The sequence below is a fragment of the Poecilia latipinna genome, unplaced genomic scaffold (genome assembly GCF_001443285.1).
Source record: "Poecilia latipinna isolate Pla-1442-1.1 unplaced genomic scaffold, P_latipinna-1.0 Scaffold140, whole genome shotgun sequence".
Lineage (NCBI taxonomy): Eukaryota > Metazoa > Chordata > Actinopteri > Cyprinodontiformes > Poeciliidae > Poecilia > Poecilia latipinna.
Genome location: NW_015112756.1, coordinates 334,945 through 406,273, shown reverse-complemented (window position 1 = coordinate 406,273; position 71,329 = coordinate 334,945). Strand labels below are relative to the sequence as shown.

The window sequence follows — 71,329 nt, the reverse complement described above, 5'->3', positions numbered from 1 at the left end:
AGGCTTTGTGTCTGACCACTTCCACATATCTTGAGCCATTTTGCTTCTGAAAGATCCAATGACAACAAAAGAATTTATTATGCCAATAAACCTAAAGAGACTCCCAGCGCTGCAGAAGGAGAAATAAACGGGACCTAAACATCACAGATCCTCCACCATTTGTAACAGCTGCTCTTCCAGATATTTGTCATTCAGTCTACGTCAAAGCGATCTGCAGGGTTTACTAAGTACAGAAACCTTCACCTCTTTGTGGTTCAGCATTTAGCAACTCAACTATTACAAGTTTTTTCTTAGGACTTAACTCCAAATTTATGGCAGAAAATTAACCTATTTATTGATTTCTTCATGGAGCATACTTGAAATAATTGAATCCAGGAGGGTCACTGATTGGCTGTATACCCAAGAGCAGACATGAGTAAGATTGTGGATGTTTTGTACGCTTGTGCATTTTAGCAAAATGGGAAGGTCGTGGTCTTTAAAAAAAAAACAAAAAACAAAAGTAGCTTCTTCTTCCTGAACCAACTAACTTGGATTTATGCTAAATAAAGAAAAAGATAAGATATTGCCGACAAAGCTTTAACTAAGCTTCCCTTTGGAAATGCTGCACTATCTCTTTAAGTAAATGTAAGCAAAGCTTCAACCAAAAAACGGGGGCATTTGAGGCAACTGAAGCGCAGTATGTGCTGCAAGAAACCAGCATAACAACAATATAACCTCCTTATTGCTGGAGAGAGAGAACGGCACCATGTTTTAGTGAGGCGTCTTCAGTAAGCCTGGAATAAACATGCTCATGTCCGTGAAATTTTTTAAGACGTGCTGCATATTTTATCTGTCTGAGCAGATTATTAAGATACAACTCTGTGAAATTACTTCATGTTAAAGAAAATCTACTGATCTCAGACTGGCTGAGCTCAGATGACCTGGTAGCTTTGTGCTTTTAGTTGAGTATATGTACAGATATAATATATGGTTGTGTGTTTTTTTTTTTTTTTTTTTTTTTTTTTTTTTTGGTTACATAAGCACAACATGGATCCGCAACCCTGCAAGCTAGTCACACCTGATGAATAACAGAATGACCTGATTTCTTGTATCTCTGGAGACATCTGTGCAGATAAAGGAGCACGGTGCATCGGGCCCCAACTTCCCTTCTCCAGCCTGTCATAGCATCAATCCCGCCTTCAGAAGTGCTCTCCGCAGGGAGCGAATCAGAAAAGGAACTGCGGTTTAACCTTCTCCGTCGTTCTATTTCTGTGCTATCTGTGAACATATCTATCCATCCGCCCGGATATTTTGTAGTCTTTTCTCTCCTTCCTCCTTGAAGACAAACCCCTTCTCCTTTTCTTCCTGTCAAGCCTCCTCTTCTCTTTTTATCCGTCCCTGCTCCCTGCCTTGTTTCAGCAGCAGCAGCCGCTCTCGGAGCTCTGGGACTGTGATTAGGACTGAGGAGAACTGGCTGTAAGACAGAGACAAACTCAGAACTGGGTCATCATTGTTTCTATGTGTGAGGACCTGCTCTGCAGATAAAAAGCTTGACGACAAGAGAAGAAAATGATGCTCGGTACAAAACTGGGAGACGTTTCTGGGCTGCAGAAGGAAAAAAAAAAAAAAAGGAAGAATTGGAAATGCAACACAGAGTTTATGTAATAGGAGTTGAATAAAACATGCTGCTGGCCTGCTTCTCCAACTAACCCTTCAGCTTAATAATCACCCGTTAGTTGGCTTTAGCCGTGGGGTAAAGATGATTATGCTATGGTCAAGAAGTGCAGGGCGGTAAAAAAAAAAAAAAAAAAAACTTTGTCACTGTGTGATTCTCTGCTCTCTGATTCTGTCTCTCCTTCTTCTTCTCTCTGCAGTTGTCTCAATGTGTCTTCCAGCCCTTTAGCAGACAGTCTGACAAGGTCTGTCCCACTGGCCAACCATTCAGCACTCATCATGCGCATCATTTCCTCTCATCATTCCCCCTGGTGTGCTTCTTCCATCTCCTCTGGCCCACTCACTCACCATCAAACACTCTAGATATATACGCTTTTATTTGTGCGGAAAGTGTGTGTGTGTGTGTGTGTTTGTGCCTCGGCGGTGATGTAGTGAGAAGGAACAATATTGTTCTGAGTGTGGGTTTTTGTTTGATGGATTGTGGTGTCAATTTGAAGCAAGAAATCTACAGTGTCATCTTTTTATATCACAAGTGTTTTTCTTTGTTCTCGCACAAATCATATCGAAAGCAACAAGTACAGCGGGGGAAACGGGTATTGAACAAGTATTGACATTGTCAGCTTTTTCCTGAGGAAATACACCCTAAATGGACACTTTATTAGGTACACAATTGCTCGCTAGACATGAAGACGGCAAAATAAGGATTTGAACATGAAATTGTTGGTGTCATCAAGGCATCAGCTAACAGCTTTTGGTGCGAAAAAGAGAAAATATTCAGTGAGCTGTTGTGTAAATGGGGTTGGAGGATAATGATAAATCCCCTGCTCCATTTTCCCCTCATTCTTGAACAAACCAACAGATGCTTAACATCTTCCACTTGGAGCAGGACCTTGTTACTGACATGGAAATTGCTCTCTACTCATTTCTGGCTCAAGATCGCCGGGGTGTCCGTAGTGATGTGAACGCTGCACTGGTCTGTCGCGGTGAGAAGAGAGCTGAGTTGAAAGGTGAATCTCTCAACTTGGTAGTCAGTCTATGTCCCCTATCTGCACCTATTGGTCACGAATTCTGGGTAGGGTCTGAAAAAGCGAGATCACGGATTGCAGAGGAAAAATTTAGTTTCCTTCACAAAGTGTCTGGACTCAACATGAGAGATGAGGAGAATAGTTCGATCATGTGGGAGGGCCTCAGATGACCCCGGTTTTCATGGTCTTTCCCATGAAAACCAAGGTTTTATTAATCCCCAAAACTCACCTGGTTAGATAAAAAATGAAATACAGATACCTCCAAACAACCAAGTTTCTGTGCCATCAGCATGTATCATGTTTTTGCTTATTTCTGCTGTGTACTTATTTATTTTATTCCACTTTATGTTCTGGCTGATTTGTTTTGGTTAATTTATGTATGAAGAATTTTTGGTTTGTTAAAAATATCTGCTCACATCAATAGTCTGAGTATTCACTGGGAAAACCATCAATTCATTCAGTGCCTGTTTTCTCTGTTTTTTGTTTTTTCTCATCATTGAGGTGTTCTTTATCATCTGCTGTCAAACAATATCAAAGTGAGAGCATCGGGCAAACATGATTTAGTGCCGTCTCAGCTGCTCAGTTGAGTGCCGTTATTTGTTAGTCCAATTTCTTTGGGTAAAGGTGGATAACTTTCATCATGTCCTTAAGACTTCCACTCAGTTTCTTAGCGGATGGTATCGAATGGAAGATTCTGCATCCATATATTATTCTCGTATTTTACAAAAATTTATCTTTTTTTTTTTCTGTTGCTTTCGTCAAACATTTATTGCGAATGAGATTCAGCAGTGCCTTGGCCTACTTTCCAAAACCATCAAGGAGCAAATAATCAGCCCTGGCTAAGGATTTGCTTGGCAGTCTTTCAAACATGGATTCTTGTGAAGCATCTTTCTGTGCAAGTAATGGGTTTCACTGAGAGACTTTCTGAGTGTGTCTGCTGGGTTTTTTTGTTCAGCTAACAGGGCAAATTTTGAGCCCTCTACTGCCATCTAGAGCACAAAAGCTGCTGTTCATCAGGGATCAGGCTGCCTTTGAGCAAAGCTGCTATTACTTTGTTTTTGTGGGAAAATTGTCATAATTCAAATCTTAATGGTTTGGCTATTTATTCCATATTTGTTACACCTCAATAGATCATTTCTGTAGTGTTTTGTGCTTTCTTTCCTTTTTTGATAATCTCCCCCATACAATGCCGAGGAAGTGCCAGAAATTGCCTGTTTGTTGTTCAGCGAGTAGGAGGATATTTCTTATTATTGTACAAGTAACCTCAACTGCACCCACGCCTGGCCTTTTGTCGAGGCCATACCTCATTAGAGAATTAAAACATTTTTATTGTTGCTTTTTAATCCAACATTAGTGGTTCCAAAATCTTCTTTATGGGAATAACCTCCTCAGTGAATACCAGGTATTTTAAAAACCGGTGCAAAAGGGCTTTTTTCAGTTTGCTGTGTTATGCTATAAAAGCAGCAGCAACACAAACATTCATATTCATCGGCACCGCGTGATTGGCTGAAGGAGGGCTGGATTTAGGAGGAAGTTGGTTCCTGGTCGAGAGCCAATTTTAGTGCCTCCTACACAAGTTTCTTTCTGTGCATGCCAACTACAGTAGATTGATAGTTAGATATATGTTACCTTCAAGATTTTTAGGTCTCATCCCTGAAAAATGCTATGTTTTTATTTTTCCTATGTTTTTATTTTTTAAATAATTCCTTATAAACATAACTATATGTCCAAGGAATGTTTTTATCCATATGTAAAACTCTCCATTAACTGAAAAACTAAGCCAGCTGAAGCTCTTGCTAAAGTCATACTCACGTTTGAATGCTATAGATGCCCTTATATATTTCATTTTTACACAGAAGTTACATTGTCCAAGTCTGAAATCAGAAAATAAGACTAAAACTACAGCCTGCTTTCACACCAGCTCTGACCTCAAAATCCAATATGGCTGCCTTTCGTCTCAAACTTTGTTAAAAATGCAGACAATGTTGGTAGCTTGTTCCCTGAATACAACAGTTAACAGGTTTTCTGGCGTGGCTCCCTTCCCAAATAGATTCTTAGGTTAGAATACCCCTTCAATAGCCCAGTAGCTGGACATGCAAATGAACAACTGAAAACTCATGGATTGGTTAAGACACTTCCTTGGTTCCTAAACTGACCTTGTTCCCACATCCCAGACATTTTCATCTCGGAGGTAAATGAAACACAACTGTTCCTGGACACTGAAGTGTCCTCTAAATTTTCTTACCAACACTTCTGAAAAGTTCATGATAGTACAAAAATCACTGTTGTTGAACTTTTTTTTTTTTTTTTTTTGCTTTTGGTGCTCAGTAGGCCTACAACAAAATCAACTTGTTAGTATTTACCTTTGAAATAATAATACCAGTAAAGTTACACCAAGCTCCACCAGCAGTATTTGTTTAACAGTTTGAATCTGCTTCTTTCTCTTCTTTTGATTTCTTCCCTTTTTTGCTATAAATCTTCCTTCCTTTGTAGTCTGCACTACACTTCTGCGACTTGATTCAAGATTTCCCAGCCACTCATTGCTGATTATGTGCCCTGATGATTTTTTCCCATAGCCATTTTCATCTAGTGTTAATTAAACCTTTCATCGGACAAAGACACGAGCCATTATGGTCTCTGTATTTCAGAGAATAGATTGAAAAATGACGAATGCCTTATGCTGACCTTTCCCCGGTCTCTGCCTGCTGGCAAGGCAACGGAAAGCATATTTAGCAGCATATTTATCTCATCCAAAGCACACCTCAGACTTAATCCTAATGGCCTTTTCATTATCCCTCTAATTAAACGGTGCAATGAGAGTTAAACTGTCTCTCAGCTGCCTTTGAAGAGTGGCCCTAATGTCAAACCCTGTCCATACATGTTAATCTGGGATAGTTAAACCCACATTAAAACACAAAGTGTGGTCATCAATCATTTGTGTTTCTCCTGAGTGTACGCTTCTGTAATTGTCTTAAAAAGTAAATAACAGTAAAAGGAGCATGGCTCATATTTATCGCTCTGTCACGTTTGGGTCATTAGTAAAGACAGAAGTTCCCAGCAGTCACTAAATAAATACAGTGTTGTTTGATGCATGTGGAACTCGGTGTGTAATGCAGCATTGTGTAGTCCTACTTTAAAACGTGACACCAAGACAAAAGAGAAAGCTTTCACTAAACTCTGCTGCTTGGGAACATTAAGGTTTCTCATACAGTTGCAGCGGAGAATAAAAGGTGAAATGAACCAAAACTTTGTCAGAGTACACATTTTTCAACAGCAATAAGTTGTAGCTCTCTCTGCAATTAACTGAATTACTCACCTGAAATGTTGTGAAGCTGAATGTAAACATCACTGGTACTGGAGAAAAATCAGCCGGCGTCCAAATAATTACTTACTCCATCCAGTCTGACCAAAGCCGTACATGGTCAAAGGGCGATGGAGAATCTGAAGAGTCTCCATTGACAAAAGGTTACTTTCCAAACAGCTTGCATTCAGGTACAGCTGGGACACAAGGTTTTCCTAAATTTTTAAATAACTCCAAAGTCATTTAAGGATATTTTATTCTCAGATATGGGGACAGTATTATTTATAAAATTCTAATCAACATTTAATGTTTTCAAGTTATTATGTTGTTGTTTTTCATCTAAGAAAAAGGCCAAAAAATCCTTGTCTGAATGCTGCAACCATGTGAAATGGTACCAATATTTTTGTCACGATTGGTTGTATAAATAATTTATCAACATGTGTCCTTTCTCCCCTGCTGCTTAAATCTTTTCAAATGAAAGGTTACCTCAATTCAAAGAGTCGAACGAGAGATGCCAATAGTTGCAGAAGGTGCTATATTTGTCAACAAAGTGAAATAGATTTCGCATTAAAATATACCTTGGTTTGAGCTGTTAACATGTTTAATATGACTCCAAAATGACCACTTAACAGCGTTGAGTGTTGAGGCAGCCTCCTTAATATGTTTCTTACAAACCATCTAGGAAGCAAAGATGTGCAGACTTTTCCACATTAATTAGATAAATCTACACATTTGTCACTTCAATCAAACTTCTTGGGTATTCATTCAGCCATGAAACATAATCGCTGTAAATTATTTTCATTTCATGAATAATGGGAAGTAATCAAAATCACTTCATAATCAACCCCAAGAGAAATGATTTTCTTTGCTGCCACTCAAGTAATTTGTGGGGATGCAAAACAGGAGTTTGTGAGATGGCCAGTAGATGGCAGTCTCTGCTCATGCTGCCGTGTCTCAGTGGTAGCCGCAGCCTCACTATGCCTGGTGATAATAGGATAATAGGCCCTCACTAGCCTGGAGACGTTTAGCTGATAAATATCTTTGGGGAGTCTCTGAAGTGCTCGGTGCAGCTAGATTAGCCACAGGAAAAAGGCTGAAGTTCCATTTCCACTCGAGTAAAATGAAATGAAAAGCCTCGGGGATTTGACTGTGACCCTCTCAGCCCTCACTCCCACTGAGTGATTACTGAAATGTAAGAGGCTAGAGGGCATAGACCACTATTAACAATATTGGGCTGTGCAGCACCGCAGAAATGAAAATCTGATGAGAAAATGTGAATTATTTTCTAATTAACATACAAGCAAATTCTTAATTACCTTCAAATAAATTGCATGTGTTCTTGCAAGAGAGAGCGAGAAACACAATCCACCTTTGTTTTGTACAGTATCATAAAAGGCTAAATGCCAGTGTTGTTGTTTTTAGCATTTAGTGAACAGGAATTCCTTTGGTTCACTTTAGACCTGTATGCATTTTATTGGCTTGTGTGGGATTTGGGCAGGAAACCAGAGCTAATGCCCCCTCTCCCACTTCAAACGGATGCCAGGCACCCTTAAATGTCATGGGGTGGTTAGAGAGTTGAAGAAGGTGGGAGGGTAAGGGGGTGGAGGAGTAGGGGGCTGAAGAGTGAGAAGCTGTGGCTCACAGGACAAAAGGGAGAAATCCAGCCACACCGGACTCCGTTTTGAGCTTATCAGTGTGCACTGGATGTAACTTTACTGAACCCACTAAGCCAAACCAGATGCAGGTTGCTTCGTGCCACTGTGTGTCAGGTACAGAGCTATAGGTCAACCTGAGGCACTTTGCTGGTATGGGAAGATGCCGCTGCATGCCGCTCAAACCTACTGCAGATGTTCCTGATGAGCAAACAGAAGAGCACTGGTGCTCTGCGGTTCATCCTCTGTCACTTAAAGTAGTGGCTCCCAAATCTTTCAGCTTCTGACCCACAAAATAACTGTGGAAGAGATTCATGACGCTGACTGTCTGTTGAGGATATAAGTATTTATACTAGACAAGGGTGCAGTAACAAAAACACAAGCCAATGTAGGCTGTGTGCAAGTTGTTACTCTTCCAGTAAAAATAAATAATTGCCATTATTCCATGAATCTTTTTTTTTTTTCCATGTAGTTCGATTTATGTAGCGGATGTTAAGACCTCACACATGGTTGTTTTCAACCCTGGTTAAAATACTGAAATTGGTTCTGGGAATTATTAACTTACTGATGGTTTTCTGAGGTGACTTTCTGTTTAAATGTTAAGAGTTTATCTTCAATGCAGTTGGTGCATCTTCTCTCCATATAAATTCAAATTAGTAGCAGACTAGCCAGCAGCTCTATAGGTAGGGCCTCTATAAAATCTGTTGTATTATTTTCCATCAGTTTTCTCCCCAAATTACTCTTTTTCTGTTTTTTTTTTTATTTTATTTTGTTTTTGTTGCTGTTCTGAGTTCCACGTTTTCCCAGCCCGTTAAAAGCCAGCTTCCTGTTCTACGCTTTGCGTCGTACAGGGGATCTGGTCCCACAGCTATAAAGAAATGATTACCTGCTTGAGGCACGGACTCTGTTGAAGTTTTAAGCAATTGGATTTGATTTTATCCCCTTGCTAATGTTCGGCCATGATGTCTGTAATGCACCAACTCAATCGTAGAGGAAGCCTTGTTATAAAGCTTACAGCGTGTGCTGTAGACAATCATCACCTACACTGCAATAGAAAAGCATTTAAAGGTCTTCAACTTTTCTCTTGCTCCGACTTTAATTGCTCAATATTTGGAAGCATGGCCAACATGGACTCAATGACTTTGTTCACTTGTCATTGCCAAACTACAATCATAGGTAAATTGCACTTCTACAACAGCGCAGAAATCAACGTGATTGTTCACAATTCCTCCTTGATATGTATCTGTAGCATCTTTTCATTTTCTGATGGACGTTGGTGTTCCAGTGACTTCCTTTCATCATGGCGGATTGTTTTTTCTGTGTGGAGAGGTGAGCTGAGCTCCACCTTAACAGGTAACAATGGGTACCTGGCAAGGTAGTTTCTGGTCTGCAGAAACTACTAAAGAGTGCTTGCTTGCAGATATCTGCGAATTCTATGAGACTGTTGTGAATTTCATTTCCTTAATTAAATTCTGCTAGTCTGTCCGTGTTTCGTCCTTATGGTTTTACCAAGGCCCACTGGTGACTCAGATGGCGAGATCAGTGTCAGTAATATATTGCTTAATGTAGACTTGGTTTTATTATGTATGAAACCATTTTATATGATACTCTTGACATGTCCCGTTTTCAGTACGAGTTTTAATCAGGACGATTATTGGTGGCTTACCGCCTCCAACTTCCATTTCTCCTGTAAATAATCAACAGCTAGCTGCTAGCTCGAGTACTCAGAGATACAATAAATGAAGATCCCAGGAGACCCATCTACTAAGGGTCAGATATTAACTGGTTTTAACATTTTAACAGAACCTCATTTCAAAAATCGTAAACTAACCTTTAATGTCTTGAATGAGATATTTGGGTTTCAACGTGTCCAGTTAAATCCTCACCAGATGGATTTCTTGTGCTTATTAGATTGACAACATGCAATAGTTTTATAGCAGGAATATCAAAGTCTGCGAGTATGTGTTCAGAGGGTTGTGTCGGTCACTGGGAGTCCCTCCGTCTCTTTCTAGTCTTGCCAGAATGAGTGTTTATAGGATTTTAGTCTCATTTTCTCCAGCGTTAATTTGTTTCCATGAAGGTAGCCATGACACATTCTTTCCTTCTCCTCAGCCTTTGTGTGGCTTTATTTTATAGAGTTGGGAATTTCTCTCCATGTCTCTTTGCGCTGAATAGAAGACCAGACTACCTCAGCTGCTTTCACGCTGCTATTTTGACTCTGAGCATGATCATCAATAATTTCTTCCCCTTCTCTTCCTTCCCACAGCGTCTCGCGTCCAAGCCCTGGCATTGAACTGTTGCCGTTTTTAAGTACACTTTTCATTGTATTGTTAAACATCCTGAGGTTTGTTATTATGGTTCGTCTGTGTGAGTGGATAGACAAACATGTTGCAACGTGGAGGAATTCAATTTCCCATGCCTGTAAAGAAGTCTCACATTTCCAGTTTTGCCAGCATGGTACTCCTCCCTCCCTGTGGCTCAGTTTGGCAAGCAGCAAATGCCACCTCTGTCATCATCGGGATTATACGGAGCTCATTTGGCTTTGATTAGAAAACCATTAAAACACAAACGTGTTGGTGACTGACCTGTGACCTTTCTCATCATGGGACAAGCAAAACCAGTTCCTCACTTTTCCTCTCAGGCTCTTTGGACCCCTCGGGGTCTGGGTCAGGGTTTGGTAGTGTTTGTGCTGTCTTTCTGTCAGACATGCATGATCCACTGCCACTTAGTAAGAGCAGGAAGAAAGGGGGCTGATAAATGGGCTACTTCCGGCCCCAAGGGTTTGTTCATGCAATGCAGTGGATTACGTTACGGCTTGCCAACAAAGACCCAACCTCCTTTCATTTAAGAAACACTCTGCTGTGAACAGTATTCGGGAGGATCTAAAGTGTCAAGTTGGCAAGGTGAAAGCTTGCAGAAAGCCTAAGTGTGCTAATCAAGTCGGACTCTTCTTGCAGTCTGTTTGGAAATCGTTGTCCAGAATGCAAGACAGTTTTGTGTCAATATTTACTTTTTTTATTTCCAGCCATTAGTGATGATCCAATCAAAGACAAAGATTGCTGTCCATTCTTCTTTGGAAAATAGTACAACCTCAACCACACTGGATGAAAACATCTATTTGCAATTCTAGTCACAGATTCTCAGTTGGATTTAAATCTTGGCTTTGACTAGGCCATTCTAACTCACAAATATACTTTGGCCAATTCATTCAGAACTGGTCAAAGGCAAATGCGAATTAAGCAGCTCCTTAGGGGCCCAACACCATTAGGCCCCCAAACACATCATTTGATTTTGTTTTGTAGTGACAGATTGCACGTTTGGCTCATTTTAGACACCAATTTTAAAATCAAAAGATATTAAACTTGCTAATTTGTTTACTGTAAATTTGGTGTTTGTCTGCAGATGTTACTTTCTAATAGTTAAATTAATATGCCACGCTTGCATACCTCTCTGCATTTCAATTAGAGCAGCTTTGCTTGTTTGCTACTCTTGAAAAGTTAGAATCAAAACACTGGTATGATGTAAGCTATTTACAAATGACACTGATAGTAATAAGTATGTTACACAAATAGTGTAGCCTAGGTATGATAAAGTATCTGATTTTGACATTTTATGTGGGCCCGTCCCAGTCTAGCTACATGCTTAGAGTCTTGTAAAAGAGGGGAGAACAAAAATACCGGCCACCCTAAGCAGATTTTTGCTTGTGAAATATTTTGGAAATCCTTCATCATTTTTCTTCTACTTCATAATATACACCTGTTTGGCCAATCATATAAAATCCCAATAAAATACATCAAGGATTTGTAGGTCTAGCATGACAAGATGTGGAAATGTTCAAGTGGTATGACTACTTTTCCGATGCTCTGTAAGCCCACTGTTAGATGGCCACAATCTTTCTCTGTGGTGCGGTTTCTGTAGTTACTTCATCCCTTTGAGGCCAGAGTGTTTGGACGTGATCTGGACTTATGTCCGGTTGCTTGAGACAAGTAGAGACCAGAGTAGGTGGAGGCTGGCGAAGAACAACAATCTGGACACACGGTCCGAGACGCAGCAGATCGTTCAGCTCTTCCAGGGTGGCGCTGACCACCGGCACCCCATTCACTTCCACGAGTCTGTGAGGACAAAGTGGTAGGTAATAAGTGATTAACAAATATTGAAGAATATGTATTTTACAGTAAGCTTGATAATAATTTCTGGCATTCATAAACAAACAGGATTTACATTAGGATAGATGGCCTGCAGGTTTTTATTCGCTTGTAAAAAAAAAAAAAAAATACAACAAAAGACTGTTTTCGACTCCGTTGGTTCTTTATTTTCTCTGTAGTCACGGATCTTTCCATGGCCAAACTGTTTCTACGAGCAAAAACAACACCACTGAGAGTATGTGAAATTGTGTCTCTAACAGCTTTGTTTCTCTAACAATACACTGACTATAATTCCTTAATTGCTTAAATGCATGACATATTTGTATCTGCTCATTTTCTCTCTCTTCTGCATCCAAGTATTACATGACTCTGTTGCTTGTTTTGGGGCTATTATTTAATGAGTCTCCATAGCTACTGAGCATAAAAAAATGCACCAATGAAAGAAATGAGTAAGATCTGCTTTCACTTGCTAGGGGGGGATCAGTGAACACACTTTAGTCAACAATCCTAAATGATCTGCCCAGGGTGGTTTTGTTAGTGCACCTTTCTTACCTGTCCCCCACACACAGGTGGGAGTTGTCCACCTTCACCACCACCAGTCCTCTGTCATCTCTGTGGCAGCATGTGAAGCCATAATGCCCATCAGAAAGCTGCTTCTCTTGCACGACCATCAACATGGCTGGAGACTGAGGCGTCACAAGCTGGCTCAAGCTGCCTAAAGCTGAAGTCTGTTTTTGAGCTTTCTCCTGTAATAACATGAAACAAAAACTCAAACAATGCAGTATTTTTTTTTAAAGAAAATAAAAGTCTGACTAGTGTAGCATTTAGATTTGTCCCACTTGATTCAATGCTTTGTAGGGTCACCTAGCTGTTAGTCTGTATCCATGAAGACTACACAGTGAACCCTCGGTATTCATGGGAATTAGGGACCACAAAGCTGAAATCTGTTAATATTTGAGAAACTCATAATAGGTTATAGCTGCCTGTATTTGCTGTTGAAAAACCAAATATACCTTAAAACACAGTGGAAATAGTATTTTAAGCTAATTTCCACAGTCTTCCTTATCGCCCCTCTTGGGGTTACAACCAATAATCGTCAAGGAAAATGACAGTTCTAGATAAGCTGCTTTGCAAACACCAGCCAGTAGCATTTCAAGTAGTGTCACACCCAGGTTTCAGTTTTCTAAGCTGGCTTTTCTTTCAAATATTTTAGATAAGCTCTACAAAATATCCATTAACAGACACACTTTCTGCGAATAGCTTAGCATTATGCTCCACAGAAAATTTTGCGATTTCTGAACTGGGAATAGTCAACTGTGTTTTCTAGCATGAGTTTTGGTCGCTCCTAGGTGTGGTGCATTTACTATTTGGAAAATGTGTGGATTCTATACTTTCTGACTGGCTGGTCATTGGTCAGGGATGATCATGCTAAATATTTCCAATTCTCCCCACAAGCAGATTTCTTGATGCATTCAATGGCTGCAAAAGTGCAGCATGATTTATCATTATGCTTTTTTGTATATTTTTACGTTCCCACAGGAAACCTTTGCACACATTCAAAACAAACATGTCCATCGAGCTTAGATAATGCAGTTGCATAACTAATTAATTTTTAATGTCATGTTAGGTCTCAATTCAAAGCATAATTCACCATTGGTGATTGATGAACTATGACTTCTTTTGTTCTCTAAACTGCCTGTCAAACTTGTTATGTGCCACTGAGTTATAAAAATAACCCGGATATCGCCTCCTTTAAAGTTACACACACCACTACAGTACAAGAAAGTTCCCAAGAGATAAATACTGAGTCTGCGTCAAAGTCAGTCGACCACCAAGATATAATGATTAGCTCTAAAAGAGATCACGCCGCAAGAAGCTTGCAGGAATCAGAAATAACTTGTGAGTCTGACCACTGAATTCCAACGGGCCCTTTATCCAGCCTCTTGGCATACTTCTCTCTCCCCCCACACGGCGTGTGAATGCCTTGCAGCAATAGCTGCCGCCTCGCAAGGGTCAGGGGTCAAAGCTAAAGCTTCTCTCTCTCTAGACAAGTGGGCCAGACAGGATATATCAACGGAAACGCAGGCAAAGCCCCTCGACGAAACTCTAATATGTATTTTTTCCCTTCCAGTTTGTTCAGTTCTGGTCATATTTTAAGAACCTGAGGACTTTTCGTTTCATATTCTTCTTGTTTATCCGGAACTTTGAATGAAATCCCCGCCTGCCTGAGGCAGACATGCGGTACTATTCCACAAAACTAATGCGGAGTAAGTGAGAACATCAGGAATTATTCAGTGAAGATAATGAAACGGTGAGAAATAATCTAACAGGAGTGCAGTGAGATTAAAATTGAAGATGCTCTTTCTGTTGGTTTTTTGGGGGGGAATTTCCTTTTTGCACGTAGAGGACTTAGGTGCTAGGGAGGGATGAACCAATAATTTTCCAGCTTTCTTCTCTCCCACTATCCATCTGAAGTTTTAAAACCATTAAAGCTAAACGGATTATTTAAAGTCACTTCCCTCATTTGATGTTCTCACCCTTCACCCCTCGATCTGTGTCTCTGTTTTCCTCTGCTTCCCCCTTTTCCTCCTTCCCTCTCAGCTGCTTTATTGATGCTCTCCAGTCACAGGCGATCCTGGTGATTAGACGGCCGATGATGAAATATTTCCTTATTGTTTGAAATTTGGGGCAGCCTACGAGGAGCAAACACTGGGCGGTCTGTTCCTTATTTGAACAGCAGCTCTATCAGTTCCCAGACTGCTCCTTGGCTCTGACCTGTGTGTTAACTCTGATTAGGTCATATGATAAACATTAGTGCTGCTGCTTTTCCCACAAACTCAGCACCTAAAAAAGTGTGGCCTGGGGGCGGCAATGTGACACGGGGCACCTTTCAAAGCTGAAACCGCGTGTGTCCTTTCATGGCATCTCGTTAGGGCTTCACCGACGAGATAAAAGAGCCACATTAAAAAAGAAGGGGAGCTCCACTGGGGGATAGATGCAGATAGTTTTACACATACTGGCCCATTTCTCCATTTCACTCTCCCAGTAGCTTTTGTCACATGCATTCCTTTGTTGGTATGGTCACAGGCTCTCGAATGTCAGCGCTAAACATCCTTTTCTAAGTAAACACTGCCAGTTTGTCTAAATGACTTGCTCTGTCCGCTTGTTCATCCTCTTTTAAGCAACTCTTCCTTTTTAAAGGGCGTTCATTCTTGTTGCTCACAATAGCTGAATTCATTTCCGTGACCAAAAGCGCTTAGACTTCAAGCAAAAGTTGCTAATCAATAATAATGCATACAGAGCACACCAAACGTGAACATCAGTGCATAATGCAAAAAAGTCAAAAAAGTGTCTAGGAGGAGAGATACTGTCTGCCTGTCACTCACCGGGTTGACGAGTGACGGGCAACACCATGATGATGAGTGACCGCTTGGACAAATTTTTTTAATTCAAAACATTAAATTCCTTGAAACATTCTGGGTCAGTGCTGTAGTTTCTGCAGTGATTGTGGAAGACCAATTTTTATTATCAGTCCTAATTTTACTTATGATGATTTTTTTTAACTCTTTCTCACATGCTGTTTTTATTTTAATTATGTAAAGCACTTTGAAATGCCTTGCTGCTGAAATGTGCTATACAAATAAAATTTGATTGATTGATTGATGGTTGCACTACAATGATGTGCTCACAAACAACACATTTGGTTAACTCAACTGTCTGGCTGTCAACTTCCTGGTTTTAGCCATCTCCTGTAGCTGCTCTTGTCTCCTTAAATCCAAAATAAATGTTTAACAATCCAGTTCAGAATGTACTTTCAGTAGAGACACTGTTTTGTTAGGTGAGAAGAAATCATTCTCTTTTTTTTGTTTTACTTCTCAAGAGATTATTCAAGTTTCCTGTATCATTGCACTCACCGTATTCTGCCTCTGTCAGTCTAATAAGCTTTCCATTTAACATATTCTCATTATAAAGGTGATTTGTATTAATACTTCTCTGTAGCCATATAAGGTAAAAGCCATTACAGATGCCATCTATGGCAGAGCCTTTTGCATTCAGTGGGCATGACTCAAAAGGCTCATTTGGTTTCAGAAATGTGAATTTTAAAATTATCCACTTTGCAAACAAAAGGTTGCTTGTGATTTATTAATATTACATATTCTGAGGATTTTCAAGTTTTGTGACACTGAAACACAATGTTTTATGCTCGTTAATGCACCATTGTGTTTTGTCAAATCAGCAATAGTTTTGATTGGAGGATTATCTTCTCAAATAGCTGTGACCACCTTGTCTTACTGGGCTAATCTATTTAAGAGTTAAATATCTTTGTATACAAATAAATCTTAGCATGTCGCTGCAAACTGATTTATGCATCAGAACTGGAATGTCTGAAAGAAAAAAAGGCCAGTCACACAAGTTTCTTTGAAATGGTTAAGAATAGCTCAAAAAGCACCATATTCTGCAAAAAAACACCAAATTTGACTCTGCTATTTTCTGTGCTGAAATCATTTTATTATTCCATACCAAACATGCCTCTCCCAGTATCTGCAGTTGTTTTGGTGCACATATCAGTTTCTCAGTGTTTATTTTTGGAAATGAAAACATTCTCAGTCTCAGACGGTACAGCTTTCCCACATATTGGTGCAACTGTCATTCACACGCTGTTGATTAAACTCAACTGACTCAACTCCAGCGCTCTTTAAATCTGCAAATTAAACTCTGCAATGATGCAAGCATTCAATGAAAGAACACTCATTTTTTCTGCTGTACCTTCCTGGCGCTTCCTTGCCAGGCATTTAAGAGATGAGTAGCTTGTCGATTGAGATGTACAATGGTAATTTCTTCCTTAAACACTTGGCAGTTCAGCTTAATCTTTTCCAGCAGATGAACCTCCAGCTGTCTAAATGAAAAGAGACCACATTTCAGAGACTGTGACAGACATATATACATGTAGTCACATGCAATTAGCAAAATTAGTTGTTACAAGTAACATTTTATACTATCATTAGAGTTCTATGGGATTTTTTTTTTTTTGTCAGAGTTGAAGAAGTATAGTAGACAGCTCAGTCTCCATGAAAAATCAGTGAATCTCTGGGCCCAGTGTTTTTCAAAATACAACAATGCAGTAACTTTGAGGTCTCTTATAGCAAGGACTCTGCAACACCAGTCCTCCAGTGCCCCTGTTTTGCAACTTTTTAATGTACTGTTGCTCCAACACACCAGAATTATCTCCTTGGCATGTCGGCAAGTTTTGCAAAAACCTGGTCATTAGCCATTCATTTTATTCTTAGTCTGTTGGAACAGGGATGCACTCAAAGGTTGCAGAGCAGTGGCACTCGAGGACTGTAGTAACAGACCCCTGCTTTAGAGCACAGGTGTTCCGCTCTAGTCCTTAAGAGCTGGCTTCCTCCCAGCTTTAGATAAGTTTCTGCTTGCAGCACTGGTTTTAACAGTGCTGGTTTTAAAGCTCCAACTATTTCCTCAGCATGTCATAAAGTTCTGCAGCGACCTCCTAATGAATCATTATTTGATAAAAGTGTGTTGGACCATGGGAAAAAAATACTACTCACCCTTGAGCACTGATTTTGGACACCGCTATAGAAGAATGATGATATGACGCAATTCCTCTCTGGTACTCTCTCAACCATCGTAAGAAGAAAAATCCTCACTAACTCTTTTATTTTTTTAATGACATGACTATCTCTTGTGATGTAAGTAAACAAAAGGTGAAGAGTGTTAATGTTCCACCTCGTTCGTTAAAATTAAAGGTGTTATTCCCTGACTGTAACATTTTAAAGTGCAAAGTGTCATCACTTGAAGAGGGAAGAGTCCATCCAGTCTCTCTCCATTGCGAGGCTAGACCACCTCCACAAAGACACTTCACCTACTTGTTTTTATGAGCAGCTGAGTTGTTAATGTTGTCTCTGAGGATCTGCAGCCTCTGCCTCTTCTCCAGCAGTTGGCTGTTTACCATCTCCAGCCTCTGTTTCAGCTCAGCAGAACCCAACCTGCCCACATTCGCATCTGGGTCCATATTCTTTATCTCTGAGCAAAACGCTACCAGGCCGTGGTGAAGCTCCTGGACCTTGGGGAGTCAAAGGGATAAAATTGATTATAATTCTTACTATGAATTGAACAGGGCTTTTTGATTTTTACAACAGACCTGAAGGATGACATTCTGCAGCGAGTCCACCTGCTGCTTTAGCTCCCGGATCCTCTCCTCTTTACCTGGCTGGTTCACCTGGGCATTTTTGTTGACGTCGCCTTTTTCACCGTTCATATCCGGACTAGGTCCCGATGCAGAATTCGTTTGTTTGTCCTATTACGTAAAATCAAACAGAACGTTTGTTAGCGTGCACACTGTAAAATCTGTAAATACCGTGTCAAAGTTCATTACCGCTTTACACAGATGCAGCTCCAGCTGCTCGTTCTCTAATGGTGTCTTCAATAAAGCTCCTATCTGCTGATCCAGGGACAACTCCTCTAGGGAATCTGAGGAAATAAAACACAAAATCATATTAATACCCTCTTCATATAAAACCTCTGTATGCTATCGCAAACTATATGGGGATATTGCTGATTATCTGAGCACCTTGCTTCTCTTTTAGTGTGAATAGAGTCTTATTGTCCATCAGTCCCAGCATTTTCATGCACGAATCCATGATTTTTCCCACTGTTGTTTCCTTTGGGGTCCTCAGATGAACTATCCGTTCTGATGCTGCAACATTTGCATCAAAATTAAGTCATTTAAAACACATTTAAAAATCATTTTAAAAATCTACCTAAGAAGCTCAAATCTACACTGCAGACATTAACATACAGAGTCTTGCAAAAGTATTCACACCCCTATAACTTTTTTTTTATATTTGGTGACATTACAAACAAACTGTGATTATGTGGAATTTTATTAACTATATCAGCACAAATTAGTGTGAGTAATTATGACGTAAAAGAAATCCAACAATCAAATTGAACACATGGTTTACTATATTTATCTCAGTCAGATATCTGAAAAGTGTGGTGCTCATCTTTTTCCAGTTTCTCAGGGACGTCTTGTGTGTAGATTTGCACGTAAAGAGACCTCTTTACAAAATAGCTCAAGTTTAGTCAGATTATGTGGCACTTGTCTTCCTACATATTCTCATTAGGCTTTGAACCTGGACTTTGACTGGTCCATCCTATTGCAACTCTGACTGCATGTTTAGGTTTATTGTTTTGCTAAAAGATGAACTTCTACCACAGCCCAGAAAAGAAGGGTTTTTTTTGGGGGGGGAGGGGTTTTTTTGTCCTTCATTTCTATTCACCTTCCCATCAAACTCCACCAGTTACCTTTCTTTGTTGTAGAAAACTCATCCCCATATTATTTTTGCCATTATTCCGGTGTTCTGTGAGATGTGCTGGGTATTTAAGGTTATCCACAACTTTATCTCTGACCTTTCTGGTGTCACTTGGTTTTCATGATACTGTTTGTTCTTTAATGTTCATTAATACTGAGATTTAATTAATTTCAAATGGAGTAGCAATGCTGTAATTAGATGATGACTGATGGAAGTTGGCTGCATCATATTATTTAAAAATAATGCATTTCTTAAATCAAAAAGAAATCAATTAAAAAGTGAATTAAATACTTTGAAGATTGTCATTTGTCAAGATGGGGGGGAAAAGGCATGGGGTAATGACACTTTGCAAGCCTTTTTATTGTCTCTGCTTCAGGGAATAAGTGATAATTTACTATTTAAGTTTGTGTGACTGTGTTGACTCACCGTTAATTGTGATCTCTATCATCTGAGAACCCCTTGGTGCCATGAGGTTTTGGCTCCTGTTCCTATTGTCAAGCAAGATCATGAGAATAAAAACAACACTTGCTTTTTCCTTTAGTCGTATTTTGTTTTCACTGCGGTGCGCGTTTTTGGCAGTACTTCAGGGAACAGCACCAGCAGAAACTAATTAAAATATCTGTAGCATGTTCCTAATAGGGTTCTCTCTTTTGTACTCTGTAGCTTGTAGCAATAGAATGCAGCAGAGGTATCAGCCTGAAGGCCTCTGATACCGATGTTATTACACGTAATGTTTTCCTTCTAATAACCCAGTAGCTACAGACCTGCTGCAAGTATGTTTTTTTTTTTTTTTTATGTGCAAGGTTTAAAGAGTATATGACCTTTACCTGAACTTAAAAGAACGCCGATTCATACTCAGGCAGCTTACATGGGGAGAGGATGTGGACCTGCTCATGGATGCCGAATCTGTAGTGGACGTTTCCGTCTTACTTGGCTCTAAAGTCTCTGGGTAAAAAGGAAACATCAAGCAAACATGTATTTATTTTATTTTGTCAAGTTTAAAACCTTCTTTACAACTTTAAAGCCCGGATGTCCCAGTCGAGGCATTTTTTTTTAATGATTAGGATCGTACATCCTTACTAAACTCAACTCCCGGTTGTTGGAGTAATGCCTGTAATTTTATGTCAGCCAACCATAGTGTTAGCCAAGGAATTGTAACGACTGTGTTTTGCACAACCAAAATTACATGGATTGCAAAACAGACTGGATTGCAAAAACTTATTATTAGAGAAAACATAGTTTTTCTCTAATAATTTTAAATGGTGTTCACCGTGATGGACTGTATTGGACGCTGTGCCCTGTGACCTGCTATTTTGAGTACGCAAAACAGTTGAACCATCTGCCATTAATTAGTTCAACAACAATTAAGATGTTGAAACCAAAGCTTTTTAAAGAGGGCGTATTAAGTAAAATTAACTTTTGAGTTTGATTGTGCTGTACAATGGTACTATGTGCCTGGAAAATACATCATGCCACAGCTAAGAAAAGGAAAACAACTTTTTTTCTAAGTTTGTTCAGAACTGACTGGAAACGGCATTTTAACATGTTTCATAGTGGATCGTCAACAAGTCATATCAAAGCAGAGAGTAAAGCAGGGAGGCTTTCCACTTAGTAAACTACTCCATATGAAAACTGTCAGAAGGAACAAAATGTTTTAGGGTTATTATGTGTTACTTCAAGCAAATGTATGGCACTGACTGTAATAGATTTAAGGTGGTATCCATAAACAGCTAATCTGATTGATATATAGAAACAACTGCTTGACTGGGACATTCCTACTGAGGTGAAAAATACCAAGCAAAGAGTCAAGAGTCTGAGTGGTGGTGCTGTGAGGGTGGAGCGCATTATAGATAGCTGACAGTAATCGCTCCCTGTCCTCCAGTGAGCTGATGTGGAGGATGTCCAGTGTGTTGGCATCTACTGAGGCTATGTCTGATCCACACAGTTTAGCTTCTAAGAGAGAAGAGAGAAGACGCCATAAACAAACATGCATGCAGAAGTCTTATTTTTAATAGACCAAAAACAAAAGACAGATTTCTCTAAAAGGCATTTATGCATCTCTGCATCTCTTAACACTACGAAAGGATCAAGTTCTAACTAAAATTTTAATGATTCTGAATATATTTTGCTGCATGCCAAAGAAGAGCTAGGTGATGAGTCAAAATATGATGTTTTACCTCTGATTAAAGGGAGACATTTTTGCAGTCCAATACTGGTAAACCACTGGCAGACTTCTTCTATGCTCAGCTCACTGAGGGATTTGGCCTCTTGCTTGTATAAATCCTGAGAGGTAGACGATGTACATACATTCTGCAGCACATAGCAACCGTGTCATGCAATGGAAACCCTGTTTTATAAACACGATGTTGCAAAACACTGAGCATTTATATCGTCATTTCTTTCTTTTGTGAAGCCGAGTCATTTCTAAGGCAAAGATTCATACTGTATGAAGATGAAAGTTTTCTAAAACATCATGATTGCTTCAAGTTAATTTTGTTGTTTTTAACCAGAGATTGGTTAATTAGCTGTTTTTTTTGTTGTTTTTTTTGTTTCCTTTTTTACAAAGCAAGAGATGACGCTGACTTTCACTGTTGCTATTTAAATTCTGGCAACACTTCAAAACAAAATTCCAGAATTGTCAATGTTTGCGTCACCGTCTTATTGGAAATGAGTGTGACTGAGTTGGATATGCCCGTTAAGACATGTTGCTGCTCGTTAACATATTTGAGTCATTGTGAAGAGCTTAAACAGCCTGAAGAATTAAAACAACATTTTTTGTTTTGTTTTGTTTTGTCTTTTTTGGTTGCGCAGATTGGCTTAAATAAAGCCCTGCTGTTACCTGGAAATGTTTTCAACTATGATGGTGGCTGATATTAAATAAACTGATGGTTTGTTCTAGTGATGTTTTCATGAATCATGGTAAATAATATTATATCCACATCTTAGCCAACATTTGTCATGTACCAAAAAATTGTGGTAGTATAGTTACAGTTCTTGCCAGACCTTAATTTACATTATGTGGGATTTTTAATCATTTATTTGAGCTGTGCATTTTGCACGGTGGAAAGATTGATTTTTAAACACAAGACAGAAATGCACAAATGTGAATTTTTGGGGATTTTTCTCCCAATCCACACTGGGTCAAATTATACATCCTGGCTGAAATATATTCCATACACTTCCACTAATATTTGGATAAATATCCTTTAGTAAGTTACATAAAACCACAAACTGTTTGTAGTCATCAACAGCATATTGGGATAAATCTGGCTGGATGTTTGACCACTCTTCCTAAATGTGTTGGTTTTATTGGCTTTCAACCCCTTTTTAAGCATATCCCATCAATTCTCCATTGGATTGAGGTTGGAGACATTCCAGAAGCTCAGTGTTAGCTTGCTTTATTTATCCCGACGCTGGTTTTGGTGTATTTGGTGTGTTGGAGCTTCCAGTTCTGTCAAAGCTTCAGCAGCCTGACACAAACTATCAACCTCATGAGAAAGGAAATTGGTTAAGCTTTTCAAGAACAACACAAGAGCCACCCCGTCTCACCCAGCCGATTCTGTACTGGGAAGTACAGAAACACCAGGATTACAGGAGAACATGCTGACCCTAACCCTGCAGTGCGACACTTTGAAGCTTACCTGAAATGTTCAGTTTTCAACATCAACAAAAGCGCATCTCCCCCAAAGAGGTTTTATTGACACAATATGGCTTAACACTGAACTATCAACTTACTTCCAGTAAATCCACAGAAAATACAGTGGACAACAATAATACCCGACTAATGTCATAATTGTTTTTTAAATTGATGAACTAATCTTAACCAACTTCCTCTTGATTGGATTGGGTATAAAGGCTGGATCCATGCTGACTAACATGGATCCAATTTAAAAACCTTTTACCAAATCTGATAAGAAAGGTGGCCAAATACCCAGACAAAATTATGTCAAAAACTTGTTGAGAACCAGAAGAAATATGTTTTTTCTGGTGAACCCAGTTCTAGTTTTCAAAATCTATGGAAAATGTGTCTTGCACCCAAAATTATTATCATTTTAATGTTGATAATGTTTGGTTTAAAATGTGTATTTGTGTAAATAACTCACACAAAACCGGTGTTGTAACCACATGAAACTTAGCCTTGATGACAACAATTTCTCTGGATGTGAGTTTCTCTTTTGAACTAACTGTTTCAGTTTAAGCATACACCGAAATTGTAAAAGACACAAGGATCCTTGTTTGGAAAATTTCAATAACAAGAGTAAATTCCTGAGACTTTTTGCACACCCATTGTTTTACCATAAGGCCAGGAGAGATAGGGAAATCTAAACAGAGACTATTCAGCAAGCATCATCAGTAAACTGTGTGATGATGCTATGCTATTTAGGCCCCACTTTGCTTCTTTAGATTACCTTGTCAGTGAAGTTTCCATTCTGATCCGCTGAATGAGGCTCACATGAAGCTGGACAGACACACAACAAAAATAATGCCAGAAAGACAGTATCTAAATCACCCATTAGCTGGAGAAACGGCATTATGCACAATATCTATCCATAAGGTGCAGACAAACTCACCAATGGTTATGCGCCGTTGCTGAAGCGATCCTTTTCTTTCCTTGCACGGATCTGTGATATGTGTTGATGTGTGGAAAGCAGAAGTCTGAACTGTTTCTCCAAAACTGCAGGAACGTGTTAATGGTCGCTGTAATATAGGTTCCTGATTAGATAACCGTCCTATCTAATGAACTCAAAGTCATCAAATATAAGTTATTTCAACACATTGTCATATGCCAGTAATAATTATTTAGCAGATTTTCACTGTACTACAAGTCAGCTGCAGATACAGTTTCTAAAATGCAATATACACACGTGAGGAGAGGAGCTAGGAGTAGTCGTACCCTGTGGAAGGTAAAGGCCTCCATCCGGGCTGTGTGAGGAAGCTTGTCAAGTTCTTTCTTCAGCATGTCAGGACGGATAAGATCTCTGTTGCTCAAGTCATCTTAATAGAAGAAAACAATTAAAATTGCTAAAGAAAGAGCGAAAGCTTTAGATTTAGTCCTTATAAGCTTTTGTAGATTATAATGCTGAACAGTGCCTTGCAAAAGGATTAATATCTTTTGAAATTTTTCACATTTCATCATGTCGAAACCACAAACTTGAATGAATGTTATTGAGATTTTTTTCATAGAGATGGAAAAAGTGGTGAATTATTATGAAGCGGGAGGGATAGAAAACAATTTTCATAAAAAAAATAATAATAATTTGGAAAGCAGTTATCTAATACACTGGTTAGATCAGTCCTTTTTTTAAACTTAACACCCCAAAAGCTAAATATATAATTTTAACTTTAGGAAGTTATATCCCTGCCTGCAATAAATGGTGCCGTTTTTGAGGGTTGTTTTTGTTGGTGAAATAACTAAAATTGGTCGCATTATTTAATAGCTGGGGTCAAATTGGAGTGTATGTAATATTTCTTTGAAAAAAACGCATGTGGTCTGAAACCTAAATAGGAAGAAATATTTCTACAAAAATTATTCTTTGCACTATTGGTGAAAATTACCAGAAACAAACAACTTTTTCTCGGATAATCATTTTCAAACATTGCTCAGTTCTTTAGCATTTTTGGCCGAAACCCACAGGGGAGAGTCTAAAAAGTCATTTGTGGCTGTCACTCAAAAACTGCTGTTCACTTCCAGTCTGAAAGAGTCTGAGCTAATCTGCAAAGAAGACCAGGCAAATAAAATATTCAAAATTGGTAGGGGAAACCAAACACGCAAAAGCTGCAATTCATGAAAACCCCATGAATCACAGTGCTTTGAGTTCATGACTACGTGGGACTTTGGGCTGATCTAAAGTCTCAGTAAAATAACTTGAAGTTTGTGGTGATAGCACAATAAAATGTGAATAAGTTCAAGGGGTGTGAATACTTTTCCAATGTGCTGTAGATTGAGTTACTGAGCAACCAGCCAAACACAAGCCTGTCTGTCTGGTGGACGACATGCTTCTCTGACAGCCCAAATTCTTTCCCACAGGCAGCCCCTTTTCTTACATTTCCCAAATATCACTTGGTCATTTATTTTGTCCAATCATAACAAGCAAGACGAATGAGGCTGGAAACATGACATCCAGCTAAGCCCTGACTTTTTCATGCCACACATGGCAAACATAGTGATGTGACTGTGACAGCCTAAACTTCAATAAATTTCAAGGTTAAAGGATTAGGATGAAAAAGCAGTTGTCTTTTTGAATAAGCTAACCAAGAAAAACATGAGCATCGTCATATGAGTACTTTTTTTTTTGTTTCCACATTTCAGCTTGCCGTTTCTGAAAAGCTGGTTTGACATGGATAGGGGTTGAAACGAAGGCAGAGGCAGATAAGACAGTGTAATTGGTTTATGTGTGTCAGCACTGGAATCTTGTCTGGATCCTGGAGGAGCAGAAGAGCACAAAAAGGAGGGGCGTTGAGCTAGCAGTCTCTTCATCACCTGGCTCTAAGAGTATATGACCTGCAGCTAAGCAGAGGCAGAAAATTCTGTGTGCCAAGCCCCTGTCTTATCGAGGCTGGGCTGAAAGAACTGATGAGTGTTGGCTACATCGGACGACACATGGGAGTACCTTCATGTAGCTGACGACTGTGTGCCTTTGATATTCTGAGAAAATCACTTTCTCACTCAGTGACTTTTGTTATCTTCCTACAGTTCTTAAAATTACTCTACTCTCTCAAAGTGGAAGAATAGCATCCATATATTTCCATTTGCCCCTCTTGGACCAGCTTCTTAATTGATCTGGACTTTGACTAGGCCATGAGAATACCAACACCTCCTTTAGAATTGCCACCTCTAGATTGCCTCTCTGATACATGACTTTTGATGTCTTTGTTTACTGTCTTAATACAAGACAAGTCTTTTCAGACTCTTGTCTCCCTATCAGCTACGACCCCTGCTTTACTTCCCTGGTGAAGTAAAGCAGCACCACAGAATGATGCTCCCACCACCTTGTTTTGCTGTGGGCGGTAGTGTTTTCAGGGCCCAACATCAGTTTTGCAAAATATGTAGTGCTGTGGATGTCAGCCAGTTGTTTATGACAAAACGTGGAAAAATTATGGAAATGAATACTTTTCTGTGCCATTATATGACGTTCTTCAAAGAAACGAAGGACAGGAATATTCAGGCATGTTAAAATTCAGCCTAGACATAATCCATCAGTCTGAGATGCATGACTATCGGGGACAGCAAAACCATGAGTAAGCCTGCCTGCTAAGACAGGTTAGCATAGGCAGATCCTACATTTTGCCTGTGACACATTGTGACACACAGACAGACACAAGATTAACAACAAAGCGAAGCTTTAGAGTCATGACATTTCAGCACATTTGTGTAATGGATAGGGAAAAGTGATGCTTATCATTTGTACCATTGGTTTGAAAGGAAAGTCTGCTTTTTGAGAGAAGACGGAGGGAGGAGCGCATGCTGAGTCACAGCAACCCAAAACCTGGGAACAGGCTGAACAACCACACTTGGGGAATACGTGCACAATGGCTAAAAAGAGACTCCAACAAAGGGGAACTTCTACAACTCCCTTGTGAGGCGTTCTGGGTACTGTAGCCATGTCACATAATGAGAGCAATTTCAGCTGAATGGGGAACCAAGATCAAAACGGAAAGGTAGCACTTGAGTCTGAACAGCTGGAAGAAGAAACACTTGGTCTGGATCTGGATGACATTTACCTCTCACCTCGACTATTCCTTAATGGAAACAAAAAGACAGAATACAAGAACCAGGGAAAGACTTACCCAAGTTATTTTCAGTGAATGATAGAAAATGTATCCCTGCGTTGCTTCCCCCTGTGACAAAAAGAGAAGAAAACAGAAAACAATGTTTTTGCTGTGAAGTATGTCATAGCTTTTCAAATAGACGCAAAATTAAACAGGCATGAAAAAGAATTTGGTTGATAAGGTACTAAGCAGTTGGAGGAAATTTTAGGGTATTTTTTTGTTTCATATATTTATGAAATAGGCTGAACTGCTACAGGAACTCATTTGTTTCACTTTCTATCAAAGCCATTAACAGAAACAAAGCATAAACTGTGACTGTACGTAATATTGTCTAAGATTTTAAATGTACTGCTTTGTTTCTCTGGTGTATCATTATTTATTTCTCCTATAATGAATTAGTCATAAAAGTGGTTTTAAGTGAGAAGATAAAATGACAGTTATGGTTTTTCAATTGTGTAGCAGCCAGTGTTTGTATCCATGACAAATTTCTTCAAGATAGTAAAGTTTCTTATCTTATCTTATCTTATCTTTCTTAGAGAGCAGCTGGACTTCATCTTCTGTTTCATGAAGACATTTTACCTCTCATTTATAGTTACCCGTTTGTATTGCCTTGCACTTTTTATCCTACAAGAACCATAGAGAGGCTATAGATTAAAGATTAAGAATAAACCATATCTCTTTCACCTTCTGATGAAGATAACAGAACACAGAGAATAGCACATCAGGTTAAGACACTGCAGTTTATTTACAGCTCAAGGACAAAGGAGACTCCTTTGAGGACAGGGATGTGCACATTTCTTTGTCTCCGGAAGAGGAGACGAAGAGTTTCTATGTGAAACACAAAAACATAGCATAATTTACTCAGCTCATTAAAAAAACAAACAAACAAAAAAACAACTTTAGCTCTGCTCCCAGTCTGTTTCACAGCCATTCGTGCATCCTAAACACCCCTCATAGTGGAGTTCCAAGAAGGCATTCTTCAAATGATAACATTGCAAACAACAAGGATTGTTGGGTCAGTGACTCATATGTGTCTTCATCTGCTCATAGCTGTGGAGTACCTCAGAGCTCTATTTTAGGCCCTATCCTGTTTTCATTGTGTTTGCTACCACTATAATCCACTATGAGAAAATACAGTCCCACTTCACTGCTGCTGATAATTTACAGGTTTGTTTGTCCACTCAAGTATATAAAAAAGACTGACATTTTTGCAAGAAAAATATTCAGGAATCCAGTATTGTTCTCATTTTCTTTATAATTTGCCCATAGACTTTCATGCAACTGAGTTTGGTTTATACCTGAATGAATGAATACCAGGGTGTCGTATCCTGGTAGAGAATCTACAGTAGAATGTTTAAACAGTGGTTATATTTCCTTTCTTTTACTTCAACATAAACGCATTTACAAATTTCTTTAAGTAATCAGTCACCTAATTAAAACCTAGTTGCTCCAGAGTTTCACCTTTACATGAAAACCGATAGACTCACGTTTATTTGAGATGTCAGGTGTAGCAGCCCCCTTAAAGGCACTTGATAGGAATGCGGCTCTTAATTTCTTTTCATCCAGCTTTTTATGAGGTACAGATTCTTCTTGCTCTCCAGATTTATCACTTAGACCACCACCACTGTTGGATTTGCTTTCAACAATTTCATTACTTCCTTTAGCCAGTGTGAATCCTTTTTTTGATTCCTCCGTTTGCCGTTTGTCCAGGTCAGTGGCAGCAGATCTTCTATCGCTCTCAGATGAACAAGCCTCACATTCAACTAAATCGCCGTCAAAGAATCGATCATCATCAACAACATTAGAGGGAGTGGGTGGGATCAGGTTGATTATGGGTGTTGTCAGGAGGCCTCCAGCACCAGATGTGCCATCAGCGCCATTTTCAAACACCAGCTGGAATTCCTCCTCTTCTTCATCAGCCTGCTTGTAGCTAATGGAGGCTGTTGGTTGAACCTGGCGCGGTATAACAAGTGAAGACGGAGCATTGAGTCTTTTCTTTTTCAGAGCCCTTGAGCAGGATGACGCAGAGCTGAACGAGGGGTCCGTGCTTTTCCTTGGGGTCAGGAGGCCCTCGTCCCCCAGGCTAAAGCCTGTGTTATCGATCCCCAGATCCTCCACTGTAATATGGACCACATTCTTCTCACCTGATCCCCGTTTATCCAGGTGTGAATGCAGACGACCCTCATTAATCTTCATTTGCTGCTTCCTCCTGACACACAGACATGAGCAGAAGAACAGTCCGCATGAAAAACGTTCACTTTTTCCCCAGGTTCTCCGTTGCTTCTCAGCTTCTCCGCTCGCCATCGAGATGACTCTGAATATTTTTCAAAATCCGCTTCTTCTCAGCAAAATGAAATGGATTTCTCCATATCGAAAGGAGAACAAAACCTTCGTCCACTCCTCTGTGATACTAAATCTGGACCAAACAGACAGTCGGCTGCATCATGCGTTGCTTAGGAAAACCGTGGAGGAGAAAAAAGCTCCCAATTCATACTCTTGAGGTCAGGTGGACACTTGAAATGAATGCAAGCCTCACCGAGTATCCTTTGATATGATAAACACCATCATTGCAGCCACATTGGTTTAAAACGACTGATATGGCAGCTGAACCGTGGTAGACGTATGGATTGTAAAGTTAAAACAGCCATGCATGTGCCTGTAGTGGTACTTATATGAATTTGAGAAATCCATATTAAATTTTGTGAGGGTGGTTTTCACAGGGCCTTGTGTGAATAGGGGCAGCGGATGTGTGGCTCAAACAACCCGCATGGCATCAGATGACATTTCCCTCATTCCACAGGAGCCGTCCTGTTCTCTGATACTTGATGAATCATCCAGCATCAGCTTAAAACTGGCTTACTGCACCACCCACACCGAAGGCTTTTCATGAAAAGATAATATCCCTGTTTTTTTTTTTTTTTGCTTCTCACGCCCGTAACGTGACAGCAGAGTGATAGGAATGGGTACTCCTCCACCAGTAGGCATGTCTTGCCCTGGAGACTTTCTTTTGCATTTCTTCCCTCAGTTTCTCAATTTCTATGCATATAACAATGAAATTACAAAGCAAACACCATGTCAAGGGTAAAGATGTTTATCTGCCTACCAGGGTTAAAAAATTATGCTCAGCAAATTTAGCCTGCTACAGATAAAGCCATAGTTAAAGTACAGTTAATACTTTAAAGAACCACCTTTTGCTGCAAGTCTTATGGGTCTATCTCAGATTTGCACAACAAATTCTGTCTCACTCTTTACAAATAAGAATGGGGGCGAAAAAAGCAAAGAATAGAAGAAAGCATAGATATTAAAGCCTTGGCATGACTTGACAATTGGATTTAGACCTGTACTTTGACTGGTCCTTCCTAACAGAGGAATATGCTTTGATCTAAAGTCCAGGTTTTCAAAGTGTGGGGAGCTAGCCCCTTCTCAGAGAGTAAATAGACAACTGCACCCACCCCAACTACATCTTTATTATTTCTATCATCAATTTGCTGATGTTATATTTGATGTTTCATTCATACATGTTTCACTAACGCAATAAAGTTTACCTGCTTTAGTTATGCATATCACATTATGATATGATGCTTCAGTTGCCGTGTCATTTACAGTTTGAGTGAACGATGGTGTGTGCAATCCGCGCTGACTTACAAAAATTCAGAAGTGCCGGCCCAGGGGCCACGACAGTGCATGAGGCCAATGTACAGGAGCACAAAGGGTGGACAATGTGTTTCTTGGGACAGTGTTAGTTTTTTGTGACACGCAGCATTTAGCATGCAACAAAAAAGTTGCATTTCGGTCTCATCTTAGCAGAGCACCTTCCACCACATGTTTGGTATATATTTTTCCAACAACAGCTGTCTTCTTTTTGCCAGGGTTAGGGTTTAGTTCCGCGACGGATGTGCCGAATCACATTCAGGATATGAGTTCAAAGGAAACATTTTGTATTTACAATAATGTGCATAGAGAATGAGAAATGTTATGATGAGGATCTGTTTCTTCTCAGGAGCTAGGAATTATCTTGTCTAAAGAAGGAGAGGTACATTATTCAGTGATCAGGAAAGTTGATTGAATTAAATATCAAAAGGGAGTGGTTTCCTGTAACTTGAGGCTGAGAAGTGCGTGGGAGGAGTGAATCAGGCTCTGGTGTGAAGGAAAGGTGGCTCGTTTGGAGTCCAGAGGTGAGAATGGAGTTTAATGGTGAGCTTGATGGTGGAGATCTGGAGACATAACCTGAACCTGAACTTGGAGCACAGAAGGCTTTAGGCGACTTGACCACAAGAGGAAAAAAACATAAATTTCAACTAGAGAAACTCGAAAAGCAACAAGAAACGCAGAGCTGGTTAGAGATTACCAGCCAGGTTAATCATCCGGCAGAAAGGGAGTGTGGTGGCCATTTACGTAATGTTTGCAACTTGTAATTTCTACTAATTTAGTTTTCTATTTTGGGAAGTTTAGAATTTATTTAAGTTAAGTTTAAATCCACAATCTGTAGTTAATTTGTATATTTGAATTGATTAGATTATGTTGTAATTGGTTAGACCCTCCCATTAATTTGAGTAATTAAAACACACCGGGTGCTGAGTGGAGCGATTGTTTGGCAAATGTTTGGTGTGTGGATCGGAGGTTTTTTGTAAATTATTTTTTTACCACTTTCACTTTTCACTTTTCATTTTTTTGTACTTGAAACGTCATATTAAGTTTACTTTCATTTTTGACTAAGTTGTAGGACATTTTTGGTAATTATTTTGTCGCTATTTTTACAAGAAATAAAGAATATATTTTTTCAAACAAATTAAGTCGGAAGTGTGTTCAAATCAAAAACCACCTGTTAACACCCACCGCCTTAGTTGAAATATTGTTTTTTGGAATTGAGAAGGGCCGCGACAGGGAGGTTTTGAAGATCCTTAAATCCTAAGAACACTGTTGAGACTGATGAAAAGCATTGATCTCTAGCCAAGATCCTTTCATACTCGTCCAGAAAACATGATCGCACCTAAATCCCGCCACTTTTTAATATTCCATAAAGGCCAAATTTGGGGGTGAATAAAAATCCATCCCGCCAACAGATTCTCACTCCTGAGTTGTGACTCTCTGCCTCATGGCTGCTTCTCTGATTATTTTTTTCTTTGCATGACCTATGAATTTAGATCAGGGTTGTCCAAGCCCAGTCCTCAAGCTGTAACTCTTCAACTTTTAGATGCTTCTCTGCTTCTGCACACCTGAATCAAACAACTGACTATCATCAGGCCTAAAAGAGCTAAAAGATTAAAATGAGCCATTTGTTTCACTTGTCTTGGTTAAGACAGGCATGTAAAGTTGAAGGATAGTAGTTCTTGATGACTGTACTTCGATAGCCCTTGTTTAGGTTGATGACTAAATGTTGGTAGTTTGCAGTTCTCCAGTTAAATTACACATAGTTGGACTTTATTTGCTTGTTAAGTGAAATTTGAATGCAATTGGTTGCACTGGATTTCATTTAGGGGGATAAGAATAAAGCAGGCAACTCACTTTTTTTTTTAAGTTTTATTATTAAAAAATAAAAGCATGTTATTTTTCTTCCACTTCACAATCATGAATTACTTTGTGTTGTTTTTTTCCCTTCAGTTCAAGCAAAATACGATGACGTTTGTGGTCGTTGCACGGCAAAATGTGAAAGTTCTAGGGTGTGAATGCTTTTGCAAGGAACTGTATTCCTAAATAATAGATTAAAACAGCGCTTTGGTATGTTTTGGCTGCAGACGTAAGGAAAAAAACCCATCATCCTAACACACAAATCATTTTGTTTAGGAAGTCCCAGAGTCTTTGTTGCTAGGCATAAGTTACTGCACCTTGTGCTGATTTCAGTTGGCAGCCAGGCAACTGTTGACAGACTGAGCGAAAGACTAGAAAGACTCCTAAAGTCAGGTGAAAAGAGCTTTTATACCCGTGTTATGCAGGCCCACATGGTGGTATCCACTTCTACTTCTAATCTCAGGAGAACATCCTGACCACAGGTTTAATAGGAGGGGTTGAAGGTATGTGGGTTCAGGGCCTCTCAGATTTGAGCACCATGGCAAAGTTAGAAAGCATTTATGCAGGTATGAAAATGGAGTCAATAAAAGAAAGGCAAACAGCACCACTTTCAAATCAAATTTCTGGGTGTGTATGGGATAAATATGCACAATGGGGGTCTATGACTTGATCCAAATCAATGTTGCCTGGCCGACAAAGGGAGGCAGCAGAGAGCAGATACTCCCAAACTGTCGGGACATAAAACAGACCCCACCACTTCTTAGAGGGACCTCCACTGGTATTTGCACGTCTGGATAAAGTTAAACCACACAAGAGCTTTTTATTTGTAGCCTGCAGGAACCTGGCTTTCATGATATCTTGATCTGGTGTTTGCAAGCATATCAGTTTCTGTCATAATCTTCCGTGCATGTTGTTTGAATATACATAAGCAGTAGGGGAATAAAAACTCATGTGCAGGAATAACGTTCCATCTTCTTTAGTGAGGTTGTATTTAAAACGAGAAAGCCTGCGACCTTCCAGGCGGAGATGTGAAAAATCAGTTCCTTATGATGCATGTTCAGAGACACTGTAAGTGACAAAACAGACAGAGATGAATGCTTCACAGCTGCTTTAGCCTGAGGCAGGATAAGTTGGCTGAGGTCAACATGGAAACCTCACCATTCTTCACTCCAACAGTCCTTCATCTCATGATGTACATGTGAAACTATTCAAGTTATTTCTCTTCAGCATACGGTGGCTTGCGAAAGTATTCACCCCCTCTTTTACCGACACTTAATATGATTAATTCACGTAAAGAGACACAGTGGTGAAGTAAGAAAACGTGATTTATGGTTTTCTAAAGTTTTTGCAGAGAAAAATCAGAAGTTTGGCACACATTTTTTTCCATACCCCCTCATTTTGGTTCCTGTAAACAAAAACCTAATGATGTGTTAAAATGGCCTAGACAAAGTTCAGACCTTACTCCAAATACGAATCTGTGGCAAGATTTAAAAAGTTGTTTTTAGTCTCTAAATGTGCAAAGCAGGTTGATGCATACTACCAAAAAACTGCTGCTGTAATTACATAACACAGTGATTCTGCAAAGTGTTGACTGAGTGAGGGATGAAAACAAAGGGATGCTTTTCAGATTATTTGTTTAAAAAAAAAACAATAAAACCATGTATAATTTTCTTCCATGTTTGCACTAAATTGTATGCAGTCATATATAATATGAAGTTCCAATAAAATGCTTTATTTTTGTAGTTGTAAGTTTGTGAAAGATTAAATGGTATGAAAAGTTTTGGAATGTGCTGTGGTCCTTTGGGTTTAGTTTTTTTTTTTTTTTCATCTTGCTCAGTTGTACTCCAGGAGTTACATCACCAGATCTCTCTGCGCTCCGTGAGTTAGCCTTCATGTCCAGACATAGGTCTGCGAGTATCTGAGCATGCTCCAGTTGTGCTTATAACGGTCTCACACGGAGAGCGCAGTAAACTCCGGACAGCCCAGAGACGGTGGAACGGCCAACATCAACAATAAGCCTCTCTGCTCTGGGAGGGCTCCATTTTTGCAACACCCTCACCTCCTTCTCTCTCTATCTCTCTCTCTCCACTTCTCTCTCTCTCTCTTGTTCTGTCTCTCAGCTGCAGAACAGCGAAGCATGTTGAACATTTCCTGTGACAGTCATGTTTCCACAGGCATCAAGACTTTACGTCCGTACTCAGCAGCAGCGTGGGTTCTGTGGTGAACATGACCCTGTTTGGTCATACAGAGAACTCACACAGGCAAACACACACCCCATCAGACTGAAAAGACAGGGTTTTTTTTTTTTTTCTTCTGAATTCATAGAGGAGGAGAATGTTTTAACCAGCCTATAATTGCATTTACTAAACAAGACAGGAGTATGAGTCACTTTCCAGGGGAAAGGAATGTCACCTCTTCCTGTGAAATTAGAGGGAGGGGGTGGGAGGGAGTGACTGTTTGAGAAAAACACTTACCGAATGCTTTATATCGTCAAGGATGTTGAGCACTCACTAGGGATCAAACAACATAGTGGCACTCCACCAGTGAGGGTGGGGGGACAACAAAAATAAGCATCTTTAACCAACTCTGTTGACTTCTTAAATCAACACATCATGAATCAAACCTCTTTACCTTCGTTTCTATCCTTTCCCTCAAGCAGATGCATCCATTTTTCTGCTTACAGGGACCTTCCTGTTTGTGTTCGTCACTGCCAAAAGCCTTAGAAAGTGTGCCAAATACTTGGCTGATACCTAATAGCCTGAGAAAAGGAGTTCAGAGGGGAGAAGAAAAGGCCAGTGACCTCTAGAACTTCTGGGCTGAACTTTCCCCCCCCTCCCTTCCCCCCCCCCCCCCAACAGCCAACCCCCCCCCCCCCCCAGCCTTTCTCTCTAATCAATTACTGTTGGCAGTCAGGAGACCACCAATGATTAGCAGCAGCAAGGCAGTCGTGGTTAGGGTGGGGGATAAAGTAGGCTGGGAGGATGGCATGGTTGGAGGCGGGGTGGGGTGGGGGGGACAGGAAATAGGCTTTGATCAAAATGCTGCCTCAAAAAAAGCGTAATACATCCCCCCCCCCTGCCCTCCCAGTTTAAATGACCCTTGAAGAGGTTTATTTATCTGTGAGAATGAAAGATGGCATCCTTTTGTGTTCCTCCTCTCTGGCCAGACAGCAGTTTCTGCCAAATATTGTTTACACATACACAAGCTCAGTAGAAACCATGTGAGACCTAAAGGGCTCAAAGACAATAACAAACATAAACACAAACTTTTTTTCTTCTTCTTCTTCTTGTTCAAGTCTTTGAAGCAGGAGGGAAATCATTTACTGGCTCTCCGTTTTTGTTTTTTTTTCACTTCTCTTTTCTTTTTTATGAGAATCTGTGCCGTTCCCACGCCCAGTGTGGCAGGAAAGCGCAACAAAATCATTTGTCTTAGATTGGCTGATTGGCTTGCTGGAATCTGAGTGCGTCTCTGATAGAGATGGAAGTTTAATATGATGGAAGGAAATTTCCCACTATGCCCACCAGCAGCTGCCCTGGATAAACTTTGTTTTATTTGTGTCTCCCTATTGTGCTTTAATTAGCAACAATATTTCTCGAAGTTTCAAGGTTGTCTGTTGAGACAGAATAACGTATCGAATGGAGTTATTCTGGTAACTCCTTTTCTTTTTTGCATCTCTCTTGGGGAAATCGTGTGAAATAAATGTTAAATTCATCTCTTTGTACAGGTATTCATACACCTTGAAAATTGTTTGGCGATGTGGTCAGATGAGACCATCATTGAACTTTTTGGCCTAAATCCAAAATGGGTTGAAAATTAACACTTCACAGCAGCATTCATGCTTAAACGTGGTGGTGGCCGCGCCGTGCTATTGGGACGCTTTTCTTCGACAGGCACTGGGAATCGAGGCATAGTTGAAGAGAAGATGAAGGGAGATGATTGCAGGTTGATGCGAAAGACTTATTTTCAACAAGCCCAAAAAAACAGCCAGAGCTAAAGTAGTGGGATGGTTTAAAGTGTATTCTAGTGTTTGAACTGCCCACAATATATAACGTAAAGGTTCATGAATACTTTTGCAAGTAATGTAAAATCCTGCAGTTTTAGGCGCAGCAGATCTATGCAAGCTCCTACAAATCTTCCTTACCAACTGTGGTTTCAGAGCACTCTGTGGCTAGTGCTCTTCACACAATTAATGGCATTATGAGCACCACTGGAGAGCTCAACAAAAACTGTTGTGTCTGTGATTTTCCCATGGGAACACCATGTTGTGCAGATGCCAAACTCTCTGAAGTGATACAGTTATCGCTTCTCACTCATGTTCTCCTTGAAACTGCAGTGTCGAGACAGCGGAGCTAAATCAAGTTAAGATTTATCTGTAATTTTAGAGCCATCAAGGATAACCACAATGTGTCACTGAGGGAAAAGGGCTATGCTCTATGAAACTGTTGCATACTCTCATCTCTAGTATTGTTTAATGTGCTTATGTTGCCCTCGTGATTAGATGTTTTTCACATTCTCAGGCCTAAAAGTGGAGTCACTGCGACATCTAAAGCCAGGGCATCTGAGCCTCATCAGACAGGCATTTCAAATCTGCTGTCATGGCCGTTTAAAAAGAGGCAGACAGAGGACAAAAGCAGCTTGTCCAGTTGTAGCCCCATCGAGGTTCCCTAACGATGCCTGGGCCCTCTTAGACATCACTGCAAATTAAAGCTAACACTCAGTGAAAGGACAGATTAGTGCCGAGAGGATGGCACAAAGGGTGTTAAATATGGCGAGAAGCATGCTGGACCACAGGCCGGGCCTGGGACACATTACCTACAGCTGTCCACTCTGACCTATTTCCACTAAACTAACTTAAAGATTTTAGCGACCTCCATTGTGCAAAGAGCTTTTGAAGGGGCCCTGCTGAAGTCTGATCTGCGTGGCCCACTTTGGGCATGCTGTCCTTTGATGCCTCTGATAAAAACGATGATGAGGGGTTTAATTAAGTGTGGCAGGTGATTATATGGTCTATATTTATCTGAAGGGTAGTGGCAGATGTGGCAAGAGACGATCACAGGGGAAACGGGTTTGTAAAGAATAGAAAAGGCATTATGATTGCGGTACATGCAATAAAAAGCCAAATGGAGACCTTAGTGACAGATATAATTCTCACTCTTTCATAAAGAAATAAAAGTGACTTATTCAAATATCTTCCTTAAGGAAAATATTGAGCAAATGTGAAAGCCATCTCAATGAACGTCTTTTCTATGAGGATAATTTCCTGTCGACTCGTAAGGTTTGTGTTGTATTTTACCGGATGTTGAACATGTACGGAGGGTCATAAGGACCACAATTCAAAAGATGGATGAACTTAAAAAAAACAACAGATCGTTTAATGAATATACAACTAATGAATGGTGTGCATAACACTCACATTTATGTAAGTTTTTCAATGGTTCTTGCTGTAGGCTAAATATTTTCAACTTTACCTATCAAAGTCAGTGGGCGGGGCTAATACTGCTTAAGTTAATATTGCTGGTCCAGTCAGGTTGCAAAGTGCATGTTGGGGTTTGTGTCATGATGCACTGAGTCAGGAATCATTAAGTAATCATGATGATTAAAAAAAAACACTAAATTAAATGCATATAATTTTGAAATATATTCACTCTTCACATTTATGTAAATTGGATACAGATTTGAATATTTAGTTTTCTATGTGAAATTTTATTTTAATTTTGGCTTTAAATAAAACTTGACCAATTTCTACATGACATTACAGACATCATGAACAGCTGAATTCCTTACATAACGTAACTCCTTCTTGATACAATATCATTTCCAATTGCTTAATTTTTTTTTCAAGTTGATCTTTGGTGGACAAAGTGGTTTAGTGTAAGAAATGTGGTTAACATACTTGAGGTTACTGTACTGAGTAATTTGAAATGGGTCAGCATGTAAATACAGTCAAAGAAGAAGTATCTGATACACTGCCAATGTTTCAGTTTTCCCTCTTACAAAGAATGGAGAGGTCTCTAATTTCCAACCAGTCTCCAGACCTGAACCCAGAAGAAAATCATTGAAGGGAGCTGAATATTGTTGCCCAGCAACAGCCCAGAAGCCTGAAAGACACAGAGTAGATCTGTATGGAGGACGGGGCCAAAATCCCTGGTGCAATATGTGCAAAGCTGAGATACATCTGACTTGTGGAACGCTAAAACAAAGGTCCCAAAAGTACTAATCATTTCTAATCATATTTTTCATGATATATAATGCTAATTCATTATTTCAAAGCTATACAATGTGATCTTTTGAATGTTTATAGACTCTTTTTCTCACAGTTGACTGCACCTAAGATGAAAAGACTTCTGCATTCTTTGTAAAAGGGGAAACTTGAAAAGACAGTGGTGTATCTTATGCTTAATTGCCCTTTTGTAGGGAAAATATTTGTCACTATAAACAAAGTATGTTTCATTTCACAAGGAGTGTGATGTGATTCATATATTTGCATGATCAACACACGTAGGTTGTGCTTCTATGAACTCTGGGACTTCTGGCAAAAAGTGCTAATGACCGACAACAACCAACATTTGCTAATGATCGAGCTTTTTCTGTTGCTGCTCCTGTTTTATGGAATAACTTTCCAGATTAGATCTGCCCACAGCCTGGATCATTTTAAATCACTTCTTAAAACTCATTTTTCCTCTGGCATTTAATTGATGTATTGTTTTGTGTTCTGTTTTGTCTTTAGTGTTGTCGTTCTTGTACAGCACTTTGGTGCAGTTTTATACCTGTTTTAAAGTTCTATATAAATAAATTGACATTGACATTAACACTTTGAGAGCAGATGTAAATTATCCTTGGCTTTAAACGTTGTACGTGTAGACCGATATGGAGACCAGAATATGAAGCATTTTATCTGTTAAATAAGAAAGAAGTCGCCACAAAAGCTCCTCATTTTCTGCTTTTAACAACTGCTTTAATAAGACCCCAAACTCGTGTACCCAATTGCCACGGCCTGAGTTTGTGTTACACAACATGTTGTCCCTGTTAGGAATTTGGTCTGTCCTATTTGTAGAAATGTCATTGTGTCATGTTGCTTTGGAAATCACATACTCGGACAGATTTTATGGGATGGTTGATTTAGTCAGAAACAATCTTGGCACATCGGGGTCCCTCTTGTAATTCAGATACCCTGTTCTTCAATTATTGTCTAGAGAATTTGTTAAAGATGCACATTGTGTGTTAAAATCCGAACAATGAATTGACTGTGGACCTTAAATCTTGGTGTAATCCCTAAAGCACATGCTTGTGTTTTGCTACTACCACCCCCAGCCCCCACACTCCTTTTCATGCTGCTGGATTGTTAGAGGTTGAGTATTTGCATTTCTTTCCTCCTGTGCCATCGGTCCTTTCAGGAGGCCATTAATGCAGAATGTCTAGTCACGCTAGACGGCATCAGGCTGCTTTAATACTCCGGTTGCTCAGGGTCACTCTCTAACTTTGACCTCAGTGAAACAGGAGAACCTCTGGTCCTCCCCCCACTTCTTCAGATAGCTGCATCAGTGTTGCAAAATCTATGCAAATGCGATGCTCTTCCTCTTATATGTTTGTTTTTCATTCATTGTCCCAATTTTTGGGAGATATCATGAACAAAAATCTACCAGTGGTAGTTTTTTATTGTAGGCAATGTGGCTCACCATGCAGGCCACTTAGCCTTGTGAAGTGACAGAAACACTAAAAAAGAACCTTATTGTTAGCTTCAACCAAAATTAAGTTTAATTTTGTTCATTTGCAAGTCAAGTCAATGAGAGGGGATTTTCACATTTGATAGGCCGATAGACTTTGTTTGATTGGGGACATAAATTGAAACATTTGTATCATTTTCAGCTGGTGTGGTTCACTTTCACACTGCACTGTTAAATGAACCAAACCCTTTTAAAATCCCTGTTCCCCCCTCGCCTGTGGGGCGCTACACCAAGAACCACTGAAGGAAATGACGAAAATCTCTGAAGAAGACGTACGCAAGTTCGTGCTTCACAGAGTTTAAACAAAAATAGGATGGCGCCACAGTTTAGTGGTTGTAGGATTTTATGTTTGTTCTTGGTAAAAGACCATAAGTCCTTTCTCCCACTTGAGCTTGATTGTTTTGGTTGTATTTACCCAGAATGCCCTACGTATAGTCTGCTTCTTGCTTTTGGTGGGATCTCCGATCCGCTTGGTATTCACGAGTGCATTCCAATGCACCGGAGTTCATTTCAACTATGCCAAACAGACACCTAGGTTTTTAGGTAAACCAGAATTCACCTTTTTGTCCACAACAGAGTTTGATTGCACATTCATGCTTCCCCAAACTTTCAAGACAAACAAACTAGAATTCAATTAAAGCTGACTAAGCAGCTTTGGTTAAACGCTTTTAGTCTTCACCTCAAATTTAAGTTTAGAAAACGAAGGTCCATATGGTGAATCATCCAGTTAGGATCAGAACATCAGGAGAACTTCCAGACATTAGATTGACAAGCCAACACAGGAGTGAATTGAAAGTGCTCTGCTGTGTCCACAGTGTCTACAGTTCACTGTAGACACTGTGGAGTGAAAAATGGCCACTCGTGGCAAAAAGCGTAATCTAAAAGAATCCAATTAAGACTTAGTTTAGATGTTATAATTGTTGTTCTGGTACTCACCAGCATTTTTACTCTGATTTGCTTATGCAATATTCAGCTGATTCCTCCCAAAAACTATGCAACCGGAATAGTCTTCTTTACCCTGCAGTAGCTACAGTATGCACGTCTGATTGTTCAATATAATTCAGTCCATATTTTACTAGTGAGGTACTAGCTATGAGTTTATCTACTGTTTTTACCATAGCAACATGTTGTATGGCCCCGAAATGCCACTTCATGCACGCAGAAGGATTGTTTGCATGAGTTGGTTATGGATTAAACATAATCTGCAGAAATCAACAGACATTTTGTACTGCCAGAGGAAACAAAATAAAACAATGCTCTAAAGGGAAGTAATTTCTTAACTAATGAATATTTTGCTCACAAACAAGAGCTTTTGTTGCCCTAGTACTGTTTACTCTTTGTTTGGGCTATAAGCAGGGGTGGCGTAAGAAGGGGTTAACGGGGGACACACTTCCATGAAACACACCCATTTTTCCAGCATTGGTTATCTTTGGCTAATAGCTGCTTTCACCAACTTTTTTCTTTTATATCGCCAATGAGGGTCGCATATCCATCCACCATGTTCACATTAAACATTTCATCAAATGTTCTATGGAAAAAAAATAATCTATTGGACGTTGTAAATCTATTATCAATATGAATTTATTGTCAGTATAAATACTTGCTGTTTTTAAATCCAGGGTAACTACAAAAGCCTTCTTTTCATCTAAAAAGTACTTTGAAAATTACTTGTTTGATTTGAAAAACAATGGAAAGGCAGTAATCACCCTTTCCATGGGTTAGTAATGTGTTTCATATTTTCTAGATTTCTAAGTTTTATTTGTATATGCCAACCATATACAAATAGAGCTGTGTTTTTTGTGCAGTATTTGCTTTACAAGACAAAAGTGTGTTTAATTTGTTTGATGTGGGGTGGCAAGAAAATGTAGGGATTGAAGTTGTGCAGACAGAGGCTCTCGCCCAGATCTGTATTTAGGTGAGAGATGCCTCTGACTCCTACAAAGCTTTTTAGGAGACTTTTATTAACAAAAAAAGAAAGCCGCTTCGCTTAAAAAGCAACAGACTAGAGACTTGCAGAAATGCAACATCAGCATTTTAACAATTAGGCTCGTTAAGCCTGTGGAAGGAGCAGGAAGGCAGCCTGTATGCAATTATAGCAGACATAAGATCAGACAGAGTGTGAGCTTGGAGGTCAAAGGAAAGGGATCGCGTCTACGTTATCAGTCTGTTTAGGACTCGCAGTCTCCCAGTAAACCATGTCCCCACCAGCCCCCTCGCCTTATCCGAGGCAGGGGTGGAAAGCTGCAAATTCTGACGGCAGACAGGAAGCTCTTATTGTACTGGGGCAGAGATCCCAGAGCCAGACAGCATACAGAAGCGATGTCATCCCTGGCAGGGCCAGGCATATCTTTGTGCTTGCTCACCATGTAACAAAGACGTAAATAAACACTGTTACCCCCGCTGGTCTTCAACTGTCATTTCAATTAGGAAGAGTAGTGATTGAAAGCCATGGTCCGTGTTTTTCCCAGCCATGCTGTTACCTCTGACCCCCACGGCTCGTGCCTGAGGTGATTTTCTTTATTGGTCCATAGGGTCAGTGTTTGGCCCCATAGCCATCAGTAGCAGGCTTAAATCTGCAGAGTCAACATTCTGCTTTCCTGGCTGTTAGCTGCATTAGCACACTGAAGTTGCACAGCCCTTCCACTCCCACTCCGTAAACATCCTCCCTCAGGCCAGATAACATCTCTGTCCCGTCCATTCATTAGCCGGCCGATAGCTCATGTGCCTCTGGCTTGAACCCGGAGTGATGCTCATAGAGATACGAAGTATTTAAAAAACACTTTCCTTTCCAAAAATAAAACTAGTCAAACATTACACTACAAAGAAAAATTAGCAGTCCTAATGAGAAAATCTGTGTGTGTGTTGTGGTATTGCAGGTTCTTGCAAATGAAATACTTTTTTGTATTTTGTCAAATAATAATCACAAACTTTATCACATCTCGGTGGTATGTGACAGATCAACACAGTCATTTATAATTATGAAGTGCAGGCAAAATTACACTAAGAAAAGGTTTTTACCACAAAAACATGGAAAAATCAATCTGGCATGCATTTGTATTTAACCCCCTTTGTTTAAGTACTTTGTAGAACCAGAAAATATACGTCCTTTGTGGCACATTTCTACGACTCCTAACATCCACAGGCGGAAAGTTTTGCTGATTCTTCCTTACAAAACAACTCGAGCTTAGTTAAATTCGATGGGAAGAGTGTTAACACATGTTTTTTTTCTTCTCACAGCTTCTAGATTGGATTTAGGGTTGGGATTTATTATTTTAGTCTATGAATATTGTTTGTTCTGAACAAATGAAAGGTGGCTACTCCATGGTGATCTTCCTGCTGGAAGGTGACTGTCTGCCCCAGTCTCCAGTCTTCCAGTACTACAATGTGTTTGGTTTCATTCAAACTCCCATCAACTTGTTTACTGACGTTCGCTGACAATCCTCTGAGGTCTCCACAGAAGAGTTGCCCTCTGAGACTAATTGCCACACCAGCATTTACTTAGGGGCATCAAATTTAAGAGGGCGAGTAAAAATTTCTCAGGCACTTTCAGATGTCTAATTTCTTTGCTTAAAACAGAAAAACATGCTTTTCCTTTGAACTGGTCAATCACATAATCTCCCAATAAAGCTGCATAATACAGAAATTACTACAGCGACACAGTGTTGCAGCTTTTTACTACTTTGCAAAGTCTCTGTATGAAGCTGAGACCAAATGCAACATGTTCCAGGAAGCAGAGCATTTGGGAAAATGACAGTAAATGTTTTGTTACTGACAGTAAATCATCACATTGTTTCATTAGCATCCTCCAAATTTTCATTCATTGTGGTGTCCCTCTGAGATGTTTCTCCCTTTGGCTTTCATTCGCATACCTCTCGAGAAATCACACCCTTTATTTTGCCCTATGAGTGTGCAAGACAGACAAACGTCAGTTCTGTAGGAGAATTTTCTTGTGAGAAACAGGCCACTGCGATAATCCCCCTCAAGGGATTTACAATCATCACCAGACAAAGAAATGCGTGCTTATCTATCTTAATTTTTTCTTTTCAGATTTCTTTTTATCGTCTTAACCGTGCTTACTTCTCCTAATGTGGATAATTACAACTTCCAACGAAGATAAAGCCTGGTATTTATCATTTAAACAAGTACATTCTTATCTAAGTGTTCCCTGTTCTCACAGAAACAGCCCAAAACAATGGTGAGATTCCTGATCCTCCCACCCGCTTTTAACCCTGGGTTTCACCTGAACCTAATCTTTTGAGGCATCTTAGTCATACAAAACCCTGCAAACCTGAGTATGTTGATGCCATGTTGGTGGTGGTCTCCAAAGACCAACGGGGACAATGGATCAAATGCGACCTAAAATACAAAGAGGCTTTGAACTATTGTTATTGGTCTCATGCCCACCACATCCCCCTCAGGTCCTCCTCAGCTCCTCGTATCTCGCTTGTTATCTGACCCAGTGAAAGTGCCACGTTTTAGAGGAGATGGAGGAAGCGTCTGATTTACCTATCTCCTTCACATTTGACCTCGACTTCTTGTACAGTAGATTCATCCACACTCCCACTAGTTGTTTCCAAAACTTTCATCACTGTCTGCTCAGAATTCCCCCTCATCCATTTGACTGTGGAGTCTTAAAGTAAATGTGGTTTGGAAGCCATGGGTGCCTTGGTAAATGACTGTGATCTTGGAAGTGGAAGGATTTGAGAATCAAATAGTGCATATATCCGGATTACATGCTTCTCAAACGACCTGTTTCTGTTGCAGAAAAAAAAAATCCAGCATATTTTGGAGCCTACTAAAAACGGTGTCCCTTGAAATTGTAGGATTCCCAGTGTTTATAAAGGCAGGTGAGTCACTTTAAGATGTGGCCATCAAACAAAAATTCACGACTATATATATGGATGATGATGTTGCATTTATTGTAAACCCATATAGTCTAAAATGAAATTACATTCTTTTCTTGACTTAAAAATTAAGGTCTTGATGTGTGGTCACCTTTTAGAAATGCTTGCTTGGGCGTGCTGTGGTGGCGTAGGGGTTAAGCACAACCCACATATGGAGGCCTTAGTCCTCGACGCAGCTGTCGCAGGTTTGATTCCCGACCTTGGCGACCTTTGCTGCATGTCTTCCCCCTTCTCTCATTACCCACTTTCCTGTCAATTAACTATCAAATAAAGGCCACAAGAGCCAAAAAAATCTTTAAAAAAAAAACAGTTTGCATTATTTTCATGCAAATAATAAAGTGAAAAGGATGGATTTTTCCTCACCCACCAAAAACAACTTCTTAGTTGGAACCACTTTTTGTCCCAATTCTGTAAAACAACTCATTAAGGTGCAATGTGAAAAGTAACTTCCTTGCAATTACAAAGTTGTCAGTTCAGTTCCAGTTGAATGTGTCCACAAGGCATTTAATGCCAAGTTGTTTGTCCATCTTGTATGAATATGTACACATTTGTGAGTGCTGCTAGATGAAGAGTCCCGAACATTGCATTGTTCAGGACTAATGCAATGTTATTGTAAGATAACTAACTTCACGCACACTCTAATCTGAAAGGTGCCAATTGCCAATTTTTTAAGCTGAATTAAAGTATCCAGCTGCATCAGCCACTATAGCACTCTTTTATTGGGGCCTTCAGCCACCACTATGGACACCCATCAGTTAAACCCTCAAAAATAAAACATGGACTGAAAATGTTCAGAAAAGTTGAACCGTAAAGTCACACAGTTGTTGGAAGAAATGGGAGTGGTGATGCAGCCTGGTGTGCTTAAAAGTAACGATTTTGGACAGAACCGGAGCAGAATTATAACTTCTACCTGAATGATCTCATAAAAAAAAAAAAAAAAAGTTTAGTCAGAGATGATTGCAGGTTAAAACTAAAAAGGAAAGGTTGTAAAAAATTACGATATATCAAACATGAATTATAAAGTGGACCCACAAATAGTTCTTTTTCAAGGAACAGCTAATGCACAGATGATGATTTGTGTTTGTAAGCTGTAGATTGTTGCCAGTTTTCCTAACTAAAACAGAAACAGTCATACTGTACGATCGAACCTCAAAAGTTTTTTTTTTTTTTGCTTTTTAAATATGGGACTTTCTTTTGCAATATAAATCCTAAGGAATTTTATCCTTCGACATCAATCTCTGTCTGGATGATAAAGAAACTGGTGACAGATGAGTTGATCGCCGTCCTAGGGTGGGGTCCTTGCATATTTGTCTGCAGTTCTACTGTAAATGCAAACGTCTCCACCCAAATTCAAACCACTCCACAGACTTGTCTCCCTTCCCGAGCTGTCTGTAGACATCAAGTCAAACATATTATACGCACACTGTTTACCTTCATTCCAACACACATTTCCACAAGACGGGACCATGAGGAGTCTTGCCTAATGAGAAAACAGCATGTATCTAATCAGCTTGAGAGATTAGGGAGAAACTGTGCAAACCACAGTAAAGCTATCATTGGCAGAGGCTGCTTATGATACAGGCTTGTCAGTTTCTGCCAGCTGGCACACAAGGCCAGGGGTAAACCGCGCCTGCCAGTTAATGGATCATAAAGGTTTGCTTGTAGCCCATTCACAACTCCACATTATTTACCAATGTAACACAAATCCATTAGTTTTCTGTGTAAAGCAAGCATGATATTTAGACTCCACGCACCGTGCAGGCTCCATGCAGCAAAACAAAGACATAAGGCACTCATAAATCATCATGGCTGGGCAACTCTCACTGTAAGACAGTTATACTTTTCTTCAAAAGCTTATCACATAATCACAGCAAAAAAAAAAGTTTGGCGAGCTCAAAGCAATTATTCTCAACTGCATCGCGTTATTGCACCAGCATTTTCCTAACCATTCTGCCCACAAAAAACAATCCATTCAAGTCAAAATTATACCAGCGTTTGTAACCCATCATAAGATGTGAACTGCACCCACTCCATTTAGAAAAGTGGCTGCCTTGTTTCTGCCTCTTGTTTTTATGACACTTATATGTCCTCTGGTTACAAATCTGTGGATGCCAAAATAAAGCAGTTGATGTCTATTTTCCACTGATGTGCAAGACGATGAATTTTTCTTTTACCACACACTGCGTTTTACTGAGAGAGGGTTGATCAAATGAATTTAATTAGTAAAAAAGACCTTAAAGTTTGCAAGAAAACTTACTTTGATGGTACAGTTTGAACCTTTATGCCCTTTTAAGACTTAAAAAGGGGATAATAAAGTTGGAAAATGTGAGAAGACAATTTTTAATTCCAACCACCAGAGAATCCTTCCATAACAAGAACGAAAGTGCTTTTTGGGCCTGACACGTATGCTGTTGAGTTTACTGCCTGTGGAACTGACTGGATCTCCACAGTGTCTCTACAGTCACTCTCTATAACTCAGAGACATCTCAGGATGCAGAGCAAAGCGCTGATTCTGTCTGCAAGGTTAGATTTCAGAAATCACATATAGATTTCAGAACCGAGTCTTTTAATGCAAAGAAGCACTCCTTCCACTGCTTCTCCCCAACAGCAGAGCCTGCCGAGATATCGATAAATTGTCCTGTCATGCTACAAATATGGGGAAAAAATGCATTTTTATTTCACACCAGTTGGAAGATTGGTGATATGTCATCACAAAGGACTGGTGAGCCAATCAGAAATTAATTTTGGTGTCACTATGGCAACAGGTTGCCAGAGATGAAGCAATAGGTTATAAAATGTGGAGTTATTTTATAGCATGGAAGAGAGCTAGAACAGAGTATCAACAATGACCATGTTGTAAGAAAGCAAATCGTAAAAAAAAAACAATGCTTAGGACATATAAATGTACATTATTATACTATTTTGTGGAAAAAAAATCATTTGTTTTGGCTGAATTGGTGGTTCTTATTAAATGAATAATAACATCCATCTGGTAAAGTGAAGTGGAAAGAAGTGTAATAAATATCTGGAAGCTAAAACTTAAAAAGACTTGTTCATTATCTCCCAGCGATGGCAATCATTTGCAAAATGTGTGCGATCTCCATGACCAATGATACAAATACATTTAATTTCTAACTTGTAGAGTTGTGTTTAAAAAGAAAGACAGTGGCCTTTATTACTTATAATCATGTGATTTAAACACATCTTTCACAGTTTATTCAGTTTTTATAAATGTAAAAACCAAAATAAATGCTTAGTGCCTCATTTATGCTTCTGCGTTGTTCCAGTAGCACAACAGAAAAACTCAGATTTGCACATATTTAGCAACTCCAAATACCGTCCTGAATTTTTGCATAAATAACGCAATAAAAAGCAGGGGGAAAAAAAGAATTCATAGTTTTGTTCTTACCTTAGTGAAACAAGACCATTCTTCAATGAGTGGAGGAAGTAAACTTTAAAAATATAAGAAGGACTTTGTCAGATGCTCACATTCTGTTTGAACACAAGCAAACATGGCTGATAGTGGTGGCATGGCAAGCTCTGCAGGCTAACAGAAAGGGATTAAAAAGCATTAGGAGTGTCCAGATGCAGAGCCACACACACATTCATTCAAATTAATACTCTGACACACTGCACCGCAGAATAAAATCTAAAGTAAAAAAAAAACACGTTATTGTGTCATTACTCTGAATTAATGGCAACGCAGAACAGAGCATCCTATAAACATTAATATTTACAGAGTAGTTTGGCCCAAGGTTATAGCCTAATATGTGATGTTAAATGGTGTAGTCAACAGCTGAACCTCTGTTTATACACATACTCATCTGTGTAGATCTGTTGTTAAAGCTGATTATTGTAGACCAGATGGGCCCCACAGGCCACTCCCTGTCTGTCTGTCCCTCCAGTTATCATCCAATGAATGACACACATCTGTATGAGTAGATGACCAATACAAGCAAACTGGGTCACGGTTTTATTTGAAGATAATACACTTTGAGCGCAGAATTGTGTTTTTTCCAAGATATTTTCCGCCTTGAAAGTGTAAATACAGTAAAACAGAACATCCCACCAAAGACGCCCACAACATTATATGATTTTCCCATATGAACAATTTAGGGATAATTTATCTATAAAATACAGATATCCTTTGGGGTTATTGCAGGAACACAGGGAGTTTGTGTGCCAGCAGCGTGCTTCCAAAGGCCAGAAATTCCCCAGCTGCAGCTCTGAGGCTAGCCTTGCTCCCTGGACAGCCTCCTCTGAAAATCTCCTGTGACCCTTCTGACTTTCCATAAATCTGCTGAGTGATTGCGGTGCTCAATTAACACTCCACGAATTGCTCCCAGCGGAGAGAATGGTCACATCCGAAACGGCAAGAAACCGAAGCCGCAGGTTCACTCTGAGTTCTGCTGTAATAACACAGTGGACCCGGTACAATGAAAGAGGGCTTGAAGGTCCAAAGCTATAATAGCAGCCATTGTGCTGGTGGTCACACAGTCACTCAAGTGCAATATTCAGGAAAGCCATTTCATTACATCCAATAGAGCCTCAATCATGTGTAAAATTTGCAGTTTGAATAGGCTTGCTATCATATCAATCATCAGTCACTGTACTGAACGCTAATGGAGGCCCTTTCTTCCTGCTTATGCTTTGTGTGTTTTGTTTCCAGAGGCAGTATCAGAGCAACGTTCATTTTAGACTTTTTTTAATCTTGACAGGACTTTCAGTCACTATTGTGTAACCGATTTAGGTTGCTCACACTAATATGTTTCCTCCAGATTAGGACAAAATAGAACATAGGAAAGACATCAGTCAAAGCCCATCACACATTCGATGTTAAATACAGCACAGTAGATGACCTGTAAAACAATTTAACACAAAGTTTCTCAATTGGCTTTACATTCAAAATTTTAACAAGGCATAGCATAGTGCCGTTAAAGTGTTTATATCCCTTGAACTTCTTCATGTCACGTTACAATCACAAACTTTCTGTTTTATTGGGATTGTAATAGAAAGTTTGTGGCTGACTGACAAAGTAGCACATAATTTTGCAAGGTAAATAAAACGATTCATGTCAAAATGTTTAACAAATAAAAGATCAAAAAAGCGCCGTGTGCTTTTTACTGTGATAACTAAAACATGCGTAGCACCCAGTTGCCTTAAGACTTTGCCTAATCACTTTCAACCTGTGTGGACATACAGTAAACAGTCCAGTAATAAAGTGTTGGAAAAATTAAAGGAAGTTTATGTTTTAAAGCAATATCTCATGCTCTGAGCATAGCATAGAGCACTGCTCAGTGTGCCACCTGAAAATGGAAGGTCAACAGCACATCTGCAAAGCTACTAAGACCAGAAAACAAGAGCATTAATAATCAGCAAAACATCCAATGCACCCACGGAACCTCTGGAAGAAATCCAGAATTCAGGTGAGTAAATCCATGAAAGCATGGCAGTAGCAGCATCATGCTGAGGGAATGGTTTTCTTTAGATGGAACAATGGAGCTGGTCAGAGTTGATCAACAAAACTAAGCGGAGAGAAATCCTGAAAACAAATCTCTTGGAGACTGGAAACTGTTGTGATCTGTGTTTTCTGTGTATTTATTTTGAGGTTTTTCTGTTTATTAGCCTGTTCCCCCGAGTCTCTGTCTTCCCTGTTGATTGTTCCCAGCTGTGTCTCGTTTCTTTGATTACCCTCCCAGTGTATTTAGTCCCACCTGTTGTCTTTGTCTCTTGTCGGATCCTCGTCGTGTGTACTAGCCAGTTTCCCTGTGCCATCGTGTGTTCGTTGTGCTCCCTCATTAAATCATCATCATCTTCATCACAACCTGGGTCTCTGCATCTCTCCTCACCACCTCATCCACACATCATGACAGAAACACAAAGAATCGCCCCAAAAAAGGATTATTTAATTATCATAATAGTTATATCTATCAATATCATTAAAAGTATGCATAGTTTTTCAATTGACTTTGAGCAGCAGTTTAATCCTGTTAAGAATCACAACAGGGTGCAGACATTACCTAATGTTTGGATTTCAGATTTGAGAACAGAGTTACATTTACAGTTAATACTTCACAATTGCACAATAGAAATTCTCATAAATGATTGAATTATACTGTGATTCAATAAAGCTAAAAAGAAAAACTGTCATTAATTGAGCAACTTTAGGAATGTAAACACAAGAAATTGCAGAGTCGAAGTTACCAACATTAGAAAAAAAAATCATAGATGAAATTGAAGAGCCAGCAAAAAGAAGTGATTCACTGCAAAGTGATGATTCACCAAAGTGTTAAAAAAAAATCCTCATGATTGTAAATCTGGATGGTGTTACTGAAAAGTGATGTGAAGAAACATGGCAAGCATGACACACAACATCTTGTAACTTAACATGTAATCAAATTTGGTCTTAAAGAATAACTGGCAGTTTCATTGCTGATCCCACCATGTTTTCATCATTGTGCCAGAAATGCATTTTGGAGAAATAAAACTTTTAATAGAAAGCAATTATAAGCAACCCCAATTTTAATTGAATGAAGTGAGTGATTCTCAGCCTTAAATGTTCATTACCGTGCACTGACATCATTTGTGGTCGAAACTTTTGGGCGTGTAGATGGTAGAATACAGTGACTTTGTTTACAGATGTTGTGACTTAGAGTGTGGAAAATAGGTGGTCAGCACCCCCACAAACCCTGTAATTTGCACTTTGTTGGTCTTGTTTTTTTATTATGCTGCAAACAGTTATGTATACAAGGAACATCTCATAAAAGATGCTAATATAAACACTTTATGACTGCAGACAATCTTTTCCCCAGTGAAAAAAAAGCATCACGGGAAGTTAACACATGACTTCATCCGCTATATTTTATCTCTGAAGCTCAAATCAACACCCTGCAAGGTGCTTGGCAGAAAATCAACCCCAAACACTTGCTTGGACCCGACGTGTCATTCAGGGTTTTCTGGAAGGTCCACGTCTGGTCCGTCTTTAGAGAACTGAGCTGCGGCTTTGGTTTGTAGTAAAATGTTTTTATGTCTAGACGTTTCACCAAAATAGAATTAGCTGAGTGTTAACCAGCATGATGGGAGCACTTTCTCATCAGTGAAAAAAAAAACTGCCTAAGCAAAGCTCACCAGACTTGTCAGCTGGAATAGAAATGCTTAGAGCAATATCTATATATTTTTTTATCAGCAAAAATTAGTACCAGTGATGGAGAACCCTGTCCTGGATGTTAGTACGATGCCACCTTTCCAGATCAAATGCACTGCTGCACATTTGCTTCCTCGCCATCTGTGAAAAAGATGTATCCAAATCTGAGAGACCAAGGAGTTTGCTCAAGGAGTTTGCTTTATGAAGGATATTTTCTCAGGATCCTGTTGGCCAGACAGCTTTGGGTGTCACAAGTGAAAGACAAGAGACCCAGTAGGTACCCACAAATAGAAAAAAAATCCACCCTGACAGACTGCAAACACATGTATTAAATGTCAAAGGAAAAGCTTAACGCTATGAATTTTCTGGTGGTAAGGAATACTTGAGAATTATCGATATCTTACCTGCAGTCGAAGCAATCCCAGTTTGCAGAATCACAGATGAACCATTGTTGGTGTTGAACTAAAGTCAAATGCAAACTGGGCCCATTTGTTTGTCTGTCTGTTGGTCAAGTTTTGGAAGTACCAGGGCAAGAAGGGGGCTGTAATTATCTCTCTCCTCAGCAGCCATCCAGTAAGGAATGCAGTAACTCTGTCTTGATTCCACTAGATAGTGGCCAAAGAAATACCAGTTCGTAGGAGAAACAATTCTCAATGTACAGCAACTCATCCATCCATCCATCAACCAATCATATGTACTTGTTGCATAACTGTTATTTAGATCTATTCAGCTAACCTCAACGTTACTGATAAACTGTGATAAAACACAGTCAGTCAGACTTCATCAGCTTTGTATTGGACAAAGCTGATTGTGATTATTTTCTCAAACAAAGGTCTGTGGGCACAGCTGAGCCGGTACTTAATCAGTGAAATATTAGAAAATATGTTTTGTGTGACTATTTCTGACAGTGAGCAGGTACAGTTAAGTCCAAAATTGTTCATATCCCTGACAGATTTGGGTTTAAAGCTGTCTGTTGATGGTAATTATGTCATCTTGTTGCTTCTGACTGGAAGTGTGAACATTTTCACACTTCCAGTCCGGACTCAAGTCAGGACTTGACCCTGATAGTGAAACGAGTGAATTAGGGTGACGGAAGGAACATCTTTCAGTTTAGTAGACTTCATCAGAGTTCATCATTAAAGATAGTCATTGTACTACAGGAAACATGCAATTATAATTGACTGATTACTTGATGTACTGGCAGTAACAATCTTTCCATTGGTTTCTAAGAAGTGTATAAATCAATTTTGATATGCTGTACTTTCAAACAACAGAAAAATGATTTAAAATGAGCAATGCATTCTGGGTTTATGAAAAGATGTAAAAACTAGATCTTCATTACTTTGTTTATGATTTTTTATCATTTTTTTTTAAATATGTTTTGAGTATTCATGTAATCAAAAGCTATTTTGCCGTCTTGTGGAATGAAATATAATTGGGACGGAGAAGTGGGTTAACAAATCTTCTTTTGTTTCTCTCAGTGATAAAAACCAGAAAGTACACTCATTTGATAAATTACCAAAAAGTGTTGGTCCTCCAACAGTTTATTACTTTTAACCGCTGACACATTGTTAACCCAAAATTGCCTCTGGGTATTTTTTATTTTTTTTATTTATTTTTTTGTTGTTGTTTTTTTTAACGTCGGAGAGAATATTAAATCCTCTAAATAGGCTCGCAATTTACATCTCCAGTTTCTTGTTCAGTTTTATTTGAAAAACTTGCCAGAACAGCATGGGAGTCAGGATTCAGGAATGTCTTTGTCACTGCTAATGCACAGTGACACACAGCTAGGGTGGATCAGGATTTCCACACATTCTCTTCAAGTTTTGTTGAACAGTCCCTTTATTAGGCCATCTGGGCCTGAGACAAGAGTGCCAAGGCTTTTAAGCGCAGCGCAAGTCACTGTCAGAATGTGCAGCTCACTGTGGGAGTGGACGAGGATTGATGGGCTGATGATGCTGTATTATAACTAACCCCACTCAGCGGTTTTAAAGCGATGCCGCCAGGCTGCTTACAGCTTCTAAGGCGGTGCTGGCCGAGCAGCGTGGCACCGCCGTTAAGAATGACAGGGATGACTTGAGAGAGGCAAACTTGCATTCTGAGGATGCTTTGGGGAGGCAGAACGCTCTGATCTGCGTTTTGTCCATCTGCAGGCAACAGACGGTGGTGGGACTCTGGCAGCAATTCACTTTAACAAGTACCAGCTTTAACTACGGAGAGTCTTATTCTGACTAATGTCTGCCCCTCATTCATTGGGGCACGACATGAAAAGTGTTCAGACACTGGGACGTTGCCAGAAGTGACATCACACCATATTTTCTCCTCCGAGGAGGCAGACTGTAACGGAATGTTAAAAGGATTGACATAACACAACCACCTCTGCTTACAAATGCACTGGTGCCGACGCCCAGTTTACATGTGAGGCAGTGTAGACATGTTCTTGCTTGTGTCAGATTGTTCATGCTTATGGTCATGTGTGCTCTGTTGATGGCACATATGAACATAGTTAGATTGCCCTGTAGCAAAATGAAATGAGTAAGTAGCTCTTTATCAAGCTAAAAAAAAAGGATTTATACTGGGTTATAATTCCTACAATTCTAACATCCATGTCTAAAGAAAGTAAATTCTGTATACATTTACAGACTAGAACTGGAGCAAGAGCTAGAGCGACAAGATCTCACCTAAATATCACTCTCAACTTCAGTTCTGGCTGCCAATGTATCATTTTGCCTGACAGCAATTAGAATAAGAATCTGTGGAGTATATCTCCACAGGGCGGGAGCGATTGCATGTATCGTCAGGTAGAACTAATTAACTGAATGTGGAGCAACTGATCAGGGTTATTGAATGAGGTACTGGGAGAGAATGACGAAAAATGGAAAACTAAGCACAAGGGCTTAGGAAAAAGGTTTAATACAAAGTTCAAATGTATTAACTTGGTGTAAAGCTAAAACAAATTAAACCAAAAACAAGGGAACGCCTTATTAACATAAAATGTATCCAAATGCAACTTATAAAAACGCACTGGACGCAAGAGGGCGATAGATTGCGGAATAAAGAAAAACAAGAATCGACAAAACTAAGCACCCTGTAGTGTTGACGATGTGGGTTAGCAAGCCCCACATACCTTGGTTTTTTCATATTAACCCAATTGTATTGTCTTGTAATGTGTATGTTTGACCTGTCAAACGTTGTGTTGCTTTGTAAGTTATTCTCTTGGCCTGTGCAGGCTGGTTCCTGTCTCCAGTGGTTAATTGGCGAGAGGTAAAACGACACACTAGACAGATCACTAGCCCATCACAGAGAAACACGCAAACACATTTATGCACACGCACTCATGTCAAAGTGGAGTTTAGGGCAGTAGCCACTAACCTCAGGAGTGAGGTAAACAGAGTACTGAGAGAGAATCCAGACATGCACAGGGAGAACTTGCCAATTTCACACAGAAACAAGGATCCAACCATATTTTCTCCAGGGTTAGGAGCCCAAGGCCTCCTTGTTGTGAGGTAACAGAGATAACAACTGTGCCATATTGTCTGAATTAAGTGTTTAAAAGGAGCACCAAAGCACATATTGTCCCCTTCTGTTAAAACCCTCCTTTTAAGGATTGCGTCATTTTGTTCTGATAAGTCAGCTGCTTGGTCATAAATAACTGATGGCGAAGCAAGTGCTCTTTCTTTGTTTGAAACATGCAAAACTTTTTTTCTGGATTTGAAGAAAACATGCATACCAGCGAACACAAGCAAAACTTCTGGTTTCAAAACAGTTGTGTTTAACCTATGGTTTCTAAGTTTGTTTTTGTTGGGTTTGTCTCAGTTTTTGTGTTTTTTTTCTTTTTTTCCTCTGGCCGTATTTCAATTTTTTTTTTTTTTTTTTTTTTTGTGAGATTATTCCTGTTCTTCATTTCGTTACTTGTTCTGACTGTTTGCATACACAAGGCCTTGTTTTGTATTCTCTTACAACTGCATCCATTTAACCATTATCTCCCTCTGTACTTCTGTTTCCTTTTTTTCTTTTGTCAGACCCTTTATGTCATGTTGTCGGTCCTGTTTGTTTGCATGTTTTACAAACAAAACATGCAAAGTTAAAGTGTAGCTACCTCATGAGTGGTCCTGTATTTGAGTTCACAAACCAATAACTCAGGATAAGAAAGTACCACACAAGTTGTTGGGACTCTACAGAACATGCAGAGGAAAGGAAGTCGGGTTTTGAGGGGATATAGCCGCTCAGTCTGTTGCTTCCTGTTGCTTCTTAATCAACTAATCTCCCTTGATCCCTGTTTTTTTATTTACCTTTTTTCCTGTTTGGTTAAGGTTGTTAAGGAGATTTCCCTTAAAGGAGTGGCAATGTTTTAATCTTCACTTTGGTGTCTTGTTGCATTAGTTTGTCTTGCTTTGTTCTTATGGATCTGTTTTTATGTGGATTATCTTATTGAAACCTTTCACTCATCCCTTGGTTTCCGTTTGTTCTTTAGCAGCTTCCACTTCTGCTTTTGGACACATGTTGTCCTGTTTTTTTTTTTTTTTTTTCCATTGCCACATGCATAGCCACTTAGTCATTATGGCCATTTTTAGCTCCTATATTTCTTTTGTTTAATTTTATATCTTTTTCAACTTTTGGTAGATTTTTTTTTATATCTTGATTTTCACTTAGGTTCCACTTGAGTTCCCAGTCATCTGCCTGAATTGAGCAGGCATTTAGGTCTTCTCATCATTTATGACAAGTTCTGTGGTACTTTTGACCAATTTGTTATCTTATACTCACTTATGAATAGAGAACAGTCTAAATTATTGCTGTGATATTCACTAAGCTTGGATTTTGTGTAGCTTGACCTCCACTCGTTTTGAAACAAATAGCAGTCGTCACACCTGCAGCAAGGCAATGAAAACTTGTTTCTGTCCTTTGCACAGTGGCAGAATTCTAAATCTTTTGTGCACGTCACCCCCTCTTACTTTAAACCACTCAAGTATTTCCACTCTGTTTAGCATCTCTTTATTGCCCCTCTGCTGCATTCCCTTGTCTTCACTCTGCAATCTCTAACAGAAGAGGGCTTCAAGATGAGGCGAGACAAAATCAGACAGGGATGGGCCTGAAAGAAGCATATTGTGAGGTCACATTCTTCCCAAATGTAGACAGGAGCCAAGTCAGTAGCTGTCGGAATTACCCCCATGAATCATGCCCATTGTGATGCCTACCCTGGATGAGAACATGGAAAGAAATTAGGTATGGCAGAACCTTATCAGCTCCTCGTTTGGAGCTGGTCAGCAACTTGGTAGAAGCGAGCTTTTCCCAGTCCTCGCTCATCTAGAGCATTCATGGATGTTGAATTCCTCCACTACCATGTGTTGTTACTTAAGTGTGTGCAGCGGCCAAGTTAATGCGCACTTTTCCATCCACGCCCGTCCTCCTGTCTGTGCACTTCCTTCCCTCCCATTTACCCAGAGATCTTTGTGGTAGGTCCTGGAGTTCAGGCAATATTAGGTTGCACCTCTTAAAACATGTCAGGCTTTGTGGTGAAAATTAAAGAATGGAAAAATTGTGAAATGCAACATTTTCTTTGAGGGGTTTTTCACATTCAAGCTGCAAGAGCGGAGAGAAAAAGCATGATCAAAAATAAACAGGATTTCTGGTACACTGTTTAGGGATTTCTAGTAATATTATTTTACAACTTTCAATTTGGAATCTGTCACAAGATATTTTTCCAAAGAATCCCCGTCTGCTTTCTTTTTTTCTCTTTTTATGTTGAGCTAAGAATATTTCACGATATGACAAATGAAGTGAGTTTTTTTTTGGTTTTTTTTATGGCAAACAAAGAATGTTTGTCTGGACGGATGAAAGAGACAGCAAGAGTGAAACACTGTAATAGAAAACACCCGACACCGGAGGAGGACATAAAAAATAAACCCCTCTGGTAAATTGAATGAAAGGAGCCAGCACAGGATGAATGCGTCTGCTACATGATAAACTATTCTATACTGCTATCGAGCGTCACATGCCTTTAGCTAAAGATTTCAGGCGTCTGAGGTTTGTGATAGATGGTAAACAGTCCTAAACTCTCTGCTGCTCCTGCGAATGAGGTAATAGCAGGGATACGGAAAATAGTCTTACTCAGGAAGTCTCTTCTCAGCTTTTTAACAGCACAAAAATGCATGAATCCTGTCAGGTAAAAGTTTTATGAAATATGCCTTACTTTAGAACCTAAAAAGCTTGCAAATAAATAAATTCTTTCCCTTATTTATTTCACAGTAATATGCAATTTCAAAACATATTTTTCCGACACAAAAAGAGGCAATCTTACTAAAACAAGAAGGAACCCCATATTTGGATGGTGACGTTTTGACTGTAAAGGCACTCTCCTGAAACCTGTCACTATGGCTGTAGGCAACATTGTTTTCTGGATGTTTTCATGGGAGTATGTCAATTGGGTGAGTGACTGCTTGTTGGTGACACACACACACACACACACACACACAAAAAAAAAAAAAAAACAGGGAAGGGAACCCTTTCCTAATTCATCTAAATAGAAAAGGTGAGCGAGTTCTCCTCAATCACCAACTAAAAACACTTTTCACCCCAAGACATGAAATAATCAAAACCTTAGATTAAAAGGAGGCAGCAACCTAAAATGAGAGATGAGGACACAACATAAGAACTAGACAATGTGGGTCTACATGTGGTGAAATGTCTTTTTTTTTTTTTTTAAATGGTGCATGTTTCAAGATCAGCTGTGTGGTTTCACAGTGTTTCACTTTATCATAGAGTTTTCATACTAAAATATCAACCACATGTACCCCCAAATGGCCAGATAATTATTAGTCATATTAATTAGACATAGAGTGATGCTGTCAGTTTGACTTTTAGTTTGAACATTTCAAAAATGTGGAGGGGAATAAAACTTCTTCATAGTGTAATTATGTTATTATTACTGAGGCATACAAGCAGTGTGACAACTGCATGTTGTCCTTGGCATCCTGACAGCAATAAATCTGTTGAAAAGCTATACAGGCAGGGTTATTTCCTTTATCATGGTGTCATATTGTGGTATTGAAGTGAATGACAGATATTATGCTGAAGCGCCTTTTATTTTTTATGTGCCCTCTGCCGTTACAAAATGTTTGCGAATGCCCACTGATCATGATAAAATGAAAAATATATATATTTAGCTATAGCAAAATCATTTTTGTTGTTTGTCTCTGAGGCAATTGAATGAGAAAAACTTTATAGCACTAGAATTAAATGATTTTGTTCTCAAAATAATGTCTTGACAGGTTAGAGCTACATGTCAGTAATGTAAAAGAAAATGAGCTGATCCTGTTGGAGAAATGAGAGTGTTGGTGTGTGTGTGGGGGGAGGGGGGTATCAGATTAAGAGCTAGAACAGAAGCAAAACTAGTCACTTCTTTCTATGCGTTATTCATAAGAGTTTGGTGTTCCAAAACATAACATTATCACTGTTTGGTAACTTTTGGCCATATTCTTGGCTACCTTGTGCTCAATTTCTTCACTCTTGCTTTCGAACCTATTTCTCAATTTCTGACTTGAGAAGAAGTGAGTAATGAGTGAGCTACACGCTAAAACACAGCTGACAACGGAATGTTGTAAAAATTACGCTATATGACGTTTAGATTTGCATCAACACAAGGCTGGATAAGAGAAGCAGAAGCAGGAGTCACCTCCTTTTTTTTTCTTCTTTTTTTTTTACAGGCTCTCCCAACCCCTCCTCCAAAGCTTGGGAAGAGCATTCCGGGTGGGGCTGGCAGAGCCCTCATACCTCATAAGGGCATGACACAAGCTCTGACTGCACGCATCCGGGGAGTGAAGGCTTTGTCATAACACAGCTCTCTGCAAAATAAAATAAACACACAAGGAAAAGGTGGGGAGAGATAAGGACGGGAAGGGAGGAAAGCCAGGTAGGAGGGTAAAAAAATAAAAAAAAAAAGTTAAGTTTTGCAAGACAAAGAAAGGAAGTTTTGGAAAATGGTTCTACAGGAATCCAAGCGACAAGCCCTCCCCTGAGTTGATTACTATTGAGTGAGGCTCAACTCCATTAGCCCAAATAACATCCAGGTGCTGCTGTAGCTATGGTGGCTTTTTTTTTTCCCTCCTCCTCCTCCTTTTTTAAGCGGGGTGTAAACGACCTGCTCCTTTTCATGCTCCGACACGGGAGGCCGGGAAACAGGCCAGACGAGCGTCATGTCTCCTTGGGCTATTCCACTCTTTCTCTCACCTGAGTCCCATCAGGACTCCCGCTGCTCCTCGAGACATGTTCTGTTTATCTGCCACCCCGAACATCACCTAAAAACACTGCTGCTCTCTGATCTATGTGTGTGTTGAGTGTGGGTGTCTTCTCTCCCCGTGTGAGACCTCCCTCAATTAACCAGTACAGCTCCCTTCCCACAACTGAGTCAGTGGATAGGGGGGTCTTCAGCTCATACTAAACATGTTTTTCTTTTCCATGAGGTTAATGAGAAATAGCAGAGAGCGAGAGGAAGGGAGAGAGGGGGCTAGGGGGGAAGCAGAGGGATTCCAAACCAGCCGAACAGGATTTATTTTCTGGAAGTGGAGACAGATATACATGCGTGGAACCGCATTACAGCCATGTTACCTCTCATTACCTCCAGATAAACAGCAGCACGCCACAGCTGGCTGCTGTGTCTCAGTAATGACCACTCTCATACAAATTAGTGTCTTTGGCCAAGCCTATTCTCTATGGCCTTTAGGTTTGGACTCTGCATTTGGGGGTCGATTTAACAATTAGGAGCCAAGTTTGAGCACTAGTCATTACTTTACATCTGACTTCATTCAGGCGGTGGCGTCTACTTTATTATTTGTTTACTCATCTGTGAAGTGGTGAAGCTCTAAACTGTAAACATAGTGAGATAATCAGAAATGTGATCAGGGGTTTGTGTCTCTTTAAAGAACTATTTTTATACGTGGTGTATGGTTTTTAATTATTTCGTATTTTACACTGTTTTTCATTGTTCTTTGCTGCTGTGATGGGATTGGCCGGATTGATAAAGTGTAGAAGAAGAGGAACCTCTTTCCCAATTTTAAGTCTTCTGCAGCCTTTGACTGATTTTCTTCTAGGATTGTCCTTTATTTAGCATCTCCGCCCATCTCCCCATGAATTCTTCCCTGCTTCCCTTTTCCTGCTGGAGAGACGTATCCTCCATGGTACGATTGAGGTGATTTCATCTTATCAACGGCTCTTCTTCGATATGATTTCTCATTATTTTTTTTCTCCAGTTGCTTTGTTTGTGCCTTTATTCTAGGAGAAAAGCACCTTGGCAGCATGATGGGGGACAACACCATGTTGTCCTCAGGGAGATGAGCAGTGTTAGTTTTTCTTACCACTCAGAATCTGCAGATGATAGAAAACGTTTTGTTCTAATTTGACCAGAAAAACTTCCTCCATGATTCTTGTCTCCCCTTACATGGCTTGTAACAAACTGCTTATGGGATTTATGACTGTCATAAAGGCAAGTTTTATGCAGTGTGCAATAGGTTCTTACACCTGATATCTGCAGCTTCTCTAGAGTTACCATAGGCTTCTTTGCTGTGTCTTTGATTAATACTGTTCCTGACCAGCCTTATGTCTTTGTAGGTTTCACTTGTGCCATACTCTTCCATTTCAGATGAAGGATAGAAAAGTGCTCTGTGAGGAGTTGATAGTTTGAGATCTAGCTTTAAATTTCTTCAGTTTTCTCCCTTTATCCGCCGTGTTCTTTGGTCTTTTTATTACATTTTCTTATATTTTTATTTGTAAAGAAGTAAAACAAACCGTTCATCATTTTCCTTCCACTTCACAGTTATGCACTACTGCCTCGTCATGTCAAGTTCCAGTAAATGACATAGTGATTGATGCTATGACTTCTCAAAATTTAAAAGAGTTAATGGTGCATGAGTACTTTTGCAAGGTACTGCAGGACGCTAAGATTTCTGTCCACTATGGACTTTACACACACATTCAAGATGTATCTGGCTGCAGTCTGATGCTAAAAGTTTGCCTCCATAAGTCTGACCTGTGACGTTTTCTAGTACAAAATGAAATGACTTTAGTCAACACATGACCTCGCTTCCAGAGGCACCAATAGCCCAAACCCACTGGAAATACCAGTGTGGCTGCTACATATTTTCTGCCTCCCTCATCGCCGACCACACTCGCCACTCCAACTCACCATCAAATAGTAAGCTCAGAACCATGCCTGCATGCTTCAGTGAGTTAAATGCTATGTTGTTTTTATTTATTTTTGCGTATGATTTTTAGCAGCTCTAATGGCGCTCTTTGTGACCTAATAAATCGCCGTGTGATTTTTGGAAAAAGTGCTGCTTTTTGAATGAAGTCTGCTTTAGCCATCAAGACTTCAAGTTGGTGAAACTGAGTTTGTTTGACTGTCAGTGGGAACTGTTAATATAATAAAGCAATAGATGAACAGCTGCATGATTCACCTCATAATTATCAGCTTTCACAGTGTTTCTAAATACTCCACCAACCACTAATACTTAGTGTAGGTAGTAACTGCATACTCTTCAAAGAGCATTGTGTGTGTAATTTATGCACAGGCTGAGGGAGGTAAATCACTTTTTTCCATCAGGGTAAGCCTCATATTTCCATTATTTACATCTATGCAAGCTAACACAGGCAGGTTAATCCTTACAGGTAGTATTTACTCTGCTGCCTGAAGCTTCGTGTCCTTTTGCACAGCTATCGCTCTCGACTGTACTTCACCTCTGCTTAGCCTGCTATCTAAAGTACTTTGTGTTGTGGTAGAAGCTCTATTTCTTCTTCTGTCAGCTCCCTCTGATATCTGTGAAACATTCACTCAGCGCGGATCCAGCGGTTACATTGATGGCAAACCATGCAGAAAATCCACTCGTCTCCGGGGTGACCATTAGAGTTGGTACGCTGACAAGATATATGATTCGATGCTGTCGGAGATGAGGAGTCCCTGTCAAAAGATACTGGGGATTTCAACCTTTGCTTGTCACGACAAGCAAGTGAAGCCATTGTTCTGATTCCTGATCTTTGTGATGATTCAGTTCATGTCATCCATATAACAGATGTCATCACTGAGGTGTATGATTCTTGTGATCTTGACTGTGTTGGATGTTAAATGAGTGTAATCTTGAATATTTCATCATTTTTTATACTTCCATTAGCTTGTGATCGTTATATTTATATCCAAAGTCAATAAAATAATAATAAATTATAAAAATATTTTCTTAAAAAAGCATGAAAAAGAAACCAAGCATGAGGCATCACGCACAGTCTCCTTATAATTTGCTTAAAAAATAAAAACAGAAGAAAAACATAGCAGAAGTGAATGGAAGTACCTAAAAGTCTCACTTGATTGTGTTCAGACAGATTAGTCTGTGCAAACTAAACTAATAACAAACACGTTGTGCATACACATTCATTTGGCTCAAACACTGAGAAAAAAAAGTTGCAGAAAACAATGAGGAGCAGTGCTTAGAGAGAGCTGTTAGAAATTAATTAAATTACACAATTCATGAAAGTCAGTAGACATGTTATACTGGCAGAGGGCACAAAGGAATAAAAAGGCAGTACATTTTCTTACAAGTGTTGTTACCTATCTATTGATTATAGCTTTGTGTTGACCCTTCAGTTGAAGTCAATCTTCTGTTCAAGACTCATGTCTCCCACAGAAACAATTGTATCATAAGTCTATAGCTGAAATACTGCAAGAGGAGAAAAAGTTTGTGGGGGCGGGAGAGGGGGTGATGAAAAATCCATCTTCTTCAACTGTTTACGTTAAATAATCTTCTCTTTTTTTATCAACAAAACAATCTGATTTACAACAACCTGTCATCATGTTGTGGTGTTTTTGATCTGACATTTGCAGACTCTTTTTGACAAAGTCCTGCTTCCACTGGGTCAGAAAAGTGCAATTTAAAAATCACTTCCATGTTTTGAAACTTTTTTAAAAAGGTCAGTAAAGAATTATACATGTTCATTCTTAACAGATTTCTATGTTTCTTTAAAAAATCATTTTAGATTTGTTGAAGAAGAATTTGAAGTTGGAGAACTTTATCACTGCTGGAAAAAGAGTCCATTTAGATTAGTCAGCAATATGTGCCTGAACACTGCAGGGTGTGTGCAAGTGCGTGCATACCATGTGTGTTTGTTAATAGTTTTGTTTGTACATGTACTGACTTAAAAGGTCCAAGTTTGTGTAAGGCTTTAATCTTCTCATGAATGCCTAAAGGAAAAAGAAGCTTCAGCTCTAAATATAATTAATTTATAGCTGCCTTGACAGATGCTCATTCAAAAATCCTGCTTATAGAGGCCAAATCGAATTAGTCGGAAAAAAGCACAGACCAAGAAGACAAATACTCACTTGAAAAGCCAGATAGGATCCACTTTGAATAAGGAAAAATAAAATATGACACAATAAAGATGGTATGAAACTTAAAAAGCAGAGGAATGTTGACAGTCATGAGCCCATCCATGGGTTGAAAGGTTATATAGAGTTGCCCTATGCTGCACAGTGCATATACTAACCAAGTGTTTAAATCTGTGTATTCTAAAAGTATTGTTTCATTAATATCTGAGTTTAGACTTCTCCTTGATGCAGACGAAAACATCAAAATGCATTGAAAGTTCAAAGAAATAATACTTCATTTTAGCTTTTTCCAAAAACAAAGATCAAAGTTGACAAAGGCGAAAGATGACGAGCAAACGTCATTTTTTTTTTCCCCTGTGAAATTTCTTGTGCAACAGCAGCCGGAGGCCTTAAAGATGCACTTTCATAGCACATTGACTCAGCAGCCCTGAGAATGCCGAATGTGCGTAACGTTTGTGAAACTTTTTGTGAGCAACCATGTGAATTGATGAGGGTATGTATTGTGCATAAATTTTCTCACGCATCAGCTGTAATTATGTTGATTTAAATAATTCTCAATGGCAGCATAGTTTGCTCCAATCTGCCTTCGACACACAAATCATTGACCCATTCTCAGGCCTGTTCATGTCTGCGCTGTAGCGGTAAACTTGTCTTCTCTGTTAACCCCACTATTAAGTTGTATTATGTTTGTTTCGCTCAGTGAAACACGCAGTTGCCTGGGTGATGGATAGCCTCTACTGTTAAAGTCGAATGTGTTTGCTCAATGGTTTCTTCACCCTCACTGGGTCAGTGCATTGAATTGGATTCAAATGTTTTTGTGGGTTTCATGAGCAAGCAGCAAATATTCGCTGTGTATTGAAAAGGGTCATTTTCTGGCCCAGTTGTAGAGACTACAACATGAGCAGAATGGTAATGTTAAAACAACTGTCACATGTGAAGTTTAGTTGTTGGAACCACTTAAAAAAAAACACTAATCCATTTTTTTTTATCTCCACAGTTTAATTATTTAAAATGATGAAAAAATTTTAAAAAAGGGTTTTAATTCATTCCAAGCAAAGACAAAAGATTTAATGTGGATATTTTGAACTGTTTGTAGCATCTGATGTTAGCAATTAATACAGGTTAGCATATCAACTGCAAACAACAATTTCTTTGTGGGTTTCCAAGGAATGCAATACTTTAACTTAATTTTGAGTTGTCCAAATATAATCATAATATTTCCAAATTCAGCAGGCTCCCTAACAGAGATTTGAAGACCAAAATAATTAAAATAGAGCAACGTTGCTACAGTACATTCAGCCTTCCTTCCACCTGCTGAACTTGTCTTTGTGTCAGGATGATCCATCAGTAAAAGGACAAAATGTGCCAGTGGTGGTGAATTGACTTCCTGTGGCAGGTTGGTTTATTTATTAACTGAACATTTTTAAGACAAAATGACCGAAACTGCAAAAATCCGAAATAATAAAGGCTCTCATCATAAATGACCAGGATCCCCTGAGGTCAGGTTGTCTGTTGTAACAGCCTGAATAATGTGGCAGTGTGCCTCTGTGGAAAACATGTTTTCTTTTTAAAAACATCTTACGTGTTTTGTGTTTCCTGTAACATCAGTTTTAAACACCTCACTCCAGTTGAATATAGATTACTTTGAGTGTTCTTCCTGCAGTAATTATTTCACAGAACAGCACAGCCTGGTAGTTCACATGTTTGGCAGCCTGAGATGCACATAAAAAAATAAATAAATCCATTCCTCTTGTTTTCCCAGTTCAATAACACTTTTCAAACCAGTTCTATTCAGCTCAAGACTCAACATCAAGACTCTTGATAAGACATCCATAGCTGAAGTTCAGGAATTTGCTCAGTCACAGCACAAGATGTGTTCACTGTGTGTTAAGGTTGCCACTCGATAGGCAGAATTGAAAGCACATTTGATGTGCATTGCTGCTTAGTGTGTGTTCACTGATTGAAAGAAAATTGCATTTTCGAGTTTCCAGCAGAGCCGGAAACTCATTTAAGAAAGTTCAAGCTGAAACTCATTTGATTCAGATAGTACTGACAACTTAGCCATTTTTTCTTTATTCTTTTTTTTTTCTTCTTCTTTTTTGCTGTATTTTATGAGTGTGGTGACCCCTATAGTGACTGCTTTTCCAAAATGAAACAAATCCAACAACTTATTTAGTACTTCTGGAGACTTTTCAAGACTTGATTTAAGCACATATTGTTCTTTCATTTCTCAGTTCTGCCATGAGTTCTTCACCAATCCTAAAGCACTCACAGGCAGCCCAGTCCTCATGGAGCATGATCAACTACACTGAAGAATTATACATACTTTTCACAAGAAAGTACATAAAATCTACATTTATATATATGGTGACAGCTTAACAAAACTAAAACTTAGTGTTTCTGTCAGCTCTATTTTAGACTGAAAAAGCTCAATTTATTTACTCTAAAATAGAGCTGACAAAACTGAGAAAAAGCTAATATTGATATCAGAAATCTTCATATTTGTTCTAAATGTATTTTAGGGTCTTTTGTATTTACTTTTCAGTTTACTTTCAAACATTATTCCTATCTCATAAGCATCTATTCCAACTACATGCAAATGATGAATTATGCAGTAGATTGCCATTTAATGAGTTCCAGTGACTTCCAGACCAGCCAATAGCTTTATGTTCTTACAGAAGAGTTGGCTTCTCTAGATTCCAACAAGTTTTTAGTGCATCTCTTGAACTTTCCTACTGTACTTTGTTGGTACCATGTTAATTGGGAGCATATGTACCGTAATACTTTATATTTTTGGCTGCTATCTACTCTTTCACAATAGAAACAAGATATCATAGAGGACACAAAAAATACCAGATGTATTTTGCCATTACATTGACAGAAAGCACATTACTCTAGCTTCTGGGAGAGAATACATCATTAGCTGCACGCTGTCCAGGAACCAACAGGACATCCTTACCGTGGGATGACTAAATAAATCAGCTCTCTTGGAGTTCCTCAACTAAGTAGGTTTTACTTGTCCGCTTTGATCTCTGCAGAGCACCTGCATTCGATGGCTCAGGGAAAATCCCTTAAAAGTCCAGGGCATGTTTATGTGGCTGCCACACAGGCCAGCTTTCTCATCACTTTATTATCAAGTCTTTTAACTTTGTCTGTAAAAGCAAAGATTGACTTTCCCAAGCAGTACCAAAGCATGAGCATAAGGAAATACCTAAAGACATAATAATCATTAAACGATTAAAGCAGGAAAGCAGGCATTGAGTCATCTCATGTGTATTCAACAACTCTCCGGAGGCACCTGTGTTCCATCAGGGTGCCATTAGTGTCTAAAAAGATTTGGGGAGCCTGGAAGCATCCTGTTTTTTCCTGGCTGTGTGTGTGCTGTGTGTGCTGTGTAACTGTGCTGGAGGTAGAGGGTGAAGGTTGCTGTCCGTTTGCACTGTATATGCATGAAAGATGAGGAAGATTAGGCTGCACAGCTAAGTTGTTTTGTTTTAATCAGTTTCGCCTGTAATCACACAAGTCAGAGTTGGCAGGCGACACGATTGGAGATGGGCCTGATGCGGGTAAACTGACTTCCTGTTTTTTTTTTTTTTTTTTTTGCTCTCGCTCTTGAGCTGACTCATAGCCAGGGAGCGGCCGTGCATGTGAGTGTGAAGACGGAGGGGAAGTGAGCTCACTGGTGGGCCGAACTTGTCCACTTGGTGCCAAATCACTGCCCGCTAATTAACCGCAGAGTCGCCCCTTCCCAACAGCACCCACCAGGGAGTTTGCTCTCTTCAAACCACCGAGCTAAAGGACTCACTCAGCATGGCTGCACGTTTTTTTTTGCATCCACTGGGAAAACGTGCACAAGATCCCCACTAGCATTTGACAATACTCATTTTCTTTGAGCATCAACATCAGTCGTGGCTTCAGAGGTCCAGGGACGCTTGTTGCCGGCGTTGCTATGACGACGCATACATTCTGTTGTGTAATGTGTTCCAGATGGATAGGTAAAGCCAAACATACTACATTTCACCAGCATCTGGGGGAATAATCTTCTACCACCTCCAAAATGCTTTCCTTGGATGCAGCAAGAAGGTGATGATCACGATTTACAACAAGCCGCTTTGATTTCTGGAAATCTAGACCACCACCTTGCCTTGGCTGGCTGTGACTTCTACACTGGCGAGAATGCAGCATATGGCTTGAAGCAAATGCGAATAAGCTGAGAATAAGCCAAGCCCACCCACACCTGACAATCCAGGGTAACATCCAGTTTGAAGAAAAAAAAAAAAAAAAAAAACATGTTGCAGACAAATGGGGATTTCTGCACTATTCAGATCAAATTCTTTGAAATATTTGTATCCCAAAACTAGTAAACACTATATGGTGGTCTGGCTGAAGAGGGAAAGCAAAAACACTGCTGCACACACAGTTTCCATAAGAAAAGATCCAATAAAGTCCCAGGAATGATTTATGTGGTCAAGTAAATAGAATAATTTCCTTTTTGCATGGTTCTGTTTGGGTGGGACAAAGCTTGAATAAACTCTTCCAGACAGGTTCTGTTTACCAGCTTCTAAACAGCGTGGATCGGTTGAGAAATAAAAATGAAGCAAAGATATTTTTCAGATGCACTTTTGTGCTTTAAAATTGTTGCGTGGACATTGAGAAGTTATATGTTTACAAACAGCAGTGCTTTTGGCTTCTACATAAAGTATTCCTTTCAAATTTTAGCTAAAAGCTTCATTAAATTACAGGGATTATATGGGTTAGACAAAGTGGCACATCAGTGGAAGTGGAAAGAAAAGGATATGAATCTTGAAAAAATGCAGTAGGCATGTGCCCGCCTTACTTTGACCTCCGAAGCAAAGTTCAGTGCAATTAAATACTGTCAGAGGTTAGTAAAGAAAGTGTACTTCTCAGAGGTTTCTTAGAGAATATTAGTGAACAAGCAGCTTCATGATGACTAGAGAATAGAGCAGACAGGTCAGGGAAGACTTCAGACATCTGACAAAACACTGTTTAATTCATTATCCGAAAATGGAAAGAGTATAACTGCTAATCTGGCCACGTACCTAAAAAGACAGGCTGAATAACGAGTGCATTAAGAGGGCAAATGATACTCAACAGGATCCAGAACTCTGATAGGACAATTGGTTGACAGGAATTCTCCTTAAATATATCTCCTTATATATAAAGGTTGGTGTATACTCCACAAATCTTGTACAGACAGATGTCTGGGGAGGCTTTTATTTAGCATCCACAGGAAAAGTAATCGAAATTCATGGCAAAGTGGATGAAGTTAAACATGAAACAGTCTTGCAAGAGGCTCCAAAAGATTGGGGCGGAAGACATAACAATTGGTTTAGATGAATACAATAGAAATTGTGGTCCAGTCAAAGTCCAGACCCATAGCCAGCGGACGGTTTTTAAAAAGTAACGTTTAGGCTGAACTATTTTGCAAAGAATACACGCACACAGACGTTTACGAGTAAGAAAATGAAGATTTTTTCCTCCACTTCACATTTATGCACTAGCCGGTGTCAGTCTATCACATAAAATCCCATTACATTAAGGTTTGTGGTTTTAACATGACAAAATGTAAAAGAGTTCATTGGGTTTGGATTATTTTGCAAGGCACTGCAATGAAATGAAACTCTTGCAGCCATTTAAATAGGGATTGTGTCACTCTTGTAGTACTAATGGTCTCTTTATTATTTAGGACCACACACTAAGCCACTGAAGTCACAAATTTATAAAACGCACATATTCGCTGAAATATATATTTTTAGTGAAGGCAAATTATATAGCTCTGAAGCATATATGAATATCTCTGATCCCTTCTGAGATCCCTCAGCGCACTTTAAAATGGAATTACTTTGTAATTTTCTGACGCAACAACCGCTGGAGAAAGAACTAGCATCTAGAGCCGCATGACAACTCCTGATGGCGAGTGCATTTTAGCTTTGCATCATGGGATGTGTCATCAGTTGAGCAGTTGGCATAGTACAATGTTGATGCAATGTGGCAGCCATTATCTTCCGCACTCCCTGCCAGAGGAGGGATACCCTCTCACACATGCTGTCAGATCATCGCTGCGGAAGACTGCACCAATTTGTCACTATAAGCAGCCTGTCACCATGTCAGCCTTCAAGCCAACTGATACACTGCAGGGCTTTAACAAGCAGAAGTTGGTTGGTCGGTTGCATAAAAACATTAAAGTTTATGATTGTAACCAACTGCGTAAAAGATCAAGGGGTATAAACAAGACACTGGAAATCCCTCTACTTAAACCATTGCTACTGCTTTTTTTGTTTTAAAGGTTTTGTCCGTTGTTTATTGATTTTATATTGCAGCATGTCATGCGTGGGTGCAGAGCGATTCTGTTTACAGTGAATGAGGGTCTGATCACACAGAGAAGCATCCGGAAGACACCTTAAGGTTGGGTTGGGACTCGGGTTACACTGCTGAGGCTACACACAAGCGTCAGCCTCTTTATAGATGAATGCAAACTATTACCACATGAAGCTGAAGGCAGGGGGGGGAAAAAGGAAAGGAAGTGAAAATAGACAGTGACTTCAAGGTCTATTGTAATCATAAGCAGTGGGTTTGGGGGGAAATACCCCATAGAAGTGATGAGATTGATTTTGTCTCTGTCTGCAAACACACACACACACACAGGCACACACACACTCGCATGCACGCACCTATACGTGCATTCTTGTACATCAGCGGCCCTCATGCACAGGCTTGTAAGTGCACGCACAGAGCTCCGGAGGATTTACTTTTCCTGGCATGACTGCCATACTAATACTTTTAT

The 71,329-nt window shown here is 39.5% G+C and overlaps 1 protein-coding gene across 1 annotated transcript; it reads right to left on the bottom strand.

The window, feature by feature from the left end:
- Nucleotides 1–10,634: 10,634 nt before the first annotated feature.
- Nucleotides 10,635–48,815, bottom strand: LOC106945341 (uncharacterized). Its single transcript, XM_015028963.1, has 16 exons — nt 48,426–48,815; nt 26,899–26,949; nt 24,005–24,105; nt 23,682–23,808; nt 23,520–23,569; nt 21,288–21,420; nt 20,905–21,063; nt 19,938–20,055; nt 19,537–19,598; nt 18,366–18,491; nt 18,171–18,265; nt 17,937–18,092; nt 17,662–17,858; nt 16,544–16,673; nt 12,329–12,522; nt 10,635–11,743 (listed from the first exon to the last, which is right to left on the bottom strand). Exons 3-16 carry the CDS (start codon nt 24,068–24,070, stop codon nt 11,509–11,511), a joined length of 1,848 nt encoding a protein of 615 aa, XP_014884449.1. The 5' UTR covers nt 24,071–24,105; nt 26,899–26,949; nt 48,426–48,815; the 3' UTR covers nt 10,635–11,508.
- Between the last annotated feature and the right edge of the window lie 22,514 nt (nt 48,816–71,329).

Bases quoted from the DNA above. Each gene is read 5' to 3' on its own strand.
- LOC106945341 (XM_015028963.1), bottom strand. From the start codon at position 24,070: ATGCTGAAGAAAGAACTTGACAAGCTTCCTCACACAGCCCGGATGGAG. The intron at 20,056-20,904 runs GTATTTTTCACC...CTTTTTACCCAG, and splicing joins GACTCTTGACTCTTTGCTTG to AGACTTTAGAGCCAAGTAAG. The intron at 12,523-16,543 runs GTACAGCAGAAA...ATGTTATTACAG, and splicing joins GGCAAGGAAGCGCCAGGAAG to GAGAAAGCTCAAAAACAGAC.